The following is a 71,628-nucleotide window of genomic DNA, read 5'->3' on the forward strand; positions in this document are numbered from 1 at the left end:
CCTGCGGTGAAGTGTTACACTGCACCTGAGCCATACACGTGTGACCCAGAATGGAGACAAATATTTCGACTATTAGAAAATATAAACAACGTGTAGGTATTCATCTCTACCAATATGAACTCCCCATAAGCTGGGAAACACTTGAAATACAACTTCGACAAAATTTTTTATGGAAGTAAAAATTTGAGAAAATTTTCAATAAAAGTAAAAATGTTTAAAAAATTCTTTATAGAAATAAAATTTTGAGACAATTTTCTATGGAAGTAAAAAAATTGAGAAAATTTTCTATGAAAGTAAAAAATTTGAGAAAATTTCCTATGGAAGAAAAAATATTAAGAAACTTTTGTATAAAAATAAAATTTAGAGAACTTTTTCTATAGAACTAAAAATTTCCAAAATATTTCTATAGAAACAATTTTTTTTGAGGAAATTTTCTATGGAAGTAACAATTTAGGAAAATTTTGTATAGAAATAAAATTTTAAGAAAATTTTCTATAGAAATAAAATTTTGAGAAAATTTTCTATGGAAGTAAACATTTTGAGAAAATTTTCTATGGAAGAAAAAAATTTAAGAAATTTTTCTATAGAATTAAAATTTAGAGAACTTTTTCTATAGAACTAAAAATTTCCAAAATATTTCTATAGAAACAAATTTTTTGAGGAAAATTTCTATGGAAGTAAATATGTGAGAAAATTTTTTATGAAAGTAAAAAATTTGAGAAAATTTTCTATGAAAGTAAAAAAATTTGAGAAATTTTTCTATGAAAGAAAAAATATTAAGAATCTTTTGTATAGAAATAAAATTTAGAGAACTTTTTCTATAGAACTAAAAATTTCCAAAATATTTTTATGGAAACAAATTTTTTTGAGGAAATAAAAATTTAGTAAAATTTTCTATAGAAATAAAATTTTAAGAAAATTTCCTATAGAAATAAAATTTTGAGAAAATTTTCTATGGAAGTAAAAATTTTGAGAAAATTTTCAATGGAAGAAAAAAATTTAAGAAATTTTTCTATAGAATTAAAATTTAGAGAACTTTTTCTATAGAACTAAAACTTTCCAAAATATTTCTATAGAAACAAATTTTTTTGAGGAAATTTTCTATGGAAGTAAAAATTTAGGAAAATTTTTTATAGAAATAAAATTTTGAGAAAATTTTCTATAGAAATAAATTTTTGAGAAAATTTTCTATAGAAATAAAATTTTGAGAAAATTTTCTATGGAAGTAAACATTTTGAGAAAATTTTCTATGAAAGAAAAATTTTTAAGAAATTTTTCTATAGAAATAAAATTTAGAGAACTTTTTCTATAGAAATAAAAATTTCAAAAACATTTCTATAGAAAAAAATTTTTTGAGGAAATTTTCTATGGAAGTAAAAATTTGGGAAAATTTTCTATAGAATTCAAATTTCAAAAAAAGAAAAAAACTATAGAAATAGAAATTTTCTATGGCAGAAAAAAATTTTAAGAAAATTTTCTATAGAAATAAAATTCAGAGAACCTTTTCTATAGAACCAAAACATTTCTATAGAAACAAATTTTTTGAGGAAATTTTCTATGGAAGTAAAAATTTTCTATAGAAATAAAATTTTGGGAAAATTTTCTATAGAAATCAAATTTCAAAAAAAAAAACAAAAACTATAGAAATAAACTTTTGAGTAAATTTTCTATAGAAGTAAAAATTGTAAGAAAACTTTCTATTGAAATAGGAATTTAAGAAAAGTTTAAATTGAAATAAAATCTTGACAAAATTTTCTATAGAATTGAAATTTTAACAAAATTTTCTATTAAAGTAACAATTTTGAGACAATTTTCTATAGAAATAACATTTTGAGAATTTTGAGAAAATTTTCTATAGAAATAATTTTTGTTTGTTTTTTTATTGTTGGTTTGTACTTCATTCATATTTGTTGTTTTGATCTCAGCTTTAAAACCATTGCGTTGACTAAACTACAAGAGTACCATCTTGCAGTCTATAGAGCTTTGCCTAAATAAATTTGAGAAACATTATTTTCCTCTGTTGGTTAAGTTACTCTTGTAGTTTAGTCAACGCAATCGTTTTAAACCTGAGATCAAAACAACAAATATGAAATAAAATTTTGCAAAAATTTTCTATACAAAAAATTTGCAAACATTTTCAATAGAAATAAAATTATGACAAAATTTTCCATCTAAATATAATTTTGAGAATATTTTCCATAGAGATAAAATTTTCTCAAAATTTTCTGTAGAAATAAAATTGTTAGAAAATTTTCTGTCAAAAAAAAATTTTTTTTTTTTGAAAAAAATCTTAATAGTCGAAATTTTTGTATAAGTAAAAATTCTAAAAAATCTATAGAAATATTCTATGGAGATTTCTATAGAAATACAGAAAAAGCAAAAAATATGAAAGTAAAAATTTTGAGAAAAGTTTCTATATAACAAAAAATGAAAAAAAAAATTTACAAAATTTTCGATAGAAATAAAATTTTGACAAAATTTTCTATAGAAGTCAAAGTTTCGAGAAAAAATCTGTAGAAATAAAATTTAAAGAAATTTTTCTGTAGAAGTAAGCATTTTAGGAAAATGTTCTATAGAAGTACAAATTTTAAGAAAATTTTCCTTAGGAATAACATTTTGAGAAAATTTTCTATAAAAATAAAATTTTGAAAAAAATTTCAATAGAATTAAAATGTTGACAAAATTTTCTATGGAAATAACATTTTGACAAAATTTTCCATAGAAATAAAATGTTGACAAAATTCTCTATAGAAATAAAATTTTGCCAAAGTTTTCTATAGAAATAAAGTTTTGACAAAATTTTCGGTAGAAATAAAATTTTTAGTAAATGTTCTATAGGCGTAAACATTTTGGGGAAATTTTCAATAGAAATAACATTTTGGGAAAATTTCCAATGGAATTAAAATTTTGAGAAAACTTTCTATGGAATAACATTTTGAGAACATTTTCTATAGAATTAAATTTTTTAAAGAATTTGCAATAGAAATAAAATTTTGGGAAATTTTTTTTAGAAATGAAAAGAAGTAAAATTTTTGGTAAAATTTTGTATAGAAATAAATTTTTGAGAAAATGTTCCATAGAAGAAAATTTTGGGGAAAATTTTCTATAGAAATAAAATTGTGAGAAAATTTTCAATAGAAATAAAATTTTAAGAAAATTCTCTATAGAAATAAAATCTAGATAAAATTTCTTTTTGAAATAAAATTTTGAGAAAAGTTTCTATAGAAGTAAAAAATTTTGAAAAAATTTCCAATTGATTTAAAATTGTTAGAGAATTTTTTATAAAAATAAAACTTTGACAAAATTTTCTAAAGAAATAAAATTTTGACAAAATTTTCTATAGAAATAAAATATTGACAAAAATTTTGTAAAGAAATAATATTTTGAAACAAGATCTATAAAAATAAAATTTTTAGAAAAATTTCTATAGAAATAAAGTTTTGACAAAATTTTCGGTAGAAATAAAATTTTTAGAAAATTTTCTTTGGGCGTAAAAATATTGGGAAAATTTTCAATAAAAGTAACATTTTGGGAAAATTTCCAATGGAATTAAAATTTTGAGAAAACTTTCTATAGAATAACATTTTGAGAAAATTTTCTATATAATTAAAATTTTGGGGAACATTTTCTATAGAAATAAAATTGTGAGAAAAATTTCAATAGAAATAAAATTTTAAGAAAATTCTCTATAGAAAGAAAATCTTGATAAAATTTCTTTTTGAAATAAAATTTTGAGAAAAGTTTCTATAGAAGTAAAAAATTTTGAAAAAATTTCCAATTGATTTAAAATTGTTAGAGAATTTTTTATAAAAATAAAACTTTGACAAAATTTTCTAAAGAAATAAAATTTTGACAAAATTTTCTATAGAAATAAAATATTGACAAAAATTTTGTAAAGAAATAATATTTTGAAACAAGATCTATAAAAATAAAATTTTGAGAAAAATTTCTATAGAAATAAAGTTTTGACAAAATTTTCTGTAGAAATAAAATTTTTAGAAAATTTTCTTTGGGCGTAAAAATATTGGGAAAATTTTCAATAAAAGTAACATTTTGGGAAAATTTCCAATGGAATTAAAATTTTGAGAAAACTTTCTATAGAATAACATTTTGAGAAAATTTTCTATATAATTAAAATTTTTAAAGAATTGCAATAGAAATAAAATTTTGGGAAATTTTTCAGAAACAAAATTTTAAGAAAAAAGAAAATTTTCTCAAAATTTCATTTCTAACGAATGAAAAGAAGTAAAAATTTTGGTAAAATTTTGTATAAGAAAAAATTTCGAGAAATATTTCAATAGAAATAAAATTTTGAGAAAATTCTCTATAGAAATAAAATCTTGATGAATTTTTTTTTTAATAAAATTTTGAGAAAATTTTCTATAGAAGTAAAAAAAATGGAAAAAAAAATTCCAATTGAATTAAAATTGTAAGAAAATCTTTTATAAAAATAAAACTTTGACAAATTTTTCTAAAGAAAAAAATTTTGACAAAATTTTCTATAGAAATAAAATATTGAAAAAAAAATTCTAATGAATTAAAATTTTGAAACAAAATCTATAAAAATAAAATTTTGCGAAAATTTTCTATGGAGGTAAAAATTTGGACATTTTCTATACAAGTATCAATTTTCTATATAAATAACATTTTTAGAAAATTTTCTATAGAAATAAAATTTTGAAAAAAAAAAATTCTAAAGAAATAATATTTAAAAAAAAAAAATTCTACAGAAATAAAATTTTGAGAATATTTTCTATGGAAGTAAAAATTTTGAGAAAATTTTCTATAGAAATTTTAACAAATTTTCTATAGAAGTAAAAATTTTAAGAAAATTGTCTATATAAATAACATTTTTAGACAATTTTGAGAATATTTTCTATAGAAATTTGGACAAAATTTTCTATAGAAATATAATTTTGACAAATATTAATGAAAATACTAAAAGCTGCGGAGAGACTCGGTGGCTTCATTCTCTGTATGTAGTACGCAGCTACCCTCACGAAGGGAAAATTTTTACTCACGTACAAACAGTTTTTAATGAATTACGCTCACGACCGAGAGCCAACGAATTTTCATTGTCCGTTATGAAAATTTTTCATTATGTAATTTCGTTGGCTCAATTTTAATGACATTTTCTTTCTTTGTGGTACACGACAAATCCATGTAGCACGCTGATCTGTAAACCCACATTACATTTCATGCTTTTAGTAACTACTTACCAAATTCTTGATTCTCCTTTCAAATGAATGCCACAAATATAGTTCTTCTCACCTAAATCTTTTTTCTGCTTTCATTAAAGCATTCTAGGGAAAGTAAGGCCTGCTTTCAATTAAAACTAATTTAGTTTGATGTAAATATATGAATATATAGGATATATTTTTCGTTTGTTTCATTTTTTTATAGAATATATTTTGTATATTTGCTCATATAAATTATTAAATTTCAATTTATATAAATATTTTTAAGAATGTATGGAAATACTAGATCTATTCCCTAGGTGGAATAGACAAAATATATTTTGGTAGTGTATAGGATTGAAGAGTTAAAACAAATCACTTCATTTTTTTTTTTTTTTTGAAAATTCATTTTCCAATTTAAGTAAAGGCTAAAATGAACTAAGAATTATTTTCAATAATATAGTTCACTTAATAGCCAGAAAGAAAAAACAATACTTCAAATTTGAGATTACATATGTTAGTTTATAGTCTTACTAAAATTCAAACCCAATATGATGATATCATTCTTTCTATTCCACTGTGGGTGGCATTTTCGAATAATTGGGATATTGAGCAGCTGAGGAAGTGGGTAGCAGACGTTGTTGTAAATCCCGAGTGGCTCGTATCTGTTTGAACAGCGAGTAAATGGCATTCCAGATAATCAATTGAATCACTGTAAAAAAGAAATATTTTTTTAAATAAATATTATTATTATTTTTTTGTTATAAATAAACCTTTGTTTTCCCTGTGAAGTATATAGTATGTGTATCTTTTCATGTTCATATATAGTTAATCATGTATAAATAATTACTCTGATTGTGCAAAAAAAAAAAGACATTTAAAATTGTGATAAGATTTCCAACAAAAACTGGGGATTTTCCCCTTCTGTGATTTGCCATTTCACAATCGATTTGTTTTTCATTTCACATTTGGTCATTTAAATAAGATGAAATTACAGTATACAGTTTTTAGAAATTTAAATTCCATTTAATTTGTCAATGGTCTGGTTGATCGCAATTAACAACAAAAAAAAACTCCATATTAAATTTAAAGTGCAGGGTCATATGTCACTTTGTGTGTAAACATAGCCATAGCAATAGGCGAATACTTGTTTACGTGATTTTCTTATGGGATCCCCAAAATCCGCGATGGAATCACCGTTGCCACAGTTGGTAAAATTCTACCAAAAATGGTAAAGTAATAAAATGTTGACAAAATCTTCTAAAGAAATAAAATTTTGAGAAAGTTTTCTATAGAAATATAATTTTGAGAAAAATTTCGATAGAAAAAAAAATTTGACAAAATTTTCTATAGGAATAAAATTTTAACAAAATTTTTAATAGAAATAAAATTTTGACAACATTTTCTACAGCAATAAAATTTTGACAAAATTTTCTATAGAAATAAACTTTTGACAAAATTTTTTATAGAAATAAAAGTGTGAGAAAATTTTCTACAGAAATACAATTTTGACAAAATTTTCTATAGAAATAAAATTTTGACAAAATTTTCTATAGAAATAACATTTTGAGAAAAATTTCTATAGAAATAAACTTTTGACAAAATTTTCCATAGAAATAAAAGTGTGAGAAAATTTTCTACAGAATTACAATTTTGACAAAATTTTCTATAGAAATAACATTTTGACAAAATATTCTATGGAAACAAAATTGTGACAAAATTTTCTACAGAAATAAAATTTTGAGAAAATATTCTAAGAAATACAATTTTGAGAAAATTTCCTATAGAAAAAAAATGTTGACAAAATTTTCTATATAAAATGTTCTGTACAAATAAAAGTTTTACAAAACTTTCTATAGAAATAAAAGTTTGAGAAAATTTTCTACAGACATAAAATTTTGAAAAATTTTTCTACAGAAATGAAATTTTGACAAAATTTTCTATGGAAATAAAATTTTGACAAAATTTTCTATAGAAATAAAATTTTGACAAAATCTCCTGTAGAAATAAAATTTTGACAAAATTTCCTATAGAAATAAAATTTTGACAAAATTTTCTATAGAAATAAAGTGTTGACAAAATTTTCTATAGTAATAACATTTTGACAAAGTTTTCTATAGAAATAAAATTTCAACAAAATTTCCTGTAGAAATAAAATTTGGACAAAATTTTCTACAGAAATAAAATTTTGACAAAATTTTCTATAGAAATAACATTTGACAAAATTTTCTATAGAAATAAAATTTCAACAAAATTTTTAATCGAAATAAAATTTTTATAAAACTTTCTACAGAAATAAAATTTTGACAAAATTTTCTATATAAATAAAAATGTGAGAAAATTTTCTACAGAAATAAAATTTTGAGAAAATATTCTAAAAAATACAATTTTGAGAAAATTTCCAAAAAAAATTTTGACAAAATTTTTTATATAAATAAAAATGTGATAAAATTTTCTATAGAAATAAAATTTTGAGAAAATTTTCTAAAGAAATAAAATTTTGAGAAAATTTTCTAAAGAAATAAAATTTTGAGAAAATTTTCTATATACATAAAAATTTGACAAAATTTTCTATATAAATAAAAATTTAACAAAATTTTCTATAGAAATAAAATTTTTACAAAATTTTCTAAAGAAATAAAATTTTGACAAATTTTTCTACAGAAATATAATTTTGAGAAAATGTTCTGTACAAATAAAATTTTGACAAAACTTTCTATAGGAATAAAAGTTTGAGAAAATTTACTACAGACATAAAATTTTGACAAAATTTTCTACAGAAATAAAATTTTGACAAAATTTTCTATAAAAATAAAATTTTGAGAAAATTATCTATAGAAATGACATTTTTACAGAATTTTCTATAGAAAAAAAATTTTGACAAATTTTCTATAGAAAAAAAAAATTGACAAAATTTTCTATAGTAATAAAATTTTGACGAAATTTTTTATAGAAATAATGTTTTGACAAAATTTTCTATAGAATTAAAATGTTGACAACATTTCCTATAGAAATACAATTTTGACAAAATTTCCTGTAGAAATAAAATTTTGAAAAAATTTCCTATAGAAATAAAATTTTGACAAAATTTTCTATAGAAATAAAGTGTTGACAAAATTTTCTATAGAAATAACATTTCAACAAAATTTTTAATAGCAATAAAATTTGAACAAAATTTTAATAGAAATAAAATTTGAACAAAATTTTCTACAGAAATAAAATTTTGACAAATTTTTTTATAGAAATAACATTTTGACAAAATTTTCTATAGAAATAAAATTTCAACAAAATTTTTAATAGAAATAAAATTTTGATAAAATTTTCTACAGAAATAAAATTTTGACAAATTTTTCTATATAAATAAAAATGTGAGAAAATTGTCTACAGAAATAAAATTGTGAGAAAATATTCTAAGAAATACAATTTTGAGAAAATTTCCTATAGAAATAAAATCTTGGGAAAATTTTCTACAGAAATAAAATTTTGACAAAATTTTCTATATAAATAAAAATGTGACAAAATTTTCTATAGAAATAAACTTTTGAGAAAATTTTCTACAGAAATAAAATTTTGAGAAAATTTTCTATATAAATAAAAATTTGACAAAATTTTCTATAGAAATAAAATTTTTACAAAATTTTCTAAAGAAATAAAATTTTGACAAAATTTTCTAAAGAAATAAAATTTTGACAAATTTTTCTACAGAAATATAATTTTGAGAAAATGTTCTGTACAAATAAAATTTTGACAAAACTTTCTATAGGAATAAAAGTTTGAGAAAATTTTATACAGACATAAAATTTTGACAAAATTTTCTACGGAAATAAAATTTTGACAAAATTTTCTATAAAAATAAAATTTTGAGAAAATTATCTATAGAAATGACATTTTTCCAAAATTTTCTATAGAAATAAATTTTTGACAAATTTTCTATAGAAAAAAAAAAATTGACAAAATTTTCTATAGTAATAAAATTTTGACGAAACTTTCTATAGAAATAAAGTTTTGACAAAATTTTCTATAGAAATAAAATTTTGACAAAATTTCCTATAGAAATAAAATTTTGACAAAATTTTCTATAGAAATAAAATTGTAACAAAATTTTTAATAGAAATAAAATTTTGACAAAATTTTCTACAGCAATAAAATTTTGACAAAATTTTCTACAGAAATAAAATTTTGACAAAATTTTCTATATAAATAAAAATTTGAGAAAATTTTCTACAGAAATAAAATTTTGACAAAATTTTCTACAGAAATAAAATTTTGGCAAAATTTCCTATAAAAATAAAATTTTGAGAAAATTATCTATAGAAATGACATTTTTACAAAATTTTCTATAGATATAAAATTTTGACAAATTTTGCTATAGAAATAACATTTTCGCAAAATTTTCTATAGAAATAAAAATTTTGATACAACATTCTATGGAAATTAAATTTTGACAAAACTTTCTATAGAAATAACTATGTAAGAAAAATAATTTTAAGGCAATAAAATGTTGACAAAAAACCAGATCCACTTTGTTAGTTTTAAGTACTTTATGTTTTTGTTTGAATCACTATAGCGTTGAATTTCAAATATTGCTTATTAAATATTGCTTACATGAAGTATATGTCAAATATTCAATATACACATTTTTTCATTCTCATATTTAAACTTCAATAAAATAACTTATATTCCAACTGCCGTTTAAACATTTTAATAGAGATGTTCTAAGAAATAAAATTTTGCGAAATAAGAATTTTGGTTTAGTAGTTTTTTGGTGTGGCAACCGTGGATGGAATACCGCAACGGCTAGCGGCAAATTAAAAAGTGTTGCCATCGCTTATCAGATTTTTCAACACACCACTAAACATTATTGCTACCTGTTTGTTTCTATTGCCATTATCGTGATACCAGCAGATACTGCCTGGCGTTCAACGAGTGCACGAAATTCACGATAAAAATACCGAAATACATGTCGCAGTGCTAGAAAACTTGCTCGTGAGCCGATTATATCGCGTTCGTCATTCATTGATATCTCGAGAACTAGAGTCAGTGGAATCACAATTATTAAGGTGTTCGATAGTAAATCATAAAGGATAAATTCATGGCAAAGTTGGAGGTTTTGTAGCGAATATATCTAAAGATATTTTGGTTTCACTCTAGACGAATGATTCGCCTCGAGACGATCGTGATTTTATTGATACGTTTAAGAATTCTAGCTTGATTTTTGTTCGTGAGCGTAATTTTGCAGAAATATTTGTTTTAGTTCCAGTCAAGCACATTCACGAGAGTTGGTTTGCGAAATATGAAGGCTACTTACCCAAACTTAACGTAGCTCCAATAATGGGAAAAGCAATTTGGTTAGCAGGAACTGACTTGGCTATAGCCACATATACCATATAAATCAGGTTCAAAACATTATAGAATATAAAGATATAGGTAGTGACGAGCCAAGGTGTCAAAAGTAAATGGCGTTCCTGTAAAAAGCAATTAGATAAGGAATTAGATAAAATCGATAGTATACACTTTGAGAAATATTATAAAATAATTATTTCCATAAGAAATCAATCCACTTTCAAACAATTGAATAAAATCCACAATTAAAAAAAAATGAGATAAAACTTGTTTAGAGACATTTTTTTGTTAAAATTATAATTTCAACAAAATTTTCTATTTCATCCAAATTTGACAAAAAAAATTTTTGCAGTATTTAATTTTTGCCGCATTTTGTTGATGAAAACAATGGGAACTTAACAGGCATAATATTTTTTGAAAGTTGCCGAAACAGATATAGAAAAATTTTTTGAATCGTTAGTCATAAATTCGGGTTTAGGCAAATAATACATTTGCACCCTATTGTATGCCGTGTAATAAAGAGAACCACGCCCCTAACTCTCGTCTTCATCCACGATACAATATCCCCAAGTTGGCGATCCCAATACTTGCAACACTGCTTTAGACCAACAAAACAGTACTGTTATGAGACATCTGCAAAATTTCTTGATCTATGCATTAGTCTCTATAGATTTCGCCAAACTTTCAATTTACACAAATCAAAAGTTATTTCCGTACCTATGCAATGACTCATATTGGTTTTGTTTTTTTTTTGCTAGCAAATTATAACTGCACTTCGTGGTGAAATCCTCATTGCTCTCTTTGTACTTTAAGCGATAAGTGAATATCAATATTTACACATTGCCATAAGTCGATCCATCCATCATCATGAAATATGTCCATGTATTACAATCGGCGTTAATTTAGATTAAGACTAAGATTAAGTCAATGAAAAACAAAAACGAAAAACAACAAACATAAATGCGTAGTACTAGGCCCACAACTTCTTAATCGCTTATCTTTGCGGCTTCAAGAACCTGCATCTTGCACACAGCACCACCACCACAACCATCCCACCCAACCAAATGTAGACTTACCTTAACAGTACCCACAATGAGCAAAGAAGATGCAATGACATTTGTCACATTGACTGTCAAGTAAACACACAGAGTGATGATAACAGCTGCAACAGTAGGTTAATGTTGGACCCATTAGAGCGAGAGAGAGAACGAGAGGGGAAACAAAAGAGAAAAGAAGAGAAATAAATACACATATGTTTGCACTTTTGGGGCCTCCATAAGCCCAAAAAACGATATAGCATTCTTCTTCTATTTATGAAGTTGATCGTTGACCCATTTTTTCTTACTTACCAGTTCTAAGACCCACATCATCTATTGTTCCAGGTTCAATTTGTTCTTGAACAATTTTCATCACATCATCCAGCCGTGCAAAGGCAACACAGAACAGGATGGTAGAAAATATTGAGCCTATCAAATTCATCCATCCTATAACAATGCCCACTGTGGACAAACGGAAGCCACATAAACTATTCATGGTGGTCGGGGGTTCTACGATAACCAAAAATCTCGAATTTCACAATGCAATAAAAAAGTAACTACAATGACTTTTTTGTTAAATCGGAGAAAAAAATGTAATTAAATTATTTTTTATCTACGTATTATGTATATAATCTTTCAGGGAAAATGTTATAGGCGCTTTAAACACAGCCGCTTTGTTTCGTAGTAAAATGACAACTAAATAAGTTGCTTGTGTCAAGTCAAAGAGAGAGAGAGAGAGGGAGAAAATGTTGACGAGTGATAAAAGCTTTTAGCATGAATACCCTATAGAGGGCTATTCATTATGAAAATTTCTTTAGATTTTGCATATTGCAATAAACCAAAGAAAATGCTTTGTTATCAAATCAAATTTTAGGCATTGGATATATGTTTCTATCATAAAGTACTTTTTCAAGATGATATATATTTGAATTAATATTAGCTGTGTTCCTTTACTTTACTCATAGTAACATGAGAAAACCATTGAAAAACCTCTCAGAGAATAAATTTGATTACAACAAAGAAGCATAATGGAGTACACTGTAAAACCCCTTTTGAAATTGTCGCCGTTAGAAAACAACAGACGAATCAAGAATTCTAATGTCTGAAAAGAAACCTTTGATAAACGTTTTAATATAATGAGATGAATTAAAAAACTATTGAATATGAAATAAAAAAATTAAATACTAAATTTAAAAATTTAATTTTATATTTAAATTATTTGACTAACGGCCATTTTCATGTAGCTCCGTTAGGCTTTAACTGTCAGTTAACAGAGCGTAATTTGCAAATATCTTCTCTCCGGTACACTTTAACTGAAAAATGTTCAGCAGTTAAGTTTCTAACTGACATATGGAATATATAGGCAAGATGACAGATATGTCCATAGTGCGGTTTAAAAGTACGTTAGCTAACGTAGCACTAACGGAGCTTCATGAAAATGGGGGTAAATTGATTTAAATTTAAATTAGTTGACTAATTGCAAAAAAAAACTTTTGGACTAATTTTCGTTCCATGGGACATTGATAATACTTTTTTGTACGTTAGTTAAAAGGACAAAAAAGTGGATAATTATACACAAAAGGTAGATATTAAGTTCGAGTTTAGCCGCTAAAATCGTCACTTTTTCACGATTACTTTTCTTTAATGATCCATTTTAAGGAATACAAACTTTGGGAAAATTTCCTTTGGGCTACTCCCTATCAAAATTTGCAACAAATATGTATAATTTTATGCCTTGTTTGGCTGATTTAGTTTTCACTTTAGCGGCTAAACTCGAACTTAGTACTCACCTAAAGAAGCATAACAATTTGCAAAATTCATATTTCGCACAAAATAGTTCAGAATTTTTAAAAGTTTGTAAATTTTACCACAAATTGGTACTTAATATGGGGCTGTAGATATTTTTTTCAATTTTGAACTCCAATTCTTTACTTCAAACTAAGAAATGGTATTTAACAAATTAAAAAAAAAAATAATAATTATATAAAAAACAAGTATATACGGCCGCAAGTTCGGCCAGGCCGAATCTTATGTACCCACCACCATGGATTGCGTAGAAACTTCTACGAAAGACTGTCATCCACAATCGAATTACTTGGGTTGTGGTCTCTTAAAACTTCTTATTCCTGCATGGTTGTTGGATACCATATACTAACATCACATACCAAATTTCAACCGAATGCGAAGAATTTTGCTCTTCCAAGGGGCTCTGGAGGTCAAATCTGGGGATCGGTTTATATGGCGCCTATATATAATTATGGACCGATATCGACCAATTTTTGCATTGTTGTTAGAGACCATATACTAACATCACGTACCAAATTTCAGCCGGATCGGATGAAATTTGCTTCTCTTAGAGGCCTCGCAAGCCAAATCGGGGGATCGGTTTATATGGGGGCTATATATAATTATGGACCGATGTGGACCAATTTTTGCACGGTTGTTAGAGACCATATACTGACACCATGTACCAAATTTCAGCCGGATCGGATGAAATTTGCTTCTCTTAGGGGCCTCGCAAGCCAAATCGGGGGATCGGTTTATATGGGGGCTATATATAATTATGGACCGATGTGGACCAATTTTTGCACGGTTGTTAGAGACCATATACTGACACCATGTACCAAATTTCAGCCGGATCGGATGAAATTTGCTTCTCTTAGGGGCCTCGCAAGCCAAATCGGGGGATCGGTTTATATGGGGGCTATATATAATTATGGACCGATATGGACCAATTTTTGCATGGTTGTTAGAAACCATATACTAACACCATGTACCAAATTTCAGCCGGATCGGATGAAATTTGCTTCTCTTAGAGGCCTCGCAAGCCAAATTTTGGGGTCCGTTTATATGGGGGCTATACCGAAAAGTGGACCGATATGGCCCATTCGCAATACCATCCGACCTACATCAATAACAACTACTTGTGCCAAGTTTCAAGTCGGTAGCTTGTTTCGTTCGGTAGTTAGCGTGATTTCAACAGACGGACGGACGGACGGACATGCTCAGATCGACTCAGAATTTCACCACGACCCAGAATATATATACTTTATGGGGTCTTAGAGCAATATTTCGATGTGTTACAAACGGAATGACAAAGTTAATATACCCCCCATCCTATGGTGGTGGGTATAACAAACATAATTAAATTGTATTTTTCAACACATTCAAGAAAAAATCTTTTTTTTCACTCAAAAAAAAATATATTTTCAAGAAAAAAATATAGGAGATAATAATTGATAAAAATGTCTTCAACGCTATGAGAAGTTTAGGATAGGCACGATTTATACCAAATTGAATCAATTTAGAAAAACAAGATCTATTTTGTTCGAATTTCGAATTTAATAATTTTTTTTGTGTATACAAAAAAAAAAAAGTTTTTTTTTTATTTTAGTTTATTTTTTAATTTTAGTTTATGTCATTAAAGTAAGCAAAATTAAATTAAATAAACTACGGTAAATTTTCTCAATTTTTTACTAAACTCAACTAAAAGTTATGAACAAAAAATGATAGATCGGCCATTGAAGTTTTCATTATTTTGTTTTTGGGGGCTGCAGTAGTTAAAGGAATGTAACTACACTGAAAAAAGCAGTGACCCAACAGGAAGCAAAATTTTGGTAATTTTTAAAAATTTTTAATAACTATAAATTTTAATACTGTACTGTAACTATAAATTTTAATACTGTTATAAATTTTAATACTGTTAATAACTATAAATTTTAATACTGTGATATCACGCCGATATCACAAAAGTAAGTAAATATTTTTCGACAAATTCAAAAAAAAAAAACAGGAAAAACTTTCTAAGAGAAGCAAATTTCACCCGATCCAGCTGAAATTTGGTACATGGTGTTAGTATATGGTCTCTAACAACCATGCAAAAATTGGTCCCCATTGGTCCATAATTATATATAGACTCCATATAAACCGATCCCCCGATTTGGCTTGCGGAGCCTCTTGGAAGACCAAAATTCATCTGATTCAGTTGATATTTGGTACGTGGTGTTAATATATTGCCTTAAACACCCATGCAAAAATTGGTCTAAATCGGTCAATAATTATATATAGGCCCCATATAAACCGATCATCAGATTTGACCTCCGGAGCCCCTTGGAAGCATAAAATTCATCCGATACGGTTGAAATTTGGTACGTGATGTTAGTATATGGTATCCAACAACCATGCAGGAATTGGTTCATATCAGTCCATAATTATATACAGCCCCCATATAAACCGATCCCCAGGTTTGACCTCCTGTGCCTTTTGGAGAAGCAAAATTCACCCGATCTGGTTGAAATTTGGTACATCTAACAACCATGAACAAATTGGTCCATATCGGTCCACTTTTACGTATAGCCCCCATATAAACCGATCCCGAGATTTGGTTTTGGAGCACCTTGGAGGAGCAAATTTCATCCGAGTTGAAATTTGGTACATTGTGGTAGTATATGGCCGTTAACAACCATGCCTAACTAGGTCCATATCGGTCTATAGTTATATATAGCCGATATGGACCTAATCGATCCCCAATCACACAAAAATTGGTCAATATCAAGTTCATAATTCTATATAGCCCCCATATAAGCGTCCCCCATATTTCAATTTCCATGTCGATTCGTAATTATTTGTAGACTTACCTATACATAACTTTTTTGTCTAATATAGACCACGTATGGACTAACTCACAATTTAGAAAACGATGTTAAGAAGTTTTAAGATACCACAACCCAAGTAATTCGATTGTGGATGAAAGTCTTTCGTAGAAGTTTCTACGCAATCCATGGTGGAGAGTACATAAGATTCGGCCTGGCCGAACTTACGGCCGTATATACTTGTTCTTTTTAAATTTGATATAAATAAGATTGTAAAATTGTTGAAAATTATAAAAACTAATATTTTTTGTTATATTGTTCAAGAACATTGCATATTTTGAAGGAAACAAATTGAATTTAAAAATTCTTGATTATGTCTTTAGCGCTATAAGAAGTTTAAGACAGGCACAACTTAAACATAATTTACTCATTGTAGAAACTTTTGAACATAATTTGAGTAAAGCTCACTCATTTTAGAAAAATTCTAAAAAATTTGTGCAATTTTCGAAATTACTAAAAATTACTAAATTTGTAAACTTCATATGTATACAAATTTTTTTTCACAGTTTTAGTTCATATCATTAAGGTAAGAAATAAGATAATTAAAATAAACATTTTTACTAAATAAACAATTTTACTAAATTTCATCTTAATCAAATCTTAACTTAAATCAATTAATTTTCATGAATTAAAAGATAGTTAAATCGGCTACTTTAGTTTCCAATCAATTTTTCTTGGGTTAGAATTAGGTAAAGGAATAAAACTATTAATATTTATTTTAATCTATTTAAATTTTTCATTTCAGTTTTAATTGTAATTTGAAAAAAAAAAATGAATTTTAACTCCAATCCGGATTTTATATTTAATTTTTGTTTTAATTTAATTTTAAAACCCTAATATAGCTAACGTCCCAAGTCAATGATAGCTGTACAATTTTTCCTGTATATTCAATTTTTGCTTTCTTCTATCACATCAATGGTCTCTTACATATAAGACAAAATATATCGCTTACAATTCTTAGAGAAGTGTATGGTGTTTCGTTTGTCGTTCTTGCCGAACAATACTCTGCAATACGTTTTGTTTTCAATTTGCTCATTATTTTTTCTTTTTTTGTATCAAAATTCAAAAAGCTTTATTGAGCTTTCATTATATTGCACACCAATAATAGAGAATAAAAACAAAACATACGCATATTGCATTCATAGAGTGTTTAGCTTGTATTTATCAGAGATGAGAAATACATTTAAGGAAAAGTTCTTATTTAGCCATAAAAATGTACAAATTGTCAATGAATAAAATGTATTCTTTTGCTATACTTTGATAGTTTCTAGCGAAAAAATTAAAGTTGTTTCCCAAACATTTCGTTTTTAGCAAAATTTTCAGGCAAATATTTTCAACAATATATTAATTCAAAACCCTTTATTTTAAAGAAGTTTGTTCTTAATAATTTTCCAAATTGCTACAATTGTTGTTCTTTGTTTTTTAGGCCATATACTTGATTACCCACTGAGCTGCCATGTAGTCTTTTGTAATTATACAAAGTACGACAGTAAAAGCCTATCATCCCTGTGTGCTGAATATACATATTCCCACTCAATTCTTTGGTGCATATTTTCTGCAACAATGATTCATCAGAGAACCACTAAATGCGTTTAGAATTGCGTTTAACATAAACAAAAGAAATATTGTAGTTGTTGTTATGCGATAATGCATTGTAATGGCAACAGGCGTATCTCTCAGAGAGAGGAAGAGCTTGAGAATATATGAATATATGTATGCTCCACAGTAGCTTCTTCAACAAATGAGTGTGATAGTAAGACAAAAAAAAAAAAAAAACTTTCAAATACCATAGTTCAAAGACCACGACCACTTTTGTTCCCTTCAAGCATTTAGGAGTTAATTAAAAAAACGACTTCGGATCACCAGGAAGTTTTCTAATAGGTTCAAAGCTCAACACACAAAAAATAACAATTCAAAATAACCCTTCAAAAACAATTCAATTTTAAAATCAATCAAATAAAATGTAAACCCCATGGCTAATTTGACAATGTATGTTAACCATAGTTGCCAAAGTTGGTAAAACTCTACCAAAAATTATAGATTTTCTACTTTTTGGTAGATTGGTAGAATTATTGATGTTTTGGTAGATTTTGCCAAATATTCTTCTACAACTAAGAGGTGCCTCATAGTTTTCCTATACAAAGTAAAATTTTAACAAAATTTTCTATAGAAAAAATGTTGACAACATTTTCAAAAGTAATAAAATTTTGACAAAATATTCTATAGAAATAGAATTTTGACAAATTTCTATAGAAATAAAATTTTGACAAAATTTTCTATAGAAAAAAAATTTCGTGTTGTTGCATTACTGCAGTAACAAACTATATGAAAAGATGATGCACAGTGGGAGTTAAGATGATTCAATTTGTAAGAAGAAAATTCCCAAATGTTTTCTCCATAAGAAGTTAGCATTGAGTTATCTCTCCCAGCCAGATCTATACTAAAGGCTGTGGAAAGGTTCATTCGACCGAACTGAAACATGTACAGTCTAGGCGTGTATAGATTTATATCTGGCGTTTTCTTTTCAATGGTTCCATAGATCAAATTCCTTGATGTAATTTGTCCATAAAGCTCGAAAAATAATTAATTGTAAAATTAAAATATAATGCATTTGGACGTTAATCGCCTGTTTCGGTATCAGGCTAACATTAAAGATAATGACAAAAAAAAATTGGCAAAATTGTCAATAGAAATAAAATTTTGATAAAATTTTCTACAGAAAAAAAAGTTGACAAAATTTTCTATAAAAGTAAAATTTTTACAAACTTTTTTATAGAAATAACATTTTGTCAAAATTTTCTATATAAATAAAATTTTGACGCAATTTTTTGTAGAAATAAAATTTTGACGTAATTTTCTCTAGAGAAATAAAATTTTGACACAATTTACTATAGAAATAAAATTTTGGCACAATTTTTTTACAAAAATAAAATTTTAACAAAATTTTCTATAAAAATAAAATTTTAACAAAATTTTCTATAGAAATAAAATTTTGTAAGATAAGATTTTATTTGTTGTAAAATGTTCACCAAATTTTGGTAGGTTATTTATGGCTCGAGTGGCAGCCATGATTGTAACCACATTGTGAGTATATGTGAGTAAAAACCCATTGTCTATCAACAAGAGAGAGAGAGAGGTTCAGAGCAAGAATCTTTGACTAGAAAACGAAAGCATCAAGGTGATTAATGTTCAACACAAAAAAATAATAAAGACGTTATAGGGTGAGATATTTCTCCTTCGAAAACAATTCGACTTTAAAAGCAATCAAAAATCTAAATGTAAACTCCATAGGTAATTTGAAATTGTAACCACCATCTATAGAAAAAAAAAACAAATTGACAAAATATTCTATTGAGATTGGATTTTGATTAAATTTTCTATAGAAATAAAATTTTGACAACATTTTCTATGGAAATAAAATTTTGAGAAAATTTTCTATAGAAAAAATATTTTGATAAAATTTTCAATAGAAATAGAATTTTGACAAAATTTTATATAGAAATAAAAATTGACCAAATTTTCTACAGAAATAAAATTTTGACAAAATTATCAATAGAACTGAAATGTTGACAAAAATTTTAAATATAAATAAAATTTTAACAAAATTTTCTATAGAAATAAAATTTTGACAATATTCTCTATAGAAATAAAATTTTGACTAAATTTTCTATAGAAATAAAATTTTGACTAAATTTTCTATAGAACTAAAATTTTTACAAAATTTTCTCTAGAAATAAAATTTTGACTAAAGTTTCTATAGAACTAAAATTTTTACAAAATTTTCTCTAGAAATAAAATATTGACAAAATTTTCTATAGAAATAAAATTTTGACAAAATTTCCTATAGAAATAAATTTGTCTATAGAAATAAAATTGTGAAAAAATTTCTATAGAAATAAAATTGTGAAAAAAATTTGTATAGAAATAAAAATTTTGATAAAATTTTGACAAAATTTTCTATAGAAATAAAATTTTGACAAAATTTTCAATACAACTGAAATTTGAAAAAAAAATCTGTAGAAATAAAATTTTGACAAAATCGTCTATAGACACAAAATGTTGACCAAATTTTCAATACAACTGAAATTTTGACAAAATTTTCTACTGAAATAAAATTTTCAATAGAATTGAAATGTTGACAAAATTTTCTATAGAAATAACATTTTGACAAAATTTTCTATAGGAACAAAACTTTGACAAAATTTTATATAGAAATAAAAATTGACCAAATTTTCTACAGAAATAAAATTTTGACAAAATTATCAATAGAACTGAAATGTTGACAAAAATTTTCAATATAAATAAAAATTTAACAAAATTTTCTATAGAAATAAAATTTTGGCTAAAATATGTTATAGAAATAAAATTTTGACAAAAGTTTCTTTAGAAATAAAACTTTGACAAAATTTTCTATAGAAACAAAATTTTGAAAAAATGTTTTTATAGAACTAAAATTTTGGCAAAATTTCTATAGAATAAAATTTTAACAAAAAAAAATTGACACAATTTTCAATAGAACTGAAATGTTGATAAAATTGTCAAAAGAAAATTTTGACGCAATTTTCTATACAAATAGAATTTTGACAAAATTTCTATATAAGTACAATTTTGTCACAATTTCTATAGAAAAAACATTTCGAAAAATTCTTCTATGGAAATAAAATGTTGACAAAATTTTCTATAGAAATAAAATTTTTACAAAATTTTCTATAGAAATAACATTTTGACAAATATTTTTTATAGAAATAAAATATTGACAAAATTTTCTATAGAAAAAAAAATATTGACAAAATTTTCAATAGAACTGAAATGTTGACAAAATTTTCAAAATAGAAATAAAATTTTAACAAAGTTTTCTATAGAAATAAAATTTGAACAAAATTGTCTATATAAATCAAATTTTGACAAAATTTCTATGTACTAAAATTTTAACAAAACAAAATTGACAAAATTTTCAATATAACTGAAATGTTGGCAAAATTTTCAATAGAAATAAAATTTTGTAAGATAAAACTTTTTTGGTAGTTTTTAGAAAAAAATTCTCCAAATTTTGGTAGATTATTTATGGCCCGAGCATTTTCTATACAAAAAAAATTTGACAAAATTTTCTATAGAAATAAAATTTTAAAAAAATTTTGAATAAAAATAAAGTTTTGCCAAAATTTTCGATAGAAATAAAATTTTGGCAAAATTTTCTAAAGAAATAATATTTTGACACAATTCTGTAAAGATATAATATTCTGACAAAATTTTCTATAGAAATAAAATTTTGACAAAATTTTCTATAGAAATAAAATTTTGACAAAATTTTCTATAGAAATAAAATTTTGACAAAATTTTCTTCTATAGAAAAATGCAATTTTGACAAAATCTTCTCTAGACAAAAAATTTGATAAAATCTTCTCTAGACAAAAAAATTTGACAAAATCTTCTATAGAAAAAAAACTTGACAACATTTTCAATAGAACTGAAATGTTGACAAAATTTTCTATAGAAATAAAATTTTGTAAGATAAGTTTTTTTTTGGTAGTTTTTTGGTAAAATTTTCTCCAAATTTTGTTAGATTATTTATGGCTCGAGTGGCAACCGTGATTGTAACACCATTGTGAGTATATGTGAGTAAAAAGCCATTGTCTATCAACAAAAGAGAGAGGTTCAGAGTAAGAATCTCTGACTAGAAAGCGAAAAGTTCAAGGTGATTGTAGTGTAAAAAAACTGGTGAGCTTTGTGATAGGTGATAAACCATTCCACCATTAAAATCTTACTCAATAATCCCTGCCCAGTTGCAATTTCAATATCAAACGTGAGTATAAACGACTGTAAAGCAACTGTGTATCAAAAGGAGAGAGTGGCACAGAGCAAGACACTCTGAGTAGAAAACGAAAGTTTCGAGTTGTAGGCTTGCCTTTTGGACGATCATCATTTTTATTCTTTTTTTATTAAACAGCCAATGTTTTATATACTTCTCTTATTAACAGGTTCGACTCCCCAAGCACAGGTACAACACTTTTTCCCTAAGTGGGACTCTACTCGTAAAGAAAATGATATCACTTGCTAAAGTCCTTTCTTCTATGGTGAAAATACCCGTATATATTGTCGATAGAAAATGTTTGCAGGGTTAATATCGCTATGTAATTTCTGGGTAAATACATGGAAAAATAAATAAGGAAAGTATAAAATTGGGCCAGGGCGACTATATTACACTCTGCACTAAACTGGAAAAGAAGATTGTTGTAAAAGGTTTTGGAAAATATTGGCATGCTTGTAAATCTACTCTCTATGCAAAATATCAAGCAAATCATAGTAAAATGTAAAAATTAAATTTTAAAATAAGTGGGGGACAAATGCTGGTTTCGAGGACCATATAATTGCACATCGAGCGGTGGATATGTATGGGAGCTAAATTTAAGTCGGAACTGATTTTAGGCAAAATCCGAAGACTTTAGTAGAATGTCAATTGTAGTACAATTTCGTTGAAATCTGAGGTGAAAACCTACATGCATATGAGAGCCAGGAATGTATTTCGAATCGATTTCTTCCAAAATCACCAGGGATCGATGCTGACCCAAAAATAGTACTTTTGCCAAATTTCAAGATCAGTGGACTCAAACTGCAACCTAGAATTTCATTAGAAAAATGTGTCTACCAACAGAGGGACATCGCTAACTCCAAATAAGGGCCTTGCTTGGCCACGGACATAATCTGTCTATCTTGTCTTTTTCGAGATGTTGCAAACATGGGCACTAACACATAATACCATTCTTCGCAGTGTGATGCAGGATAAGTATAGATATTTACAACCGCATAAAAAAATAACGTTGTAATGATAAGGGCTATGGAGTCAAGCGAAATCTTCTCAACTCTAGCTTCATAATTTTTCATAAAACTTCGAGTAATATAATTAAATCTCGGCATAATAAAATCCCATTGGTTACACGCAAATTTAAGTTGATTGCAATAGCAAAAAAGTGGTGAGTTTAGTGATAAGTGATAGACCTGGGGAAATGTAATTAATATGCCTTTGTGATATGACAAAATCCTTACCCATAAATTCCAGCTTAGTTGCAATTTCAATATCAAGCGAACTAATACATGTCATTGAATCTGGGTGAACTTTAAACTTAAAAGCTTAAAAATTAAAATTAATTTAAAATTCAGATTCCCATATAATTTGGTACAATGTTAAAAATATTGAATTCAAATTAATTAATTGTTAAAAATTTAATTAAGAAATTAAACAAAATAATAATCAAATTTTTTTTAAAACTTTATTTTTGTTACATTTAATTTAATTTAATTTAATTTTAATTTTTTTTTTACATTTTTTATATATTTGTCATGAGTATGATTTATAAAAAAAAACCCAAAAATCATATCCATCTGTCTTGTGGGTCTACAGTATCTGTGATTAAATTTTGTTGCGATTGATTTCTCTCGGATGTTATCTGCCTTAGAAGCATGTAAATAAGAATCCATAGGACTATATCGAAAACTGGAAATAAGGAGGAAAAATATGTTATTTGTTACAAAATCGATGCTTATTGTGAGAAATATGTGTAGTTGAATATGACTATAACGAAAAAACTACAAAGGTGTAACATTCTTGGACTTATTCACAAAGACCTTTTTTAATTTTTGGGTTTTATTAAAATTTTGTATCTTTGTCTTGGAGACGACTTATATTGGAATCACATAAGAAGTTAAACGTTATCGAATCAAGAACTACAAATATATTTTTTTTAATCGCGAAGCGAAGCCATATTTTCTTCAATGCACTGCCAAATCGGCCAAATAATTTTGCATAGTACGTCCCATGATTACTATGTCCTCTCAAGGTAGCATTCACCATTAGTGATAAAAACCGGTTATACCAGGTTGTAAAGGTGCCAAAAACACCACCCAACAGTTTTCATATAACACCTACCAAACCAAAAAATTTATTTTGCAAAATTTTATTTCTATAGAATATTTTGTAAATTTTTTTCTGTAGAAAGTTTTGTTAAAATATTTTTTCTATAGAAAATTTTGTCAAAATTTTGTTTCTATAACAAATTTTGTAAAAAATGTATTTATATAAAAAATTTTCTCAACATTTTATTTCTATAAAAAATTTTGTTAAAATTTTATTTTCATAAAAAAAATTTCAAAATTTTATTTCTATATAAAATTATATAATTTTTTTTTTTCTGTATAAAATTTTATAACTTTTTTTCTATAAAAAAAATTATCAACATTTTTTTTCCATAAAAAATTTTGTCAAAATTTTATTTATACACAATTTTGACAAAATATTATTTCTTTAGAAAATTTTGTCAACATTTTATTTCTATAAATAATTTTGTCAAAATTCTATTTCTACAAAAAAAAAATTGTGAAAATTTTATTTCTATAGAAAATTTTGCCAAAATTTTATTTCTATAACAAATTTTGTCAAAATTTTGTTTCTATAGAAAATTTTATCAAAATTTTATTTCTATAGAAAATTTTGTGAAAATTTTATTTCTATAAAAAAATTTGTCAAGATTTTATTTCTATTTTTTTCTATAGAAAATGTTGTCAAAAGTTTATTTCTATAAAACATTTTGTCAAAATTTTATTTCTAAAAAAAATTGTGAAAATTTTATTTCTATCGAAAATTTTGTCAAAATTTTATTTCTATGAAAAAATTTTGTCAAAATTTTAGTTCTATAAAATTTGTCAAAATTTTACTTCTTAAAAAATTTTGTAAAAATTTTTTTCTATTGAAAATTTCTTCAAAATTTTAGTTCTTTAGAAAATTTTGTCAAAATTTTATTTCTATAGAAAATTTTGTCAAAATTTTATTTCTAAAAAAATTGTGAAAATTTTATTTCTATAGAAAATTTTGTCAAAATTTTATTTCTATAAAAAATTTTGTCAAAATTTTATTTCTATTGAAAATTTTGTCAAAATTTTATTTCTATAAAAAATTTGTCAAAGTTTTACTTTAAAATTTTTTTTCTTTTCCTTCTTTAAAAAATTTTGTAAAAATTTTTTTCTATAGAAAATTTCTTCAAAATTTTATTTCTATAGAAAATTTTGTCCAAATTTTATTTAAAAAAAAAATTTTGAAAATTTTATTCCTATAGAAGATTTTGTCAAAATTTTATTTCTATAAAAAATTTTGTCAAAATTTTACTTCTTTAAATTTTTTTTATAGAAAATTTCTTCAAAATTTTATTTCTATAGAAAATTTTGTCAAAAGTTTATTCCTATAAAAAATGTCGTAGTCAAAATTTTATTTCTATAGAAGTTTTGTCAAAATTTTATTTCTATAGAAAATTTTGTCAAAATTTTATTTCTATAGAAAATTTTGTATAATATAAATAATAAAGCTTTAAATAAAGCATGAGTTAATAAATGAAAAAAAGCTAACTTATAAAATCCTATAGATAAAATTCTCATTATTAATCCTAATTGACTTAAAGTAGGTAAAGCAATAATTTTTTTTACATCAAATTCATAATTAGCTCTTAATCCAGCTATAAATATTGTTAATCCAGATAATAATAATAATAAATTTCCCAATCAAGAATTAGCTAATAAAATATTATATATATTTTGTCAAAATTTTATTTCTATAAAAAACTTTGTCAAAATTTTATTTCTATTGAAAATTTTGTCAAAATTTTATTTCTATAAAAAATTTGTCAAAGTTTTATATCTATAAAAAATTTTGTCAAAATTTTATTTCTATAAAAAATTTTGTTAAAAATTTATTTCGATAAAAAATTTTGTCAACATTTTATTTCTAAAAAAAAATTTTGTCAAAATTTTATTTCTATAAAAAAATTTTGTCAAAATTTTATTTCTTTAAAAAAATTTTGTCAAAATTTTATTTCTATTGAAAATTTTGTCAAAATTTTATTTCTATAGAAAATTTTTCAAAATTTTATTTCTATTGAAAATTTTGTCAAAATTTTATTTCTGTTGAAAAGTTTGTCAAAATTTTATTTCTGTTGAAAAGTTTGTCAAAATTTTATTTCTATAAAAAATTGGTCAAAGTTTTCCTTCTTTAAAAAATTTTGTAAAAATTTTTTTCTATAGAAAATTTCTTCTAAATTTTATTTCTATAGAAAATTTGTCCAAATTTTATTTTAAAAAAAATTTTGAAAATTTTATTCCTATAGAAGATTTTGTCAAAATTTTATTTCTATAAAAAATTTTGTCAAAATTTTATTTCTATAAAAAAATTTTGTCAAAATTTTACTTCTTTAAAATTTTTTTATAGAAAATTTCTTCAAAATTTTATTTCTTTAGAAAATTTTGTCAAAATTTTATTTCTATAGAAAATTTTGTCAAAATTTTATTTCTATAAAAAATTTTGTCAAAATTTTATTTCTATAAAAAAATTTGTCAAAATTTTATTTCTATAAAAAATGTTGTCAAAATTTTATTTCTATTGAAAATTTTGTCAAAATTTTATTTCTATTGAAAATGTTGTCAAAATTTTATTTCTATAAAAAATTTGTCAAAGTTTTCCTTCTTTAAAAAATTTTGTAAAAATTTTTTTCTATAGAAAATTTCTTCAAAATTTTATTTCTTTAGAAAATTTTGTCAAAATTTTATTTCTATAGAAAATTTTGTCAAAATTTTATTTCTAAAAAAATTTTGAAAATTTTATTTCTATAGAAGATTTTGTCAAAATTTTATTTCTATAAAAAATTTTGTCACAATTTTATTTCTATAAAATATTTTGTCAAAATTTTATTTCTATAAAAAATTTTGTCAAAATTTTACTTTAAATTTTTTTTTTATAGAAAATTTCTTCAAAAGTTTTTTTCTATAGAAAATGTTGTCAAAAGTTTATTTCTATCAAAAATGTCGTAGTCAAAATTTTATTTCTATAGAAAATTTTGTCAAAATTTTATTTCTATAGAAGATTTTGTCCAAATTTTATTTCTATAGAAAATTTTGTCAAAATTTTATTTCTATAGAAAATTTTGTCAAAATTTTATTTCTATAGAAAGGTTCCGAAAAACCACCCACTAGTTTCAATTAGAAATGTGCACGTAAGTAATAGTTTACTCACGCTCGCGCACACTCACGCACGATATTGTTTGGTAGGACTCACCCTCACGCACACTCACGAAGCTAAAATTTGTACTCACGCACGAAAATGTCGTGACTCACGAAAAATACAGTAACTCACGAAAAATACCGTAACTCACGAAAAATATTGTGACTCACGAAGAATCTTTTGAGTAATGTGCCTTAGCGACGTGTCTGAAAACATGAGCATTATTAAAATCGAGAGCGTTATTACACTCTCCACATCTAAGGGGTCAATAAAATTGTAAATGAGGTTAACTCTTAAGCGTTTTCTTGGTGAGCGGGATTTTTTTCGTGAGCATAAATCTTTACACACGCACACTCACGAAGATAATATTTTCGTGACTCACGCTCACGCACGACTTTTGGGTTTGTTAATCACGCTCACGCACACTCACGCTGTTCCCATGAGCGTGACTCAAGACTCACGCTTGAGTCACGAAAATTTTCGTGAATCACGACAATTTCGTGTCACGTCCACACCTCTAGATTCCATATATAGGCACTGTTGCCATTCGTGTCAAACATAAACTACCAAAATTTCGAGAGAATATTACCAAAAACCTACCAAACAAAAAATTTTATTTTACAAAATTTTATTTCTTTAGAATCTTTTGTCAAAATTTTATTTCTGTAGGAAATTTTGTCAAAATATTATTTTTTTTTTTAAATTTTGTCAAAATTTTATTTCTATAGAAAATTTATGAAGTACATTGGAGCAAAACATCAGTAATTCTATCAATCTACCAAGCCGTAAAAAATCTACCATTTTTTGTAGAATTCTACCAACGGTGGCAACAGGTTATATAGGCCGGTATTTTAAAACCGAAAAATCTGTCCTTAAAAGATCCGATTTTTTTTATCACTTTAGCTTTCTTCCTTAGTCACTTCGCCATAAATTACTCTAACTGACCCTTTCCCTCGCGATCATATCCCAGCATTCTGAGGGAAGTCGTCGTTACAGTCCATTTTTCAATGCCATCTTACCTAAACCAAGGCCAATTAATATTAAGGTTACATTCACTGTTGATGTTTGGAAATCCATGGATTGCCTCAAATGTAGATAAAGGATGTACATGAAAAGAGCTGCATTTAAAATGATGAAAATAGCAAAACACACTAGCCAAGGTATCAGCAAACGATGACGTTTCTATGAAGGAATACCAAAAAATAAAATTAAGGATGTTCGCTCTACTGATATGTGGTATGTTACTTACCTTGACCGTTCCCAGAATAAGAAGAAAAGATGTAATCACATCGACTACACTGAGAAAAAAATATAAGCAAATAACACTAATGACAACTGGAAAAGTAAATAAAAAATAAATTATTATAAGGTTTGAATAGTAAACTATTTAAATATTTAATTATTTATTTATTTTATTTATAACTAAAATAAAATAATTATTTAAAAATATTTTCTTTTCGGTTTATTCGTTTTAAGTATTTTATACATTTTTTTGAGAAACAATATAAATTGAATTTTAATTTCAATAGTTTAATTTTTTTTATGAAAAATCTACTCACCATTACGAATCCCCAAATTCGTGTGTGGCGTTAAAATTTGTCTTTCCACTATTTGCACAAGATAATCCAAACGTTCAAAGGCCACGGACAAAAGTATACCGAAAATTAGGCCAACTATCAAAGTGAACCAGCCAATTGTAAGACCCACTTTGGTCAAACGACAACCACAAATATTTTCCATATTCTTAGGAAAAGTTAAATTTAAATAATTTTATTTATAAAATAGTTTCTTATATCGATAATCAAATTAAAAGTAAAAGTAAATAGCTTTTCAAATATCTTTAATTTTTTTTAAAAATACATTTTTATAGGTAAATGATAAAATTGCAACTAAATTATTTAGAATTACATCTATGCATTGCAAGATAATTTGCTCACACTTTTAAAGACATAAGGATAGCTCGAATAATACGAAGGAGAAAAATTTTACACAAAATATAAAATACAAATAAATGTTATATCTTTATATATACTAAAATATTTTATTACTATTTTGTTGTTATTTTTTAAAACAAAATTATGAAATGCGCTCTTTTTATAATTATTTATATAACATATTTATTTAAACGGAAAATCGAATTATGATGGTGCAAAAATATAGTACAAAAAATATTATTTATATATATTTGTATGATATTAATATGCTTTATATATTAAAATATATTTTTTTTATTGTATATATATATTTAAATAATTTTTTATTTTTCATAATAAAACAAGCGTATATACGGCCGTAAGCTCGGCCAGGCCGAAGCTTATGTACCCTCCAGCATGGATTGCGTAGAAACTTCTACTGAAGACTGTCATCCACAATCGAATTACTTGACAACATTTTTTTTGACAACATTTTCTAAAGAAGTAAAATTTCGAAAAAATTTTCTAGAGATATAAAATTTGAAAAAAATTTCTATAGAAATAAATGTTTGACAAAATTTTCTATAGAAATAAATGTTTGACAAAATTTTCTATATAAATACAATTTTGACAAAATTTTCTATAGAAATAAAATTTTGACAAAATTTTCTATAGAAATAACATTTTGACAATGTTTTCCATAAAAATAAAATTTTGGTAGATTATTTTTGGGTCGAGTGGCAACCATGAATATGAACCGATATGGACCAATTTATGTTTGATTGGGGATCGGCTGTATATAACTATAGACCGATATGGACCAATTTTGGCATGGATATTAGCGGCCTTATACTAACACCACGTTGCAAATTTCAACCAGATCGGATGAATTTTGCTCCTCCAAGAGGCTCCGGAGGACAAATCTGGGAATGGATTTATATGGGGGCTATATATAATTATGGACCGATATGGACCAATTTTTGCATGGTCATTGGAGAACATATACCAATACCATGTACCAAATTTCAGTCGGATCGGATGAAATTTGCTTCTCTTAGAGGCTCCGCAAGCCAAATCGGGGGATCGGTTTATATGGGAGCTATATATAATTATAGACCGATTTGGACCAATTTTTGCATGGTTTTTAGAGACCATATACTAACACCATGTACCAAATTTCAGCCGGATCGGATGAAATTTGGTTCTCTTAGAGGCTCCGCAAGCCAAATCGGGGGATCGGTTTATATGGGGGCTAAATGTAATTATGGACCGATATGGGCCAATTTTTCCATGGTTGTTAAAGACCATATACTAACACCATATACGAAATTTCAGCCGGATCGGATGAAATTTGCTTCTCTTAGAGCGATCGCAAGCCAAATTTGGGGGTCCGTTTATATGGGGGCTATACGTAAAAGTGGACCGATAAGGACCAATTTTTGCATGGTTGTTAGAGACCATATGCTAACACCATGTACCAAATTTCAGTCGGATCGGAAGAAATTTGCCTCTCTTAGAGCAATCGCAAGCCAAATTTGGGGGTCCGTTTATATGGGGGCTATACGTAAAAGTGGACCGATATGGCCCATTTGCAATACCATCCGACCTACATCAATAACAACTACTTGTGCCAAGTTTCAAGTCGATAGCTTGTTTCGTTCGGAAGATAGCGTGATTTCAACAGACAGACGGACGGACCGACGGACATGCTCAGATCGACTCAGTATTTCACCACGACCCAGAATATATATACTCTATGTGGTCTTAGAGCAATATTTCGATGTGTTACAAACGGAATGACAAAGTTAATATACCCCCATCCTATGGTAGAGGGTATAATAATTAAATGCGCTCGTTTTATATTTATTTATATAAAATATTTTTTTTATATAGAAAATGTAATTAAACCTAAAAAGTTAAATTAAAATTAAAAAACCCTATATTGTACAATTTCAATTAAATTATTTAGAATTATATAGGCATTGAAAGAAAATTGTCCCATATTTTCCAAATAGAAGGACAGCCAGAAAAATTGTACACATAATTTATTATACAACAAGATATTTTTACTTTAAATAAACATATATAAAAACTACTTTTTATTTTACTAAACTTAATTAAATAAGAAAATAAATTTAATCTAAATTACATGGAAGACTGTCAATCTACCAAGCCGTATTTTTTTTTTTTTAACATCTTCTATTGGTCCATGGCTTGGTTATTTAAAATAAATAAATAAATTTAATATTTTATATATATATTAATTTTTATATATATTAAATTTTATTACAAATAAAATTATTTTTTTATAATTAAGAAATTCCCAAACTGAAAATTGCTTGGTACCACAATATCAAACATTACACCTACACACCCTAATACATAACGTTGATATTATCTTGTTCTCTGCTCTCTTCTCTCTGTAAGAGCATTTTCGAATAACATCTCAAAAGGAGCAAATGAAAAAGTTGCAATAGAAAGGAAAGAGAAATTTCTAACAAGTTCATGGATCATTTGCGTACACTCAAAAAATTAAATCCAACAAAAAAAACTTTAGGTTAATTTTAGAAAATTTCAACTAAACTGTATTACAAACGATGGTATGAATGAAAAAAAGTAAATATTTGTCGATAAATTCAAGACATTTCCATTATACGTATTTCATTTCTTTTCTCTTATTAAGAGAAATTTTTTATGTTGAAAACAAACAAAAAATGTGAGCACGAATTTATGGAAATGTCTTTAAGGTCATATGAAGTTCAAAAACAAAATTTAGGCAAATTTAAGAAAATTTCAACTAAACTATATTACAAACACCGCTATGACAAAGGTAAATATTTTTTGATAAATTCAAGAAAATTCATTATACGTTTTTTTTTAATTTTTTTCTCTTATTAAGAAAAATTTTTTATTTAAAAAAATGGGAGCACGAATTTATGGAAATGTCTCAAGGGTCATATGAAGTTCAAACTGGACACATGTTTATTAATTTTTATAATTTAAAAAAATGCTATTGTGCGTTTTTTCTTATATGCGATGTGCTTATATCCATTACCGTTATGTCTGTTTTAAAATAAAACTTAATTATAGCTTAATTTTTACCCTAATGTTTAGTACTAAGTTCGTTTTCGCGAAAAACGAATATCTTCATATATCTCCCTAAATAGGGTCTCAAACCCAGGGATGTTAACTTATTTATGTGAATGTCTGAAAATGCTCAAAACAAAGATTTCGCATTTATTCCGCGCTAATGTTTTTTTATATGGAATATAACAGTTTTTCGTGCGAAAACGTGATCTTAGTACTAGGCTTAGGCCGGTTATTTAAAATTAAATAAAATAAATGTTACTGATTTTATGAAAATAGCCCAATATATTTCGTTTTTTAATTCAATATTCTTAATCTTTTAATTATTGTTTTTCTAACCCATCATTTCTACACAGTTTGTGGTGCCGCAATAAAAGTCTCTTTTCTCATTTGTTTATACAGTGTATAAATGGGGTAGAAAATTGCTATTTGCAGAACTGAAATATAAAATGTGTAGAAAATTATCAGACTTAAAAATTTATAAATTTCATTCCTAGGAGGAGGCCAACTTACCCACAAGAGACATGCCAATAATGAATTCGATAGCTGGACTCATTGATGTTAGCAAAATTACAAAATTATAAATGAAACTACCAACAATGTGTATAAAGGTTATCAATATCCAAGGAATCATATACATAGGTTGTCTCTAAAAAAAGAAAAGAATTTATATTAAAATAATACCCTGTTCCACAGTGTGGCGCAGGGTATAAAAACACACACACACACAAAACGAGATAAAAATTGAAAATTCCCACAAATTTTTAAAATTCTCATATTTCCTTACCTTATTTATGCCTTTGATAAGAAACCCTGAGACAATGAGCATAATAACACCCACAATTAATACCACTACTATGGCAAAGCGTATACCAATTGTTGCTGTAAATAGAGGATTTAATTGAGACTATAGTTTCTGATATAGTGGGTGATACAAACAAATTCGTCCGGATGATGGAGAATGAGATGAAGATGGCTCTCATGCAAGAATTTCTCTGAATGACAATAACTATTACACTCATAGATATACTCTTTTCATGGTGACCACGAATCAACACACATATGATTACAAATGGAGAACTAAATGTATGATGAAATGAGAGCATTGCTTATGCGAAATGATTTCCGAGAAAGACAATTTAACTTAATAGTTTATAGATAGAAAAATATGTTCTCTGTTAATAAGAGAGCAAATGTTAAGGTTACGTTATAGTGTTAAGTGTTATGAGAAGAAATTAACATACTTTTCTATGAGTTTTTTTCTACAAGGCAGTTCTTACTACGATATAGCGTAAAAGGATATATACTCAATATTCAGGCCAGGAGAAGTGTGAGATAATGGGTCATGATTCACCTGTTACGATTTTCCTAAAAGGCTACGACTGGACCAACGTATAATTTTTTTCACGTATTTGATACTTACTAACTTCTACATTGATATCGGCATCATTGACCTTCATCTCTTTGATGACATCATTGAGTATATTTTTATCGGCTAAAAATCCTATAGAGGTTATGAGAAGGATTGCATAGATCACAAAGGTGGCATAACCAATAAATAGTCCAAAACAGGAATGGGTACACATTTTCGCGAATAGTAAAATTATTTTTAGAAATAACAAAATACGTAAACTTTGCGAATCTACTACTAGTATGTAGAACTTTACGGCAATAATAAGATCATCATCAACGTTATAATGAACAACCAAACTGATTCATGGCTTTGAGAAATCGTAATGTGCTATCAAAACGGATCTGAGGTTAAGAAAATCAACCTACAAGTCCAATATGTTTTGTATGTGGTTACAAATAGATTTTGTGTGGTGAATCGAGATATAAATAAAGAAAATGCAAAATTTGTATACAATATCCAATAAGCACGCTTCATTAGCTTTTGCGTAATTGATTAGGAATTAATTGTTGATTTCTATAGAAAATTTTTTCAAAATTTTAGTTCTATAGAAAATGTTGTAAAAATGTTAGTTCTATAGGAAATTTAGTCAAAGTTTATTTCTATAGGAAATTTAGTCAAAATTTTATTTCTATTGAAAAATTTTGTCGAAATTTTATTTCTATAAAGAATTTTATCAAAATTATATTCTATAGCAAATTTTGTCAAAATTTAATTTATATAGAAAATTTTGTAAAATTTTATTTCCATATAAAATGTTCTCATAATTGATTTCTATAGAAAATTTTATAGAAATTTTATTTCTATAGATAATTTTTCAAAAGTTGATTTTTATAGAAAATTTTGCCAAAATTTTATTTCTATAGAAAATTTTGCAAAAATTTTATTTCTATAGAAACTTTTGTAAAAATTCTATTTCTACAGAAAATGTTGTCAACATTTTATTTCCATAGAAAATTTTCTCATAATTGTATTCTATAGAAAATTTTGTCAAAATGTTATTTCTATTGATAATTTTGTCAAAAGGTAATTTCTATAAAACGTTTTGTCAAAGTTTTTAATTTTGTCAAAATTGTGTTTCCATAGAAAATTTTGTCAATTTTTTTCTTCTAAAGAAAATGTTCTTTAATTCTATAGAAAATTTGGTCAAAACGTTTTCTACAGATAATTTTTTCAAAATTTTATTTCTATAAAAAGTTTTCTCATAATTGTTTTCTTAGAAAATTTTGTCAAAATGTCATTTCTATTGATAATTTTGTCAAAAGTTGATTTCTATAAAAAGTTTTTTATAATTTTATTTTCATAGAAATTTTTGTCAAAATTTTATTTCTATAGAAAATTTATTCAAATTTTTTTTTCTATAGAAAATTTATTAAAAATTTTTTTCTATATAAAATTTTATTTCTATAGAAATTTTGTCAAAGTTTTTAATTTTGTCAAAATTGTGTTTCCATAGAAAATTCTTTGTTCTAAAGAAAAATTTTGTTAATTCTATAGAAAATTTGGTCAAAACGTTTTCTATAGATAATTTTTTCAAAATTTTATTTCTATAAAAAGTTTTATCAAAATTTTATTTCCATAAGAAATTTTCTCATAATTGTTTTCTTAGAAAATTTTGTCAAAATATCATTTGTATTGATAATTTTGTCAAAAGTTGATTTCTATAAAAAGTTTTTTAACATTTTATTTTCATAGAAAATTTTGTCAAAATTTTATTTCTATAGAAAATTTATTCAACAAAATTTTTTTTTTTCTATAGAAAATTTATTCAATTTTTTTTTCTATATAAAATTTTATTTCTATAGAAATTTTTTCAAAGTTTTTAATTTTGTCAAAATTGTGTTCCCAATGAAAATTTTGTCAAATTTTTTCTTCTAAAGAAAATTTTGTTTAATTCTATAGAAAATTTGGTCAAAACGTTTTCTATAGAATATTTTGTCACAATTTAATTTCTATAAAAATTTTGTCAAAATTTTATTTCCATAGAAAATTTTCTCAAAATTGTTTTCTTAGAAAATGTAGCCGAATGTCATTTCTATTGCTAATTTTGTCAAAAGTTGATTTCTATAAAAAGTTTTGTCAAAATTTTATTTCCATAGAAAATTTTGTAAAATTTTATTCCTATAGAAAATTTATTCAAATTTTTTTTTTCTATATAAAAAGTTGTCAAAATTTTATTTCTATAAAGAATTTTGTCAAAATTTTATTACTTTAGAAAATGTTGTCAAAATTTTATTTTTGTAGAAATTTCCTCAAAATTTTATTTTTTTTTTTGAACAAAAAATTTTATTTTATTAGAAAATTTTGTCAATATTTGATTTCGTTAGATATTTTGTCACAATTTTATTTCCATTGAAAATTCTGTCAAAATTTTATTTGTTTTGTGAAAATGTTATTTCTGTAGAAAATTTTGTCAAAATTGATTTCTATAGAAAGTTTTGTGAAAATTTGATTTCCATAGAAAATGTTCTCATAATTGATTTCTATAAAAAATTGTGTCAAAAAATTCAAAATTCATAATTGTTTTTATAGAAAATTTTGTCAAAATGTTATTTCTATTGATAATTTTGTCAAAAGTTGATTTCTATAAAAAATTTTGTCAAAATTTTATTTCTATAGAAAATTTTATCAAAATTTAATTTTCTATAGAAAATTTAATCAAAAATTTTCAAAATTGTATCAAAATTTTTTTCTATATAAAATTTTGTCAAAATTTTATTTCTATAGAAAATTTTGTCAAAATTTTATTTCTATAAAAATTTTGTCAAAATTTTTTTTCTATGGAAAATTTTGTTAAAATTTGATTTCTATAGAAAATTTTGTCAAAATTGTGTTTCCATAGAAAATTTTGTCAAATTTTTTCTTCTAAAGAAAATTTTGTTTAATTCTATAGAAAATTTGGTCAAAACGTTTTCTATAGAATATTTTTTAAAAATTTTATTTCTATAAAAATTTTGTCAAAATTTTATTTCAATAGAAAATTTTCTCATAATTGTTTTCTTAGAAAATTTTGTCAAAATGTCATTTCTATTGATAATTTTCTCAAAAGTTGATTTCTATAAAAAGTTTTGTTAAAATTTTATTTTCATAAAAAATGTTGTCAAGATTTTATTTCTATAGAAAATTTATTCAAAATTTTGTTTTTCTATAGAAAATTTGTTCAAAATTTGTTTTCTATATAAAATTTTGTCAAAATGTTATTATTTTAGAAATTATTGTCTATAGATAAAATTTTGTCAAAATTTTATTTCTATATAAAATTTTGTCAAAATTTTATTTCTATATAAAATTTTGTCAAAATTTTATTTCTATAGAAAATTTTGTCAAAATTTGATTTCTATGGAAAATTTTGTTAACATTTGATTTCTATAGAAAATTTTGTCAAAGTTTTTAATTTTGTCAAAATTGTGTTTCCATAGAAAATTTTGTCAAATTTTTTCTCCTAAAGAAAATTCTATAGAAAATTTGGTCAAAACGTTTTCTATAGAATATTTTTTAAAAATTTTATTTCTATAAAAATTTTGTCAAAATTTTATTTCAATAGAAACTTTTGTCATAATTGTTTTCTTAGAAAATTTTGTCAAAATATCATTTCTATTGATAATTTTGTCAAATGTTGATTTCTGTAAAAATTTTGTCAAAATTTTATTTCTATAGAAAGTTTTGTGAAAATTTTATTTCTATAGAAGATTTTTGCAAAATTTTATTTCTATAGAAAATTTTCTCATTATTGTTTTATATAGAAAATTTGGGCAAAACGTTTGCGGCAGAAAAATTTGTTACAATTTTATTTCTATAGAAAGTTTAGTCAAAATTTTATTTCCATAGAAAATTTTCTCATAATTGTTTTCTATAACAAATTTTGTCAAAATGTTATTTCTCTCAAAAGTTGTCAAAAGTTGATTTCTATAAAAAGTTTTGTCAAAATTTTATTTTCATAGAAAATTTTGTTAAAAAAATGGGAATTTTGTTAAAATCAAAATTTTTAATTTTGTCAAAATTGTGTTTGCATAGAAAATTTTGTAAAGTTTTTTCTTCTAAAGAAAATTTTGTTTATTTCTACAGAGAATTTGGTCAAAAGTTTGTTTCTATATAAAATTTTGTCAACATTTTATTTCTAAAGAAATTTTTTCACAATCTAATTCCTAAAAAAAATTTTGGTAAATTTTTTGTTTAGGGTTTTCCACTATTACTTCAAATTGTTATTCAAATGTATGTCCTATATATAAATTAATACAAATAAAATTAAACATAGACTGGGCTCGATTCTCGAATTTCAGCATAGAGAAGACCAATTGGTAAAAGAAGTTCTATCTGTATTACTAAAAAAAAATTAAGAGAACAATTTAACAATTTACGGACAATTTAAATTATATCATGGGGTTAGCGAAAATTTAATTTAATTACAAACCTAATGCCACTAGAGATTGTTTAGTTTTTTTGACATCACGCATGAAAACTTGAGCCATCACTACAAGAAATTCAAGAGTAATAAAGGTCCCAGAAATAAACAAATAAAGTTTCATGAATTTGTAACGATTCTGAAAGAATAAATAATAAATTTGTAAAAAATAATATTTTTAACAAATTTGATTAGTATGCCCTTCTTGTATTTACCTGAATGATACCGTAAATTAGTAGACCTGATGTTAGAGTCTTTATTGAACAGACGACAAGATAACTTATGGCAGCCTTTGTTGCTGCAATTTGAAGAAGAAAATGACAGAGATAATATAAAGAGAGAGAGAGAGAGAGAAATCACTTTAACTTACTTGCTGGATTCACAGGATTTTCCTTATCAGTATTATTCCAAGTTGCCAACAAGGATATGCACAAAATCCCCATGCATACATACCAAAAAATATTCAACCAAGCCACAGTTAAGCCAAAACATCGTCGGGTGAACATTTTCACTCGATCCAACAAAGATGATTTTCAAATCTGATATGAGATGTCATATTAGACCCAATTAAAAACACATAATAGGCGATGAATAAAAAAAAAAAAACAAACCGCATACGTTATTTAAAGCATGAATTGAAATTATGATAAAATCCTTTTTTAGTCTGAAGATAAAATGAGGCAATAAAATGACAAGTAAAATTAACTTTAATTTATACGAATTGAATTTAATTTACACTAATTAAAATTATGATAAAATCCTTTTTTAGTCTAAAGATAAAATGAGGCAGCAATAAAATGACAAGTAAAATTAACTTTAATTTATACGAATTGAATTTAATTTACACTTTAATTTCATTATTAAGTGTAGTAAAAAGAGCTCCATAGTGTATCCTATAGATGGTTTTATTCATGTTCTGCTAAATGGATATATAAATTGATAAAATATATCCCATATATATCATGCATGGTAATTGTTTAAAAATGAATAGAGTATTTGATAGTGATATAAAATAAAATCAATTGAGAGACAAGAGACTGAGACAATTGAGAGAGTGAACTGTTATCATTTGTATCATATCTAATACAATTGGACATTACCTAATGAGTGTTTGTAATGCTCATTAGCAAAGCAGTGAGTACTTAACACTACCTAATAAGCTAAAGTGTTTGTTATGCTCATTAGCAAAGCAGAGAGTACTTAACACTACAATGAGAGCTGAACATTAAAATTGCTCTGTTAATTCAATTTAGCAGTAGGAACAAGTTAATATAAACGTGTATATAAAAAATGGATACAAGCGAGAATGTATGTACCTTTGTTTATGATGAGTGGTATTGGCCTGTTATACCATAAAAAATAGTTAACATTAACATTTTTTTGGCCTTGCGATTTATGTTCTTACGGCATTTACTTCTATGTAGACACATATATAAAAGTTTGAAAGAATAAAAAAGTTCGATTTTTAAGAGAGAAATTTTTGATCAAATATATCCCTTGAATTGTTAATGTGTTGATTTTTAAATATTTTAACGAATTTATGTACTACTGCAATGGTTAGCATGCCCTCCTTGCATACACAAGGTCGTGGGTTCGATTCCTGCTTCGACCGAACACCAAAAAGTTTTTCAGCGGTGGATTATCCCACCTCAGTAAAGCTGGTGACATTTCTGAGGGTTTCAAAACTTCTCTAAGTGGTTTCACTGCAATGTGGAACGCCGTTCGGACTCGGCTATAAAACGGAGGTCCCTTGTAATTGAGCTTAACATGGAATCGGGCAGCACTTAGTGATAAGAGAGAAGTTCACCAATGTGGTATCACAATGGACTGAAAAGTCTAAGTGAGCCTGATATATCGGGCTGCCACCTAACCTAACCTTACCTAACCTAACCTAACATAGAAGATTTTGTCAAAATTATATATCTATAGAAAATTTTGTCAAAATTTTATTTCTATAGAAAATTTTGTCAATGTTTTATATCTATAGCAAATTTTGTCAAAATTCTTTTTCTAAAGGGTAAAATTTGGTCAAGGGAAAACGTGTGTAAATCGGTGAAATCGTTTATTTAAAAAATCAAATTAAATTTCTTTTTCAAGTTCAATTAGTATAAAATTCAGGAAAAATATTCAGTTAGGCTTTCGCTTTTCCAAATCCGAATTGCCGGGCCTCACGCTTGACACCTGCCATCAGATTTTGTACAGCCACCTAGTCCACCTTCTTCGCCGCAGAAAGCCAGTTTGCCTTGGACTGCTGCTCGTCCTTAGCAGTTTTTTGGTCTTCTTTAGGTTCCGCTTGACAATAGCCCAGTATTTCTCAATTGGGCGGAGCTCTGGCGTGTTGGGAGGGTTCTTGTCCTTGGGAACCACCTGCACGTTGTTGGCGGCGTACCACTCCATGGTCTTTTTAACGTAATGGCAAGATGCCAAATCCGGCCAAAACAGTACGGAACAACCGTGTTTCTTCAGGAAAGGCAGCAGACGTTTATTCAAACACTCTTTCACGTAAATTTCTTGGTTGACTGTCCCGGAAGCTATGAAAATGCTGCTTTTCAAGCCACAGGTAAAGATGGCTTGCCACACCAGATATTTCTTTGCGAACTTTGACAGTTTTATGTGCTTGAAAATATCTGCTACCTTTCCCCTTCCTTTCGCTTTATAAAACTCCTGTCCCGGAAGCTGCTTGTAGTCGGCTTTGACGTAGGTTTCGTCGTCCATTACCACGCAGTCAAACTTCGCCAGCATCGTCGTGTACAGCTTCCGGGATCGCGCTTTGTTCATCATCGCGATTTGGAGTCACCACCTTCTTGTAAGTCGATAGTCCGGCTCGTTTTTTGGCTCGATGCACGGTTGTAGACGACACACCCAGCTTATTTGCGGCATCTCGGAGAGAGAGGTTAGGGTTTCGCTTGAAACTACCGGCAACTCTCTTTGTCGTCTCAGCTGCTTCCGGTTTTCGATTTCCCCCCGATCCAGACTTCCTGGCGGTCGACAAACGTTCCCCAAACACTTTAATTACATTTGTAACGGTTGATTTGGCAACTTTTAGCGATTTTGCCAGCTTTGCGTGCGAGTAGCTCGGATTTTCGCGATGCGCTAGCAAAATTTTGATACGCTGCTCTTCTTACTTGGACGGCATTTTGACAACTGAAGAGTGAATTCCAAAATCAAAATAGGAGCAACATTCTACACACACACACCTTCAAAATGAGGGGTCTTCAGGTTTTTAAAATGCAAAATTGAAAGAAATACGTCAAGTTTATATTGACCAAATTTTGACCGTATCACCCTTTATACGAAATGTTATCAAAATTTAATTTCTATAGGCAATTTTATAAAAATTTTAGTTCTATAGAAAATTTTGTAAAAATTTTATTTCTATAGAAAATTTTGTCAAAATTTTATTTTTGTACGAAATGTTATCAAAATTTTATATCTATAGGAAATTTTATTAAAATTTAATTTCTCTAGGAAATTTTATAAAAATTTTAGTTCTATAGAAAATTTTGTAAAAATTTTATTTCTATAGAAAATTTTGTCAAAATTTTATTTCTATACGAAATTTTATCAAAATTTAAAAAATAGAAAATTTTCTCAGAATTTTAGTTCTGTAGAAAATTTTCTCAAAATTTTATTTCTATAGAAAATTTTGTCAAAAATTTATTTCTATAGAAAATTTATGTACCTATAGAAGAGTGATGTAATTATAGAAAACACTTTTCAACACTTTATTTCTATAGAAGATTTTGTCAACATTTTATTTCTATAGAAAATTTTCTCTAATAGAAAATTTTGTCCAACTGTTATTTGTTTAGAAAATTTTGTCAAAATTATATTTGGTGAACATTTTATATCTATAGAAAATTTTGTCAAAATTTTATTTCTGTACGAAATGTTATCAAAATTTTATTTCTATAGGAAATTTTATTAAAATTTAATTTCTCTAGGAAATTTTATACAAATTTTAGTTCTATAGAAAATGCTGTCAAAATTTTATTTTTATAGAAAATTTTGTCAAAATTTTATTTTTATAGAAAATTTTGTCAAAATTCTATATAGAATTTTGTCAAAATTTGTTTTCTATAAGAAATTTTGTCAAAAGTTTTTCGCAAAATTTTATATCTATAGAAAATTTTGTAAAAATTTTATTTCTATAGAAAATTTATGTACCTATAGAAACATTTTTCAACACTGTTTTTCTATAGAAGATTTGGTCAAAATTTTATTTCTATAGAAAATTTTCTCTAATAGAAAATTTTGTCCAACTTTTATTTGTTTAGAAAATTTTGTGAAAATTTTATTTCTATAGAAAACTTTGTCAAAGTTTTATATCTATATCAAATTTTGTCAAAATTTTAGTTCTATACGAAATGTTATCAAAATTTTATTTCTATAGCAAATTTGTTCAAAATTTAATTTCTATAGGAAATTTTATAAAAATTTTAGTTCTATAGAAAATTTTGTCAAAATTTTATTTTTATAGAAAATTTTGTCAAAATTCTATATAGAACTTTGTCAAAATTTTATTTCTATAAGAAATTTTGTCAAAATTTTATTTCTATAGAAAATTTTCGCAAAATTTTATTTCTATACGAAATTTTATCAAAATTTTATTTCTATAGAAAATTTTTTCAAAATTTTATTTCTATAGAAAATGTATGTACCTATAGAAGATTGATGTACCTATAGAACAATTTTTCAACATTTTATTTTTATAGAAGATTTTGTCAAAATCTTATTTCTATAGAAAATTTTGTCAACATTTTATATCTATAAAAAATTTTGTCCAATTTTATTTGTTTAGAAAATTTTGTCAAAATTGTATTTCTAATAAAAATTTGGTCAATATTTTATATCTATAAAAAATTTTGTCAAAATTGTATTTCTAAGAAAAATTTTGTCAACATTTTATATCAATAGAAAATTTTGTCAAAATTTTATTTCTATAGAAAATTTTGTCAAAGTTTTATATATATAGCAAATTTTGATATTATTTCTATACGAGAGATTTTATTTCTATACGAAATTTTATGAAAATTTTAGTTCTATAGAAAGTTTTCTCAAAATTTTAGTTCTGTACAAAAATAGAGAACTCACAATAGACTTTAATAGTATGACTTTATACGAAAATATTTGTTTTTTTTGGATATTCAATTTATATAAAATGTTGTCAAAATTTGATTTTTAACGAAAATTTTGTCAAAATTGTATTTCTATAGAAAATTAAAAACAAAATTTATAGAAATTTTTGTCAAAATTTTATTTCTATAGAAAAGATTTGTCAAAATTTTATTTCTATAGAAAAAATTTTCAACCGTTTATTTCTATAGAAGATTTTGTCAAAATTTTATTTCTATAGAAAATTTAGTCAAAATTTTATTTCTATAGAAAATTTTGTCTACATTTTATTTCTATAGAAAATTGATGTACCTCTTAGTTGGACCATATAATAAAAAATATACCATTTGATAAATATACCATGATAGAATTCTATAAACTTTGGCGGTTATGCGACTCCGCCATTTTCATCGGCGGCGCTTGATTTCTGGTAGCCAATCGAAGGTGTACATTTTCATTTTACTTCTTTTGAAAGTAAACGCGATCATTTTTTTCACAAACTACCCAATGGGAATGGCATCTCATTGGAGAAAACCAAATTTGGTAACTGGCCATTAACAAGCAATCAAAGTAACTCATTGGTCCTTTCCAGTCTAATTTTTGTTTGAGCATGGGAACTTTATGGAACTTCAATGACTTTAGTCTCACCTCATTCGCAATATATTCAGCTAACGAACATGTTTTTCATCACTGGGGGGTTAGGTTAGGTTTGGCGGCAGCCCGATGTATCAGGCTCACTTAGACTATTCAGTCCATTGTGATACCACATTGGTGAACTTCTCTCTTATCACTGAATGCTGCCCGATTCCATGTTAAGCTTAATGACAAGGGACCTCCTTTTTATAGTCGAGTCCGAACGGGGTTCCACATTGCAGTGAAACCACTTAGAGAAGCTTTGAAACCCTCAGAAATGTCACCAGCATTACTGAGGTGGGATAATCCACCGCTGAAAAACTTTTTGGTGTTCGGTCGAAGCAGGAATCGAACCCACGACCTTGTGTATGCAAGACGGACATGCTCACCATTGCACCACGGTGGCTGACTGGGGGGTTTGTTTCTGTCAATTCTGGCCCTCTTTTTTCGAATGATGTTGTTACAACTTTTTCTTCTTTTTTCGTCCACTTTTTGTACGCATTGTACGCCATAAAATCAATCACACTATCACGTTTGAATTCCATCACGAATATCTTTATCTCTGAATGCAATAGAACAAAATGCTTGTTTAAGCTTGTAAGCATTGAAATGAATTGTCACTGGAATAACTCTGTCAGCTGTGAGATAACCGGTTTAGCTACCTGAATGTGGTTGCAATACATATCGGTCACTTTGTAGTCCTAAGATCTTTCTAAATCTTAATCAATGGTTTTTGTTATGTTAGTTTTCAGTCTCCTGCAAAAGAAACTCTCCACATGGATTTGAATGCCTCTTTATTTTTCACAGTTCGATAATTATGACCATTACAATCTCAATAGATTCTATCATTATGCTTGTAATCTAGATCACTCCATACATTATGCTTCGTGAATGTTTACAAATGCATTGAGTATTTGAGAGCGATGTAAAATAAAATCAATTGAAAGTAAGAGACTTATATAACCGAGAGAAACAACTGTTATCATTTGCTTCATATCAGATACAATTGAACATTATCTTATGAGAGCAAGAGACGTGGTAACGGCTTTGTTATGATAATTTGCATAGCAGTGATTACCTAACACTACAATGAGTGCTTAACAACGTGAATGAACTCTGTTAAAGCAATTTAACATTAGAAACAAGTTAACATAAACGTGTAAATACAAAAAACATTCGAGAATGTTCAAAATGGAATATGGTGAGTGTTCTAGACCTGTTAGTCAATGAAATTTATTTAACATTATCATTTTTAGCACCATGCTATTTATTTTCTTACTACATTAACTTCTATGTAACTACAGATACAAATGTGGAATATAGTACAGTTCGATTTCTAAGAATGATTTGGGGTATTATATGTCGTCGCATTCTTACTTGTTGGTGGGTCTAAAAATGATATATAAGTAATGAAATATACCATACATTATTTCCCCTATTATATAGTGTAGGGCATGTGGCGTAGACTAAGAGCTAAAAATATTCAAGATTTTATGATCACCATGATTAAAGCGATTTGTCATTTCTCCACACTTATTCAAAGAACACATAGTGAATTTTTTTTTAATTTTTGTAAGTTTGATTTTTAGATATAGAACTCGTATAACATGACGACTGTATTTGGCAATCCAAAATTTGGAATATTTGTGGCTGTTACACATATCCTGGTATGCTGTTTGGTACCTTGTTATATTGTAAGAGAATTAAATGTAACAGCCGACCAATATAAGAAAATGGATAGAGAAGACAAAAGGGCCTTCATGCTGTTGTTGGTATTGCTATTGACATGTGTGGTGAAAATTATAATGGGTTTTATTCTAATAGCCGGCATTTGTAAGGTGAGGTGAATTAAGGAGGTAACACTAAAAACACTGTTGAATTTATTTTTATTTTTTGTTTGTGCCATCCTTAGAAAAATCATCATTTAATGGCCCCTTGGATCGCAACAACATTTATAACTCTTGTGACTGTATTCTTTTACACTTTAGTTGCCATGTGCTCTAGTTTAATCAATCAACTAACATTTAAGCAGAATGCTGTTAGAGTCCTTTCAGGTTTGGCAATTTTAAGTAAGTGAAGTGAAGGAATATTTGCTAACATTTATTGGTCTTAATTTGGTTTATTTTGTCTATACTTCAGTTGTTCAAATGTCATTTCTTTATCCCATATATGTTTTATACAAAAGTGTATTGGTAATTCATCTTAAACGTGAAGGCATCTACGAGGGTCCCCAGGAATCAAAAAAGGACAGTGATAGTGATCTGGTAGATCCTAATGATTTATATTAAAATTGTTTAGAAATAAAAGTTATACTAATGATTAATCAAATATCGTGTTTGTGGTATTTATGGTACATATGCGAATTCTCACCGTACAGATATGACACCCAAACAAGCTTCAAATTTGTTGGCGAACAGGATGGAGATTTTAAATCAACAAACTATATGTATATAGGTTACAGATGGAACACATTTCAACGTAGCTGTTATCAATAACTGCTTGGTCTGTCACAAGACATCTCTTTCCTCCGCACTAGGATGGTATTGATCTCCACATAAAGGTATTACAGGGAAGTACTTCGGAGGCATCCTATCGTAGTTCTAAGGCCTGCGTTGTGACAGGGGTATATTTTAATCCAGTGTTGCTTGTTTGACGTGTCTACACTGGCGCTGCATAGTTTAACACTGAGCTGCCAATTGCCCTAGAGTTGTTGGCAAATGACTTGAAGATTTTGCTTCTACATCGGAATTTATCACAAATGATGCTGGGTCCTATTGGAATGGCCATGGTTTGCGTCCGAGATGTTTATCTGATCAGGGCTTCAATACTGTTGTACAGTTCTGTATGGTGGATTTTTATATTTCATATATTCTATCATATTTTTGATTTAATTTCCAAATTGCCACCAGCATTGTCCACTTTTTGTACGCCATAAACATAAAGCAATCACACTATCACGTTTGAATTCCATCGCGAATATCTTTATTTCCGAATGCAATAGATCAAAATGTTTTTTTAAGCTTGTAAGCATTAATTGAATTGCCACTGGAATAACTCTGTAATCTGTGAGGTAAGCGGTTTAGAAATTTTAGCAACCTGAATGAGGTTGCAATACATATCGCTCACCTTATAGTCTTAAGATCTTTGTAAATCTTAATGATTGTTTTATGTTATTAGTTTTCAGCCTCCTGCAAAAGGATCTCTCCACTTAGGTTTGATTGCCTTTTTTTCATTGTTTTATGACTGTTACAATTTCAATGGATTCTACCATTATGCTTGTAGTCTAGATCACTCAATGCATTATGCTTCGTGAATGTTTACAAATGCATTGAGTATTGAGAGTGATAACAAATAAAATCAATAGAGAACAAGAGACTGAGACAATTGAGAGAGACAACTGTTATCATTTGCATCATATCAAATACAATTGAACATTATCTTATGAGAGCAAGAGACGTGTTAACGTATTTGTTATGATATTTAGCATAGCAGTGAGTACTTAACATTAATGAGCTCTGTTAAGGCAATTTAACGTTAGAAACAAGTTAATATAAACATGTAAATACAAAATACATTCGATAATGAAATGTAACTGGTAAGTGTTCTTGGCCTGTTAGTCAATGAGAATTATTTAACATTACCATTTTTATAGCCATGCTATTTATTACCTTACGACATTAACTTCTATGTAAACACATATACCAATCAGGGATGGAAAATACAATTTTTAAGAAAGTACAAAAAAGGTATTTTTTGAGCGGAAAGGTACTTTTTACTAAATTTCAACAAAAATTTCACTGAAAAATTATTGTCAAGAGACTAAATTTTCTATATAAATAAAATTTTGACAAAATTTTCTATATAAATAAAATTTTGCAAAAATTTTCTATAGAAATAAAATTTTGCAAAAAAAATCTGTAGAAAAAAAATGTTGCAAAATTTTTTCTATAGAAATAAAATTTTGCAAAAACTTCCTATAGAAATAAAATTTTTACAAAATTTTCAATTGAAATAAACTTTTGACAAAATTTTCTATAAAAATAAAATTTTGCAAAAATTCTATATAGAAATAAAATTTTGACAACATTTTCTACCGAAATAAAAAATCGATAATATAGAATCACATTCTTTTTTCGACTAAAACATTCTTGAAGTTCAATAAAATCCGGTTTTTGACTATGTCTTTTACAAAATCGAGATTTTCTTCCCACATGAACATGTTTGTTTTGCCATATTTGTAAAAGACTATTAGCAAATAAGGTTGATAAAGACTTTCTCAAAATATTAAAATATTTTGTCAAATCTATTGTACCATAAATCTGATATCGACTCAAAAATGTCTACACAAAAGGTACTAAATCATTCGCGGGGGTACTACGGTACTGACCGGGGTGAAAAAGTATTGAAAAAAGTACTATAGTACTGCATTTTCCATCTCTGATACCAATGTTGAATACAGTAAAGTTCGATGTCTAAGAGTGGTTTGGGGTATGATATAGCGGCATATTCTTATTTGTTGGTGAGCAAGTTTCCCATCATTGAAACATGGATTTTTTCGATCTACTTTGGCCTTTACTTTTGGGATTATTTCTGGCGTTCTTAGCGTATGTTTTGGACGCGATGTAACGCTAACAGGCAATTGTACAAGAAGATTTCGTTCACATTTAATGCACGCTGGAGGCCTCTAACGATAGTCATTTGTCGCTTCCAGCCAAGTATAAAGCAATCACACTTTTATGCTTGAATTCCATCACGAACAACTTTATTTCTGAATGCAATAGATCAAAATGCTTTTGTAAGCTTGTAAACAACAAAATGGATTGTCACTGAAATTTATCTGTCAGGTGTCAGACACAAAAGGAGAAATTGTTCACAAATATAGTATTCGAATGTTAAGCTCACAGTATGACGAAAAGTTGGCACAAAAATGTAAAATGTATCACATTTACAGGCACAAAGAAAAAAGTGTCACAAAAGTAGCAGCTCTTGGAAAATGAAGCAAATTTGACACTACAGTGAAAAAATATTAAGACTGGTCTAATGACATTAAAATTAGCAAAGTAACATTGAAACTATTTTAGGCTATCAAAGAGATAAATAATTCGTCCACATTAAAACCACAAAAATATTGTCTTCTTGAACAATTAACCATTTAGGATGGGCTATTTATTTTAAGGCAGATTGACTTTTGATTTGTTATAAAAATATTTGAAAACTATAAAAAGATTTTGTTTTTTTAAATTTCTTCGCAAAATTGAAGTTTTATATGTTCCTAAAAAAAATTTTTTCTTATAAATAATTTCTGGCTATCTTAAATCCATTATCTACTCTATGTGCTCTTGTCACACCTTCTCTGCGGGAACAGTGCTATTGTATAAGAATAGAAAAGCTTTTCATAACAGCTGTTATTGTTTACCGGCAACTGAAAAAAGCTTTCGTTTAAAGTTCAGTGCAAATGATGTTGATGATGGGTATAGGTCAGAAACAATAACAAAAGCAATAAAACCAGAAATTTTATTTATGTTTATAAACAAATTAATTATGGCTCATTTTAGGTTCTCTTGTTGTTGTTTCTTTTTCTTTTTGTTTTTTTTTTACTTATACTAAGAAGAATAAAAATTTCTGGTTTTAATTTTGTTAGATTGTTTATTTATTTTTAGAATTACAACTTCCACTAATTGGTGTGGCGTTCATTATCTTTGACAAGCTGGTGTCGAATATGCTAGAATATCGCAAGACTTAATCATATCATCATTCATCCATCGTGGGAACTACAGTCTTAACATTATCTGAAAATATGAAATAGAAAAGTTAAAACAAAAACAATTCAACAGAACTGAATCTATTGGCCATCTATGAGATATGAATAAGCAAGACGAGATACAATAGTCTTAGCATCGAATGAAAGTAAAAAAGATTTGATTGTCGTCCAAAGAAAGTGGAAACGAAACTAAGTATTCGAATCATTATTGAGAAATGAATATGGTATAAATTTCAAGGTCAAGTTCTAGGTTATCCACGTTGGCTGTAATGTTTTTGATGCCATTTACCTTTTCGATATTCGGTTGTTATGTGTCTACAAAAATGAAATTTTGACAAAATTTTCTATAGAAATAAAATTTTGACAAACGTTTCTATAAAAATAAATTGTTCACAAAATTTTCTATAGATATAAAATTTTGACAAAATTTTCTGTAGAAATAAAATTTTGACAAATTTTTTATAGAAATAAAATTTTAACAAAAATTTCTATGGAAATAAAATTTTGACAAAAATTTCTATAGAAATAAAATTTTGACAAAATTTTCTAAAGCAGAAAAATTTTTGCAAAATTTTCTATAGAAATAAAATTTTGACAAAAATTTCTATAAAAATAAATTTTTCACAAAATTTTCTATAGAAATAAAATTTTAACAAAATTTTCTATAGAAGAGAAATTTTGACAAAATTTTCTATAGAAGAGAAATTTTGACACAATTTTTTATAGAATAGAAATTTTGACAAAATTTTCTATAGAAATAAAATTTTTACAAAATTTTCTGTAGAATAAAAATTTTCGTTTTGTTTTTGTTGGTTTATTCTTCAATCATTTTGTTGTTTGTGATTGCAGCTTAAAACCATGCATTGACTAAACTACAATTGATAATTGGTTGATAGTTTTGCTGCAAGTAGAGGATGCTGATGAGGAATGTGGTAGTTCCGAAACGTGCGTCCATCCAACCATTTTGCAGTCTATAGGGCTTTGCCAAAATACATTTGAAAAACATTAGTTTTCTCTGTTGGTTAAGCTACTCTTGTAGTTTAGTCAACACAATGGTTTTAAAGCTGAGATCAAAACAAAAAAATAAAATTTTGACAAAATGTTCTATATAAATAAAATTTTGACAACTTTTCTATAGAAATAAAATTTTGACAAAATTTTCTATAGAAATAAAATATTGACAAAATTTTCTATTGAAAGTAAGGTTTGTTAAATTTTCTATAGAAATTAACGTTTGTTTAATTTTCTTCAGAAATAAAATTTTAACAAAATTTTCTATAGAAATAAAATTTTGACAAAAATTTATATAGAAATAAAATTTTGACAACATTTTCTATAGAAATAAAGATTTGACAACATTTTCTATAGAACAAAAATTTTGGCATAATTTTCTATAAAAATGAAATTTTGACAAAATTTTCTATAGAAATATAATTTTGACCAAATTTTCCATAGAAATAAAATTTTGACACAAATTTTTATAGATATAAAATTTCGACAAAGCTTTCTATGGAATAAAATTTTGACAAAAATTTCTATAGAAATAAAATTTTAACAAAATTTTCTATAGAAATAAAATTTTTTCAAATTTTTCTATAGAAATAAAATTTTTACAAAATTTCCTATAGAAATAAAATTTTACCAAAATTTTCTATAGAAATAAAATTTTAACAAAATTTTCTATAGAAATAAAATTTTGCCAAAATTTTTTATAGAAATAAAATTTTGACAAAATTTTCTATAGAAATAAAATTTTAACAAAATTTTCTATAGAAAAAAAATTTTGACAAAATTTTCTATAAAAATAAAATTTTGGTAAATTTTTTTATAGAAATAAAAATTTGCTATAGAAATAAAATTCTGACTAAATTTTCTATAGAAATAAAATTTTTACTAATTTTCCTATAGAAATAAAAATTTGACAAAATCTTCTATAGAAATAAAAATTTTCTATAGAAATAAAATTATGACAAAATTTTCTTTAGAAATAAAATGTTGACAAAATTTTCTATAGAAATAAAATTTTGACAAAATTTTCTATAGATATTGACAACATTTTCTATAGAACAATTTTCTATAGAAATAAAATGTTTACAAAATTTTCAATAGTAATAAAAGTTTGCCAACATTTTCTATAGAAATAAAATTTTGACAAAATTTTCTATAGAAATAAAATTTTAACAAAATTTTCTATAGAAAAAAAATTTTGACAAAATTTTCTCTAAAAATACAATTTTGGTAAAATTTTTTTATAGAAATAAAATTTTGACAACATTTTCTATAGATATACAATTTTGACAAAATTTGCTAGAGAAATAACAGTTTGATAAAATTTTCTATAGAAATTAAATTTTGTTAAAATTTTCAATAGAAACAAAATTTTGGCAAAATTGTGTATAGAAATAAAATATTGAGTAAATTTTCTATAGAAATAACACGTTGACAAAATTTTCTATAGAAATAAAATTTTTACAAAATTTTCTATAGAAATAAACATTTTCTATAGAAATAAAATTATGACAACATTTTCTTTAGAAATTAAATTTTGACAAAACTTCCTATAGAAATAGAATTTTGACAAAATTTTCTATAGAAATAAAATTTTGACAAAATTTTCTATAGAAATAACATTTTGACAAAATTTTCTATAGAAATTATATTTTGACAAAATCTTCCAAAGAAATAAAATTTTCACAAAATTTTCTATTGAAATAAAATTTTGGCAAAATTTTCTATAGAAATAAAATTTTGACTACATTTGCTATAGAAATAAAATTTGGACAAAATTTTCTATAGAAATAACATTTTTACAAAATTTTCTATAGAAATTATATTTTGACAAAATCTTCAAAAGAAATAAAATTTTCACAAAATTTTCTACAGAAATAAAATTTTCTGTAGAAATAAAATTTTGACAGCATTTTCTATAAAATAAAATTTGCTGTAGAAATAAAATTTTGACAAAATTTTCTATAGAAATAAAATTTTGACAAAATTTTCTAAAGAAATCAAATATTGACAAAATGTACTATAGAAATAAAATTTTGACAAAATCTTCTAAAGAAATAAATTTTTGACAACATTTTCTGAAGAAATAACGTTTTGATAAAATTCTCTATAGAAATGCAATTTTGACACCATTTTCTATAGAAATTAAAGTTTGACAAGATTTTCTATGGTAGTAAAATTTTGACAAAATTTTCTATAGAAATATCTCTATAGAAATAACATTTTGACAAATTTTTTGTTTGAAAAAAATTTCACAAAATTTTCTACAGAAATTAAATTTTGACAAAATTTTTTATAGAAATGAAATATTTACAAAATTTTCTATAGAAATAAAATTTTGACAAAATTGTCAATAGAAATAAAATTTTGATTTTTATCTATATATATAAAATTCAAATTATGTTTGTTTATTTGTTTGTTTGTTTATTTGTATGTTCCGGGTTGGCGCGAAAACGGCTGAACCGATGTACTTGAAACTTTCAGAGATCGTGGGGGGCACTCATGTGCTGAAAATGGGGTACCTCATTTTTTGACATATAGTCGCGGAGAGGAACCTCCCCTTTGTCCGACTTTTTGAAAATTAGACCAAAGTTGACCGATTTGCTTGAAATTTTCATTGAAGATTGGGGTTGGCATCTAGACAAATATCCGCTACTTTTTATTTCGATATTTGGTGGCGGAGGGGGGCCTCCCCTTTGTTCGACTTTTTTAAAGTACAGTGAAAAAACTAAAATTCTCTAAATTATCTGAGATTTACAGAAAACATGTGGTGAGGTTATGGAATTAATATGGGGTACCTGATGATTTCATATGTGGTTGGGGAGGGGGACCTCCCCCTTGCCCTACTTTTTGAAACTTGGAACAAAATTATGCGATTTGCTTGAAATTTTCATTGAATGTTGGGGTTGGCATCTAGACAAAAATCCGCTACATTATTTTTCGGTATTTGGTCGGGGAGGGGGACCTCCCCTTTGCCGATTTTTTTTTGTTTTGAAAGTACAAACAAAACTAAACTCCCCCGACTGAAATTTTACGGAAAAAACGGGTTATGAAATTTATATCAGGTTCCTGACTTTTTAATAAATATAAAAGGGCATAGGGAGACATCCGCTTCTCTTAAGTACATACAGAGAAACAATTAAACTTTACCGAGTTACTTGAGGACTGGGGAGAGGTTACGATATTAATAGTTGATACCTGATTTTGTGATGTTTGGACGGAAGAGAGGCCGCCCCTTTAGGCTTATAATTTGTTTGACATTTTCTGGGACGTTTACAAAAGATACGCTACATCACTTTTCGATATTTGGTCGGGGAGGAGGTCCTCCTCTAAAACTGCAAAAAAAAATTAAGTTTTCTTGAAATTTACAAAAGCAGTGGGGGGAAGGTTATGAACGAAGAGGCAACCTTCCTTGCCCCACACTTGAAGGAAAGTTTTAAGAATTTTCAGGGAAGGTTAGGGGTGCTATTCAGTACGGTGTTTGTCGATATTGTATCGGGGAAAGTGACGTCCCTTTAAAACAATAGAGCAAAATTTAAACATGAACGATCTACTTGAAATTTACAGGGAACGTGATTAAATTTATACATGATTTTTAAATTGGTATATGATTTTTCGATATCTGGTTGGGGAAGGGGAAAATTGAAATAAACTTTGTCGATTTACTTCGATAGAATTTATAGGGACCATTGAGTAGTTGCGAAATTAATATAGGGTACGTGATAGTCCGATATCAGGTCGGAGTGGTGCGAAGGTGGGGAGAGGGTGCCCTTTTGTCGGTTTTTTTTTCTTAAATTGAAAGTAGAGGGTTGTCCATAAATGGGAACTCGGTACATAATTTTATGATTTTTGCACAGGCTTCTGCCAGACTTCTTTTTAGTAAAGAACTTAAATTTACATGAAATTGGTAGCCAACGTTTTAGCAAATGTTAATGTGGTAAAATTTTTTACTACGTTTGCTTTTTCCGATTTATTGGATAATATAGTGCTTAATTTTCAGATTTGTTGAGGAAAAGGATACCTTTCCTTGACAAAGCACACTTAAAATTCACAAGAAATATAGAAGATTGTCCAACTACTTGAATACAGAACATTATTAAAAAAATTTGGAGGAAAGGGTACACCCTCTCCCGCCGTATTGTACCTATAAACGAAAAATCAAGTAGTCCGATTTGTTTAAAAGAATTCAAATCTTTTCGAATTTGTTTTCAGCACGAAGGATATAGTTGACTAAGTTAACGCAAAATGTTCCTCCAAATACGCTTCGGAAGGCGCAGCGAAGCGGGCCGGGTTACGCTAGTTTTCTATAGATATAAAATTTTACGAAATTTTCCATAGAAATACAAATTTTTAAAAATTTTCTATAGAAATAAAAAAAGTGATTTAAGGAATACCGAAATGTGTCGCTTTTCCTAAAGAACCGAGAAAATCGCTCCTACCCTGAATCCATATTGAGAAGAATATGGGAATACAATACAGATCTTTCATCGTTGGAGTTTTTAATGTAATGAATGGGACTAGACGACATGAGGTGCCTATTCTGAACCAATTATTGATGTCGGTGGCTTTGAAAAAGCTCTTTTGCCAAGGAGGTGTTGCAGTTTAATGGCCCTTGGAAACTAATTTCTGGTTATTGTCCAAATTGGTAACTTATGTAGATTCCACTATTCCTTTTTGGCATGGTGGCTTATTCCCGGAGAAATCCTCTGCTTACCTAAGAAACTTGGAGGTAATTTAGTTCAAATGTGGTAAGCAATTAATAACATGGAATTATAATTTACTTTAGAAAGGGGACGTTCTATGGGGAATAGACATCTCAGCAGCAAGAGTAGTATTGCAAGCGTGGACGAGATATAAGCAAGCAATGTAGTTTATGAGAAATAAACGCATATCTATGAAAAACACTTACCCCACCGATTTACACTGTTTTTGCAGGTACTCATTTCTTAAATTAGGTTATAAGAAGTACGTGAAATATATATCTGGGCCTGAGCTTCATCGCTAGAATAGCATCAATATGCTTTCTTCAGATCCTTCTCATTAAAATTTTCCTTTAAGTGTCGTAATACCCAGCTTAGAATAGCATAAAAAAATCACTACTCCATAGTCTCTGTACCGTCGAGTAATTTACCTCATAGATGTAGAATACTTGTGTAGCAAATGAATTTAAAATCATAAAAACCCTCATTTTTTTGGCTGCCTCTTCCTTATAAATTTATATGGCGAACTCTTCCTCGCTAACTTATCAGGAGAAAGCTAGTCGTTATATAAAATTTAAAAAAATTTAAATATTCTAGTTTATATGAATATCTAATACAATGACAATATGGTGTTGCTTTTAAGGCACCTTTGGGAAAAATTAATTAGGGTTGAGTGTGCGCTAATGAAACGTTTCAAAACTCCCACATGATATGACTCAGGTGTTTAGCATAATTGCAAAATGAAATGATGACAAATTACAATTTATAAAATATATTTAGAGATATGTAATTTACTTAATTTCAGTAATTAAATATGTATGTATATGCTTTCTATTAGTTAATATTTTTATAACATTGTATTTCTAATATTAACGACAAATAAAAAAGGCTTTTTTTTTAATTCGCTACTCACTGTAAAAAAATATTAATTTAATAAAATAAAAATATTTTTTTAGAGAATAAAATTCTTAAATTTATTTAATAAATATTTTAAAAATTTATTTAATAAATATTATAAAAAAAAATATTATATATGACCACTATACATGGGCTTATGGACATGCTCATTACTATTCAAGGCATGATGTTCGGGCAGCAAAACTCCCTTGCGCATTTTTTGGTATAGTAAATAGATGGGTGAGAAAACAATCACTACGAAGGCTGAAAGTGATAAAATATTAAATTATAACATTATTATATCGTTGTTGTCAAATACATATGTATTATTTGTTTTGTTACCCAGATATATAAGATTCCGCAAAAAGTTTAAGAAAACATCTCCAACTGATTGATGATCGATGAAGCCATATACAAAACATGCCACAACGATGAGAATCATAATCACTATAGTCGAATACGACATATATACATAGGGAGCCATTAATCTATGGCGGTCCTGAAAGAAGAAAAAAAAACACAAAGTTTTTATATAATACTAAAAAGAATTGCAACATTTTATTTCTATAGAAAATTTTCACAAAATTTTATTTTTATTTTCTATGAAAAATTTTATCAACATTTTTTATCTCAAGAAAAAACAAATAAAATTGTAATAAAAACACAAATTTTGCAAAAAGTTTCTACAAACAATTATGTCACCATGTCAATTCTTTAAAAAGTTTCTGCAAAATAATGTTGTTACATACATTTTTTTTTTTAAATTTTATGTCTCTATAAAAGTTTTGGAAAATTGTATACATCTAGAAAATGTTTGCAAAATTTTATTGCAAAGGAAAATTTTTATAAAATTTTATTTCCATTGAAAATTTTATCAAAATATTATTTCTGTAGAACATTTTGCCAAAGTTTTATTTCCCTAAAAAATTTTATTTAAATTGTGACTATAGAAAAATTTAGCAAAATTTTATTTCTAAAACAAATTTTCCAAAAGTCTAGTTCATTAGAAGAATTTATTAAAATTTTATTACTCTAGAAAATATAATTAAAATATTATTTCTATAGAAAATTTTTGTCAAAGTTTTATTTCTCTAAAAAAATTTTAGTAAAATTGTGACTATAGAAAAATTTTGCAAAATTGTATTTCTAAAGAAAATGTAAAAATGTATAGTTCTATAGAAGAATTGTTTAAAATTTTATTTTTCTAGAAAATATTTTTAAAAGTTTATTTCTATAGAAAATTTTTGTTAAAATTTTATTGCTATGGAAAATTTAATTTCTATAGAAAATTTTATTGAACTTTTATTTGTATAGAATATTTTTGCGTTATCATAAATTTTGTTAAAATTGTTTTGCTATAGAAAATTTTGCCAGAAAGTTAATTTTAAAGATTTTTTTATTTGTATTCCTATAGAAGATTATTGCAAAAGTATATTTCTATAGAAAGTTTTGTCAAAAATTTATTTCTATAGAAAATTTGGTGAAAATTTTATTTCTTTAAAAAATCTTTGCAAAATTTTTTTTCCTTAGAAAATTTTTGCAAATCTTTTTTTTTTAGATATTTTTTGTAAAATTTTAGTTCTTTAGCAAATTTTGTCAAAATTTAATTTCTATAGAAAATTTTGTAAAAATTTCATGTACTTAGAAAATTTTGTCAAAGTTGTATTTCTCCAGAAAATTTCGTCAAAATTTTATTTCTTTAGAAAATTTTTGCAAAAATTTTTTTTTTTAGAAAATTTGGTCAAAATGTATTTTTTTAGAAATTTTTGTCAAAATTTTATTTCTATAGAAAATTTTGCCAAAATTTTATTGCTATGGAAAATTAAATTTCTATGGAAAATTTTATTGATCTTTTATTTGTATAGAATATTCTTGTGTTATCAAAATTTTTGTTAAAATAGGTTTGCTATAGAAAATTGTGCCAGAAAGTTATTTTGAAAGATTTTTTTTAATTTGTATTCCTATAGAAGATTATTGCAAAAATTTATTTCCATAGAAAATTTGGTGAACATTTCTTTAGAAAATGTTTGCAAAAATTTTATATCTTCTGGAAATTTTTTGCAAAATTTTATTTTTTTGTAGAAAATTTTTGAAAAATTTTATTTCTTTAGAAAATTTTTGAAAAATTTTATTTCTTTAGAAAAAAATTGTATATAGAAAATTTTGTAAAAATTTAATGTACTTAGAAAATTTTGTCAAAATTGTATTTCTCTAGAAAATTTCGTCAAAATTTTATTTCTTTAGAAAATGTTTGCAAAATTTTATTTTTTTTTAGAAAATTTTGTCAAAATTTATGTTTTGTAGAAATTTTTGTCAAATTTTTATTTCTATAAAAAATGTTGTCAAATTTTTATTTCTAAAGAAAATTTTGTCAAAATTTTATTTCTATAAAAAATTTTGTCAAAATTTTATTTGTTTAAAAAGTTTTGTCAAAATTGTATTTCTCTAGAAAATTTCGTCAAAATTTTATTTCTTTAGAAATTTTGTGCAAAATTTTATTTTTTTAGAAAATTTGGTCAAAATGTATTTTTTTTAGAAATTTTTGTCAAAATTTTTTTGTCGAATTTTTATTTCTATAAATTTTTATTTCTATAAAAAAATGTTGTCAAAATTTTATTTCTTTAAAAAATTTTGTCAAAATTTTATTTCTTTAAAAAAATTTGTCAACATTTTATTTCTATAGAAAATTTGGTCAAAATTTTATTTATATAGAAAATTTTATCAAATATATTTTTTTTTAGAAAAGTTGGTCAACATTTAATTTTGTTAACAAAACAAAATATTTTACAGCAAATGTGTTTGCAAACATTTTTTTATAGAAATAAAATTTTGCAAAGCTTTTCTATACGAATAAAATTTTAACAAAATTTTCTATGACAAATAAATTTGGAGCAAAAATTTTAATAGCAAAAAATGTTGACAAAATTTTCTATAGCCAAAAATAAAACTTTTATATCAACAAAATTTTTATAAAATTTTCTACCGTAAACAATGTTTGACAACATTTCCTACAGACGTAAAATTTTGAAAAACAAATTCTTTAAAAAAAAAAATATCAAAAAAATTTCGAGAAAATTTTCTATAGAAATAAAATATTGCAGAAAGTTGGTATAGATACGAAATTTTGCAATAATATTCTTTAAACAAAATTTGGCAAAAAAATTTCTAAAGAAATAAAATTCAGAAATAAAATTTTGAGAAACAAATTCTTTAAAAAAAATATCAAAAAAATTTCGAAAAAATTTTCTATAGAAATAAAATATTGCATAAAATTTTGAAAAACAAATTCTTTAAAAAAAATATATCAAAAAAATTTCGAGAAAATTTTCTATAGAAATAAAATATTGCAGAAAGTTGGTATAGATACGAAATTTTGTAATAATATTATTTAAACAAAATTTGGAAAAAAATGTCTAAAGAAATAAAATTCAGACAAAAACAAATTCTGGAAAAAAAACACTCCTATAGAAATAAACTTTTAATACAATTTACAATAGAAATAAAATATTAAAAAAAATTCTATAGAAATACAATTTTCTAGAAAGCAAAATTTTGAAATATTTTCTAGAGAAATTTAGTAAAATTTTCTATAGAAAAAAAAAATTAATAAAATTTTTCTATGGAAATAACATTTGTCAAAATTTTTCTATAGTCACATACAATTTTTATTTCTTTAGAAAATTTTTGCAATTTTTTTTAGATATTTTTTGCAAAATTTTATTTCTTTAGCAAATTTTGTCAAAATTTAATTTCTTTATAAAAGTTTATAAAAATTTAATGTACTTAGAAAATTTTGTCAAAATTTTATTTCTTTAAAAAATTTTGTCAAAATTGTGTTTCTCTAGAAAATTTCGTCAAAATTTTATTTCTTTAGAAAATTATTGCTAAATTTTATTTTTTTTTTTTTGAAAATTTGGTCAAAATATTTTTTTAGTAATTTCTGTCAAAATTTTATTTCTATAGAAAATTTTATCAAATTTTTATTTCTATAAAAATGTTGTCAAATTTTTATTTCTTTAAAAAATTTTGTCAAAATTTTATTTCTTTAAAAAAATTTTGTCAAAATTTTATTTCTTTAAAAAATTTTGTCAACATTTTATTTCTATAGAAAATTTTGTCAAATTTTATTTTTTTAGAAAAGTTGGTCAAAATTTAATTTTGTCAACAAAAAAATTTAATTTTGTCAAATTTTGTGGATGACAGTCTTTAGTACAAGTTTCTATGAAATCCATGGTGAAGGGTACATAAGATTAGGCCTGGCCGAATTTACGGCCTTATATACTTGTTATAGTTAATTTTGCAAAATTGTATTCCTATAGAAAAGGTTTGCAAAAATTTTTTGCTATAACAAATTTGGTCAAAATTTTTTGCTATAGACAATTTCGTTGAAATTTTTGTGCTATAGAACATTTAATTAAGTTCTTGTTTTTTTTTTTTGCCAGTGTTTTGTTTGCTATAGAATATTTTTGGAGGTGCATATCCATACCTGATAAATACCCGCAATCAGCATCACGGTGAAAGCTACTGAAATAGCGCATGCGATACAGCCAACAATGGATCCAATAAACAATGCCTTTAATTCAGTTTCTAATAATTAATGTATACAAAAAAGTAAACAAATTGTAATATCTTCTTTAATAAAATTATACATTTTTTTAGAAACCAATTTGTCCGTAGAGACTTGAAACAAATATATGAATATTAAAGAATTAAAATTAAAGAACAAATTAAACAAAAAAAAAAAAAATAAAAACTATAGCGTTTCACTTTGTTGCATTACATATTAGTTACCCTGAATGACAAATACATTAATTTCTTGTCATTTTCTTCTCATACCATGGCGTTATAAGGCGGACAATTGTGACGCCTGAAGATATGCAAAGAAAATTGTCTGCATTCAGTACATCGGAGTTCTTTTTAATTTCAAAGAATGATTTTCGATGAAGTGAAGATAATATTATTTTTTGGGTAATATTTGAACTAAATTTTGAATAAAAATACTACAAAATTTTATAAAAAATAAAATATCTAATTTATCCCACATTTTATTTATTTTAAATTTTAAAATAATAACAATTCCATTGAACTAAATTATATTTTTTATTTATTGTTCATATTCGTTGAATTTTGCCTTTTCATTTTTTTTATCATTAATTTAATTGTACTTAATTTTATTTTTTTTTCGATTTCGATTAATTACCAGTTAAATTGTCTTCTTTTACATAATCACTATCAGCCACACAAGCGAAGCTCAAACATGCTAAAGCTAGAGCCGCTGATAAAATTAAGTGGACCCAGGCCACTATCAAACTTAAAGTTCTTATATTGCAACAGCCCATTGTGCTTTAGTTTTATTTCTTTTTCTAATTCTAGAATTGCAATTGATGTTTTCACACGAAAAAAAAAAATTATTCCAAACTCAAATAATTTATTTTATTTCACGCTCTACGCAAATGAATGTTAAATTCGCGTTTGCTGGCAGTTGCAGACTGACATTAGCGTTCAAGAACAACAAGTGAAATGTTGGCATCAGTCATCATCATCGTTGACTTCTGACCCCTCTTCTTCCAGACAGGCCCACACCTTTGTGAAGAGGGATTGTAGCGAAAGCGAAGAGTACATACATATCTGCGAAATGTATAGCAGTCAAAACAAAGAAAGTAAAATGAAATGAAAAGTAAAATAAAATAATGGGAAATTTCGGAGGAAAAGTGGCATAGAAAATACGCCCAACATTTTACGACGTCGACCTTCAAAGACACAAATAAAAAACAAAATAATTTTGTGCACATAAATTTGGTTATATGAAAAAAATTGCATGCAATTTTACTGGTGGAATATGTCCCATTCCACTACTACAAGATCACTGCTAAATGTGTTTAAAACTTCACGAAGTGGAATCATTGGAAACACTATTAATAATAAGAGCGGGTAGAATTGGTCCGGATATCCGCCTTAATATTAATACATAACTTCCCTAACTTCTAAGCAGTTTAGTAATTAATAGATTTATTTCCCATTTTAATACTTCCACAATTTCTAGCTAAAACATAATGATGACTTATTTTTATGACAACAAAAAACAACTTTCCAAAACTATTTCAAACATTTATCATTGGTATCGTCGATTGTGATGGAGCGCGGCCCACTGCATGTGGGGCCTAGCTCCATAGCCTGCAAAAACACAAGTTCGTATTTGGTTTCATCGTCGAACTGAAAACTGGTATAAAGTGGTTCAGTTTAGAGTGGAGTGACGCATAATACAATAACAATTCACCGCACTGCGATATAGGTGTGTTAGCGTTAGTTTAAGTTTGTGGTTTTATCGGACATGTCCTACCCCAACATTGTGTTATCAAACATATACATATGCGTGTATTAAGGGGGGTCGTAGAGAAGTTACCTATGTTAAATGTCTCCAAGCGAACTCATTTCTCTAAAAATGGAAATCAGAAATAAACATAAAGAAAAAAAAAAAAAAACAAATGAAATTGTTTTTGTGCACAATTTTATTTCTAAAGAAAATTTTGTCAAAATTTTATTTCAATAGAAAATTTTGTCAAAATTTTATTTCTATAGAAAGTTTTGTCAAATTTTTATTTCTATAGAAAGTTTTGTAAAATTTTTATTTTTATAGAAAGTTTTGTCAAAATTGTATTTCTATAGCAAATATTGCCAAACTTTTATTTCTATAGAAAATTTTGTAAAAATTTTATTTCTATATAAAATTTTGTCAAAATTTTATTTCTAAAAATATTGCCAAAATTTCATTCGTATAGAAATTTTTATCAAAATTTTATTTATATCGAAAATTTTGCCAAAAACTTTATTTCTATAGAAAATTTTGTCAAAATTTTATTTCTATAGAAAATTTTGTCAAAATTTTATTTCTATAGAAAAATTTGCCAAAATTTTAATTTATTTTAATTCTATAGAAAATTTTATCAAAATTTTACTTTGTCAAAATTTCTACAGAAAATTTTGTCAAAATTTCATGTCTATAAAAATTTTGTCATCATTTTATTGTTACAGACATTTTTTTGAATTTTATTTCTGTAGAAAATTTTGTCAAAATTTTATTTCAATAGAAAATTTAAGCGAACTTTTATTTCTATAGAAAAATTTATTCTATACGAAGTTTTATTTCTATTTCTATAGAAAATTTGGTCAAAATATAGAAATTTTTCTCAAAATTTTATTTTTATAGAAAGTGTTGTCAAAATTTTATTTCTATAGAAAATTTTGTCAAACTTTCATTTATATAGAAAATCTTCTCAAAAATTTTATTTCTATAGAAAATTTTGTCAAAATTTCAGTTCGTTAGAAAATTTTGTTAAAATTTTATTTTAAACGAAAATTTTAACAAATTTTAATTTCTATAGAAAATTTTGCCAATATTTTATCTCTATAGAAAATTTTGGCAAAATTTCTATAGAAAATTTTGCCAAATTTGTAATTCTGTAGACAATTTTTTCAAAATTTCAGTTCGTTTGAAAATTTTGTCAAAATTTTATTTCAAACGAAAATTTTAACATATTACATGTTAGCCTGATACCGAAACAGGCAATTGACGTCCAAATGCATTATATCTAATTATACAATTATTATTCGAGCTTTATGGACTGATATAGATTAAGGAACATGGTTAATTGAGCCATTGAAAAGAAAACGCCAGATACCAATCTATACACGCCTGGACTGTACATGTTTCGGTTCGGGCGAATGAACCTTTTAACAAACTTTAATTTCTATAGAAAATTTTGTCAAAATTTTATCTCTATAGAAAATTTTGTCAACATTTTATTTCTATAGAAAATTTTGTCAATATTTTATTTTTATAGAAAGTTTTGTCAAAATGTTATTCTTATAGAAAATTTTGTCAAAATTTCATTCGCATAGAAATTTTTATGAACATTTTATTTATATAGAAAATTTTGTCAACATTTTATTCCTATAGAAAATTTTGTCAAAATTTTATTTCTATAGAAAATTTTGTCAAAATTTTATTTTATTTTATTTTAATTCAATAGAAAATTTTATCAAAACTTTATTTCTATAGAAAATTTTATCAAAACTTTGTTTCTATAGAAAATTTTGTCAAAATTTTATTTCTATAGAAAATTTTGTCAAATTTTATTCCTATAGAATATTTTGTCAAAAGTTTATTATTAACATAAATACATTTTTATACCCTCCACCATAGGATGGGGGTATATTAACTTTGTCATTCCGTTTGTAACACATCGAAATATTGCTCTAAGACCCCATAAAGTATATATATTCTGGGTCGTGGTGAGATTCTGAGTCGATCTGAGCATGTCCGTCCGTCCGTCCATCTGTTGAAATCACGCTAACTTCCGAACGAAACAAGCTATCGACTTGAAACTTGGCACAAGTAGTTGCTATTGATGTAGGTCGGATGGTATTGCAAATGGCCATATCGGTCCACTTTTACATATAGCCCCCATATAAACGGACCCCCAAATTTGGCTTGCGATTGCTCTAAGAGAAGCAAATTTCATCCGATCCGGCTGAAATTTTGTACATGGTGTTAGTATATGGTCTCTAACAACCATGCAGAAATTGGTCCACATTGGTCCATAATTACATATAGCCCCCATATAAACCGATTCCCCGATTTGGTTTTCGGAGCCTCTAATAAAGCCAAATTTCATCCGATCCGGCTGAAATTTGGTACATGGTGTAAGTATATGGTCTCTAACAACCATGCAAAAATTGGTCCACATCGGTCAATAATTATATATAGCCTCCATATAAACCGATCCCCCGATTTGGCTTGCGGAACCTCTAAGAGAAGCAAATTTCATCCGATCCGGCTGAAATTTGGTACATGGTGTTGGTATATATTCTCTAATGACCATGCAAAAATTGGTCCACATCGGCCCATAATTATATATAGCCCCCATATAAACCGATCCCCAGATTCGACCTCCGGAACCTCTTAGAGGAGTAAAAGTCATCCGATCCGATTGAAATTTGGTACGTGGTGTTAGTATGTTGTCTCTAACAACCATGCCAAAATTGGTCCATATCGGTCCATAATTATATATAGGCCCCATATAAGCCGATCCCCAGATTTGATCTCCGGAGCCTCTTAGAGGAGCGAAATTCATCCGATCCGGTTGAAATTTGGTACGTGGTGTTAGTATATGGTATCCAACAATCATGCAGGAATTGGTCCATATCGCTCCATAATTATATATAGCCCCCATATAAATCGATCCCCAGATTTGTCCTCCAGAGCCTCTTGGAGGAGCAAAATTCATCCGATCCGGTTGAAATTTGGAACATGGTGTTAGAATGTGGTCTCTAACAAACACGCAAGAATTGGTCCATATCGGTACATAATTATATATAGCCCCCATATAAACCATCCCCCAGATTTGATCTCCGGAGCCTCTTGGAGGACCAAAACCATTCCAAGTATTTGTTATTGACGTAGGTCGGATGGTGTTGCAAATGGGCCATATCGGTCCACTTTTACGTATAGCCCCCATATAAACGGACCCCCAAATTTGGCTTGCGATTGCTCTAAGAGAAGCAAATTTCATCCGATCCGGCTGAAATTTTTGGAACATGGTGTTAGAATGTGGTCTCTAACAAACACGCAAGAATTGGTCCATATCGGTCCATAATTATATATAGCCTCCATATAAACCATCCCCCAGATTTGATCTCCGGAGCCTCTTGGAGGACCAAAACCATTCCAAAATTTGTCCATATCGGTCTAGTTATATATAGCCGATCCCTAATCACACAAAAGTTGGTCCATATCGGTTCATAATCATGGTTGCCACTCGAGCCAAAAATAATCTACCAAAATTTTATTTTTATAGAAAACATTGTCAAAATGTTATTTCTATAGAAAATTTTGTCAAAATTTTATTTCAATAGAAATAAAATTTTGTCAAAATTTTATTTCTATAGAAAATTTTGTCAAAATTTTATTTCTATAGAAAATTTTGTTAAAATTTTATTTCTATAGAAAATTTTGTCAAAATTTTATTTCTATAGAATTTTTTTTTCCAAATTTTATTTCTATAAATTTTTTTTCCAATTTTTACTTCTATAGAAAATGTTGTCAAAATTTTATTTCTATAGAAGCTTTAAACTTAATGAAATACGTATTTAATCGGCCTTATTTAGTTTAATATATACCACATATGGACTATGTGGTATATATTACGGTGTTAGGAAGTTTTAAAATAACTTGCCATCGGCAAGTGTTACCGCAACCCAAGTAATTCGATTGTGGATGACAGTCTTCAGTAGAAGTTTCTACGCATCCATGGTGGAGGGTACATGAGCTTCGGCCTGGCCGAACTTACGGCCGTATAAACTTGTTTTTTAATTTTATTTCTATAGAAAATTTTGTCAAAATTTTATTTCACTAGAAAATTTTAACAAACTTTAATTTCTATAGAAAATTTTATTCTATACGAAATTTTATTTCTATAGAAAATTTTGCCAAAATTTTATTTCTATAGAAAATTTTGTCCAAATTTTATTTCTATAGAAAATTTTGTCAAAATTTTATTTCTATAGAAAATTTTGCCAAAATTTTATTTCTATAGAAAATTTTGTCAACATTTTATTTCTATACAAAAATTTTGTCAAAATGTTATTTCTATAGAAAATTTTGTCATATCTGTATACGACCTAGACCGAAAGGGGAGGTTATTTCATAACCACACCCAAATAACAAAAAATGTTTTATCAATCCAATTTTTATATGAAAAATATATTGTTTTTATCTTATTAAATATGCGTCCTAGTATATTTAATAATAATAATAATAATACTGTATTATCTTGAAATCTTATATACACGAATATAAAAATATTGATCTTTGGCCTGTTACCATTTATCAGATTAAAAAGTTTTAAATCCGATTTTTTAGATCTGATTAAAACTCTGCGTTGTGCAGGTTATACGATTCTTGCCTCGGACTCTAAAATCTCTGTTTTGACCTACTTCACCCTAGTAATAGACCCCATCTATTAATAATGCTTTCTTTATACCTAATGTGAGTCTTATAACAATGTGGGTGTAGTTTAACTCATTGTTTAACTAAATGTATGTTGTGTCATCGGCAACATTGTGTCATAATTTAATGATATCCTTCGAAAGGAAAATGTCACCTGATGGCTTAAAATACCTCGGAAGTTCCCTTTGTACTCATAATTACAACTAGTTAATTTGTAAAAATTAAATTTAAAATTGCTTTGTAGTTTATATAACCGATATAAAATATTTTTTTGAATATAAAATGTCCTTTATTAGATAAAGAGGATGTTTTATTTTCTTTATAAAAATATCGATTGTTATTTTTTTAGCGAATTTCTGTTATTAAGAGAATCAAAAGACCTGCGGATAAAGATTAAATTGAATTTGAAATAAAAGCATATATGAGAAAAAGATGTATTTATTAAATTAAAAAATAGAAATATTTATTTTTATTTTTAGTTGTTATTTATTTTATTTCTAAATAAATTCTTAGTTATTGTTAGAATTTTTTTTTCAAGTTTTAAAGTTTTTTTCATGGGCTCTTTGGTGTGTTGTCTTTATATATCAGGGAGTCCGGTCTAAACCTAATATTATACTCGTATCACAGAATGTTTCTCTTTTACTCTGTTTTGAAGTTAGCTTTGTGTCCGCTCTCTTTAATGTTTTGCACCAGCTTTTCTTTCGGCATTTGTTTTATTCAATAACACACATATGTATTATTTAATAAAAAAAAACGACGAAAAATCCCATAAAAAGAAAACTTAAAAATTTATGTTATTTGGACATGTAGAAATTCTTCTTCCAAATTATGGATTTTCAGTTTCCTTAGATGAATCCATTTCGCTATAGAATATTTCTTTACTCGATGGATTGACACTTGCTTTACGCATTTTTCGATACAGCAAAGTCATTGGGAAGCTCATAACTAAATACAAAGCTATATGATATGGAAATTATATAAGAATATAATAGATTTCAGTAGGAAAATTGTGTAAATCATAATATTTGTCTTACCAAATGCAGTAATACAATAAACAAATAGCAACTTATATTGTAGACCATCAAGACTTCTTTTCGATGTTAGGAATGTAATTATTACGGCAAGAAGTACAATCGTTTTTAAAACTAAACTCACAGAGATGTAAACACCAATTAATTTATAGAGTTTCTATAGAAGCGAGAAAGGTAAAGAGATCAATAGAGAGAGAGAGAGAGCGAGAGAGTGTATGTTAATTCAAGTTAACACAAACAATCATAAAGTAATATATGAGAAATCAAAATTATAAAGGAAATTGAACCACAAAGAAGTATTGACATGCAAGAATTATTGTATTGAATTTTTGTTTTTGTGCAATGGATTTAGTAAAAAGCGAATAGTTTTTTTTTATTTGTTACTACGGTGCCTGAAGGAATGAGGACAATGGTTTTAAAACTAAACACACAAAGCTATAAACAATCATTGTAGAGCAGCGTTGTCACAATGAATTTTTATTTTTCCACAACTGGACCAAAATTCGTACCAGCGGACAATTTTTTCCAAATTAAATTAATATCATGTAAAATTTTTCTGAATTTTTACTTCTATCGAAAATTTTGTCAAATTTTTATTTCTATTCAAAATTTTTATTTCTATAGAAAATTTTGTAAAAATTTTATTTCTAAAGCAAATTTTGTCAAAATTTTATTTCCATAGAAAATTTTCTGAAAACTTTAGTTCTATAGAAAATTTTATTTCTATAGAAAATTTTGTAATAATTTTGTTTCTAAAGCAAATTTTGTCAAAATTTTATTTCCATAGAAAATTTTCTGAAAATTTTATTTCTATAGAAAATTTTATTTCTATAGAAAATTTTGTCAAAATTTTATTTCTATAGAAAATTTTGTGAAAATTTTGTTTCTATAGAAAATTTTGTCAAAATTTTATTTCTATAGAAAATTTTCTGACCATTTTATTTCTATGGAAAATTTTGGAAAAATTTTATTTCTATAGAAAATTTTATTTCTACAGAAAATTTTGTACAAATTTTATTTCTATAGAAAATTTTGTCACAAATTTACTTCTATAGAAAATGTCGTAAACATTTTATTTCTATAGAAAATTTTGTGAAAATTTTATTTCTATAAAAAATTTTTGTCAAAATTTTATTTCTAAAGAAAATTTTGTCAAAATTTTATTTCTATACAAATGTTTTTAAAAATTTTATTTTGATAGGAATTTCTGAAAATTTTATTTCTATAGAAAATTTTGTCAAAATCTTATTTCTATAGAAAATTTTGTAAAAATTTTATTTTTATAGAACATTTTGTGAAAATTTTGTCAAAATTTTATTTCTAAAGAAAATGTTGTCAAAATTTTATTTCTATAAAAATTTTTTTAAAAATTTTATTTCTATAGAAAATTTTCTGAACATTTTATTTTTACTTCGATCGAAAATTTTTTCAAATTTTTACTTCTATTAAAAAATTTTATTTCTATTTATTTCTATAGAAAATTTTGTACAAATTTTGTTTCTATAGAACATTTTGTGAAAATTTTGTCAAAATTTTATTTCTAAAGAAAATGTTGTCAAAATTTTATTTCTATAAAAATTTTTTTTTTTAAATTTTATTTCGATAGAAATTTCTGAAAATTTTATTTGTATAGAAAATTTCTGAAAATTTTATTTGTATAGGAAATTTGGTCAAAATTTTATTTCTATAGAAAATTTTCTGAAAATTTTAGTTCTAAAGAAAATTTTATCAAAATTTATTTCTATAGAAAATTTTAGGAAAATTTTATTTCTACAGAAATTTTTGTGAACATTTTATTTCTATAGAAAATTTTGTCACAAATTTACTTTTATAGAAAACGTCGTCAAAATTTTATTTCTATAGAAAATTTTGTGAAAATTTTATTTCTATAGAAAATGCCGTCAACATTTTATTTCTATAGAAAATTTTGTGAAAATTTTATTTCTAAAGAAAATTTTTAAAAAATTTTATTTTTATAGAAAATTTTTAAAATCAACCAAATTCCTTTTGGTCTGTTCATCAGACCAAAATTAAAAATTAATAATTTTTTGGACCAATTTTGGTCCGATCGGACCAAAATGGCAACCCTGTTGTAGAGTTTCCCAAGAAGAGAAAAATGTAGTGAGAACGATAAAGAGAGAGAGAGTATGTGTGTGTTAACCAGTGTTGCCAGGTTAGGGTTCCCCCCCAAATTTAGGGGGTTTTTTCACATTTAGGGGGATTTTTAGTGGTAAAATTTATTTGGGGGGATTTTTGGGGGTAAAAAATTATTTCAGACCTTATAATGTGGAGCAATTCTCAAGCAAATTCGGAACAATTTTAGCATGAATTATGAGAAAAAAGATGCGGAAAGTCAACAAGAAGATCCTAAATACAAACAAGTATCCAATAGCATTATTTTCGTTATCTTTTTTAAACTCTTCTGTTGAAAGGGCATTTTTAATATATGACAAAATTAAAAACAATCGTATTTTAACTTAGCAGCTGAAAGCTTTTTAAGAGTAAGCCCGCTTTTTTAAATTGATATACATATTGTATTATTACATCCATAAAAAAAATAATTTCCTCAGGGATGAAATTTTAAACAAACGAAAATCTCTTTTGTTTTAAAGTATTTTCTTAAATAGCAAATTTAATTTTTTATTTACTTCAAACGAAAACAAATTTTAGCATCAAAAGAAAACTTAGTTTTTCTAAAATTTCGTTTCTCAGGAAAGAACTCTTCTTTCAGGATATATATTTGTGTTAAATTTAATTTTTAAAGTGTATCACGACAGGATTTTTTCACAAAATTTTGGGACCACTTTTTGTACTTTTATACTCTGAAATTTTTTGGGGGTTTTTGAAAAAAGCTTAGACCAATTTAGGGGCTTTTTTTCTTAAATTCATTCGATAAACTAACGTTTTTTTTTGTTAATAGGGTGCCGAAATAAGTGACAGGCTTTATTTTTTTTTTATTTTTGTTGCGGCTTAATTTTAACGGAATAATTTTTAGTAATTAAGTTCCAATCTAGCGTGTAAAAAGTGTATATGCTGGTGTGGGTTAATATAATAAATTTAGTTAAATTAATTGTCAATTTAACTTATCCCTTAAATGCACACTGTGTAAAAGTAATGTTGGTAAAATATTGTGTAGTGTACACATATCTCTATTCTCTATTAAAATCAAATTGTTTATTTGTAAATAAAAACTTAGTTTATTGCGTACTCTATATTTTAAGATACAATAGTTAGTTTTGCAAAACAAGCACAAAATAAAATAAAAAAAGAATATATTATGTACTTTTTTCGGAGGAATCGAAATATTCCTGCATGCAAGGGTTAATATATTGGGTTAAAGTAAATTAAATTTATTTCTATTTTTTTAATTTATCTTTTGAGAGGAATCGGTGTTATTGTGCATTTTAAGGGTTAA

The 71,628-nt window shown here is 25.9% G+C and overlaps 7 protein-coding genes across 8 annotated transcripts in view; 1 reads left to right on the forward strand and 6 right to left on the reverse strand.

The window, feature by feature from the left end:
* Positions 1-5,409: 5,409 nt before the first annotated feature.
* Positions 5,410-12,256, reverse strand: LOC142238794 (uncharacterized). Its single transcript, XM_075310516.1, has 4 exons — positions 11,870-12,256; positions 11,597-11,682; positions 10,486-10,642; positions 5,410-5,889 (listed from the first exon to the last, which is right to left on the reverse strand). The coding sequence occupies exons 1-4, from the start codon at positions 12,051-12,053 to the stop codon at positions 5,747-5,749; spliced, it is 570 nt and encodes a 189-aa protein (XP_075166631.1). The 5' UTR covers positions 12,054-12,256; the 3' UTR covers positions 5,410-5,746.
* Positions 12,257-23,056: 10,800 nt separating this feature from the next.
* On the forward strand, positions 23,057-46,136 carry LOC142238796 (uncharacterized). Of its 2 annotated transcripts, XM_075310519.1 has the most exons (4): positions 23,057-23,180; positions 45,398-45,646; positions 45,721-45,877; positions 45,948-46,136. In XM_075310519.1, the coding sequence occupies exons 2-4, from the start codon at positions 45,416-45,418 to the stop codon at positions 46,094-46,096; spliced, it is 537 nt and encodes a 178-aa protein (XP_075166634.1). In that variant the 5' UTR covers positions 23,057-23,180; positions 45,398-45,415; the 3' UTR covers positions 46,097-46,136. The 2 variants fall into 2 exon arrangements, with proteins under 2 accessions (XP_075166634.1, XP_075166633.1); XM_075310518.1 differs by lacking the exon at positions 23,057-23,180 and having other exon boundaries at positions 45,347-45,646.
* Positions 23,459-29,072, reverse strand: LOC142238795 (uncharacterized). The gene is made up of 4 exons (XM_075310517.1): positions 28,807-29,072; positions 28,497-28,582; positions 28,267-28,429; positions 23,459-23,701 (listed from the first exon to the last, which is right to left on the reverse strand). Exons 1-4 carry the CDS (start codon positions 28,985-28,987, stop codon positions 23,580-23,582), a joined length of 552 nt encoding a protein of 183 aa, XP_075166632.1. The 5' UTR covers positions 28,988-29,072; the 3' UTR covers positions 23,459-23,579.
* On the reverse strand, positions 32,506-33,961 carry LOC142239296 (uncharacterized). The gene is made up of 4 exons (XM_075311081.1): positions 33,671-33,961; positions 33,035-33,129; positions 32,761-32,896; positions 32,506-32,684 (listed from the first exon to the last, which is right to left on the reverse strand). The coding sequence occupies exons 1-4, from the start codon at positions 33,831-33,833 to the stop codon at positions 32,596-32,598; spliced, it is 483 nt and encodes a 160-aa protein (XP_075167196.1). The 5' UTR covers positions 33,834-33,961; the 3' UTR covers positions 32,506-32,595.
* On the reverse strand, positions 37,852-38,603 carry LOC142240762 (uncharacterized). The gene is made up of 4 exons (XM_075312481.1): positions 38,431-38,603; positions 38,276-38,358; positions 38,070-38,199; positions 37,852-37,980 (listed from the first exon to the last, which is right to left on the reverse strand). Exons 1-4 carry the CDS (start codon positions 38,564-38,566, stop codon positions 37,904-37,906), a joined length of 426 nt encoding a protein of 141 aa, XP_075168596.1. The 5' UTR covers positions 38,567-38,603; the 3' UTR covers positions 37,852-37,903.
* Positions 46,137-56,224: 10,088 nt separating the features above from the next.
* On the reverse strand, positions 56,225-61,646 carry LOC142240224 (uncharacterized). The gene is made up of 4 exons (XM_075311921.1): positions 61,375-61,646; positions 60,661-60,761; positions 56,517-56,673; positions 56,225-56,438 (listed from the first exon to the last, which is right to left on the reverse strand). Exons 1-4 carry the CDS (start codon positions 61,511-61,513, stop codon positions 56,305-56,307), a joined length of 531 nt encoding a protein of 176 aa, XP_075168036.1. The 5' UTR covers positions 61,514-61,646; the 3' UTR covers positions 56,225-56,304.
* A 5,998-nt stretch (positions 61,647-67,644) lies between these two features.
* LOC142238596 (uncharacterized) overlaps positions 67,645-71,628 on the reverse strand; it is a 4,644-nt gene continuing 660 nt past the window's right edge. Inside the window, exons 3-4 of the mRNA XM_075310288.1 lie at positions 68,217-68,370; positions 67,645-68,139 (exon numbers count right to left, since the gene is read on the reverse strand). Of these exons, the coding sequence (XP_075166403.1) occupies positions 68,009-68,139; positions 68,217-68,370 (285 nt within the window). The 3' untranslated portion in view covers positions 67,645-68,008. The remainder of the gene's footprint in view (positions 68,140-68,216; positions 68,371-71,628) is intronic.

The sequence above is a fragment of the Haematobia irritans genome, chromosome 5 (assembly GCF_050003625.1).
Source record: "Haematobia irritans isolate KBUSLIRL chromosome 5, ASM5000362v1, whole genome shotgun sequence".
NCBI classification, from domain to species: Eukaryota; Metazoa; Arthropoda; class Insecta; order Diptera; family Muscidae; genus Haematobia; species Haematobia irritans.

Excerpts from the sequence above, each read along its gene's own strand:
- LOC142238794 (XM_075310516.1), bottom strand. The coding sequence starts at position 12,053 with ATGAATAGTTTATGTGGCTTCCGTTTGTCCACAGTGGGCATTGTTATA. Across the intron at positions 11,683-11,869 it reads TGATGTGGGTCTTAGAACTG|CTGTTATCATCACTCTGTGT; the intron begins GTAAGTAAGAAA and ends CTACTGTTGCAG. Across the intron at positions 5,890-10,485 it reads TGGAGCTACGTTAAGTTTGG|TGATTCAATTGATTATCTGG; the intron begins GTAAGTAGCCTT and ends TCTTTTTTACAG.
- LOC142238795 (XM_075310517.1), bottom strand. The coding sequence starts at position 28,987 with ATGGAAAATATTTGTGGTTGTCGTTTGACCAAAGTGGGTCTTACAATT. Across the intron at positions 28,583-28,806 it reads GAATTTGGGGATTCGTAATG|TTGTCATTAGTGTTATTTGC; the intron begins GTGAGTAGATTT and ends TTACTTTTCCAG. Across the intron at positions 28,430-28,496 it reads TTATTCTGGGAACGGTCAAG|AAACGTCATCGTTTGCTGAT; the intron begins GTAAGTAACATA and ends ATTCCTTCATAG.
- LOC142239296 (XM_075311081.1), bottom strand. The coding sequence starts at position 33,833 with ATGTGTACCCATTCCTGTTTTGGACTATTTATTGGTTATGCCACCTTT. Across the intron at positions 33,130-33,670 it reads CGATATCAATGTAGAAGTTA|CAACAATTGGTATACGCTTT; the intron begins GTAAGTATCAAA and ends CTCTATTTACAG. Across the intron at positions 32,897-33,034 it reads TTATCAAAGGCATAAATAAG|AGACAACCTATGTATATGAT; the intron begins GTAAGGAAATAT and ends TTCTTTTTTTAG.
- LOC142240762 (XM_075312481.1), bottom strand. The coding sequence starts at position 38,566 with ATGTTCACCCGACGATGTTTTGGCTTAACTGTGGCTTGGTTGAATATT. Across the intron at positions 38,200-38,275 it reads TAATTTACGGTATCATTCAG|AATCGTTACAAATTCATGAA; the intron begins GTAAATACAAGA and ends TTATTCTTTCAG. Across the intron at positions 37,981-38,069 it reads ACAATCTCTAGTGGCATTAG|TAATACAGATAGAACTTCTT; the intron begins GTTTGTAATTAA and ends ATTTTTTTTTAG.
- LOC142238796 (XM_075310519.1), top strand. The coding sequence starts at position 45,416 with ATGACGACTGTATTTGGCAATCCAAAATTTGGAATATTTGTGGCTGTT. Across the intron at positions 45,647-45,720 it reads TAATAGCCGGCATTTGTAAG|AAAAATCATCATTTAATGGC; the intron begins GTGAGGTGAATT and ends TGCCATCCTTAG. Across the intron at positions 45,878-45,947 it reads TTCAGGTTTGGCAATTTTAA|TTGTTCAAATGTCATTTCTT; the intron begins GTAAGTGAAGTG and ends TCTATACTTCAG.
- LOC142240224 (XM_075311921.1), bottom strand. The coding sequence starts at position 61,513 with ATGGGCTGTTGCAATATAAGAACTTTAAGTTTGATAGTGGCCTGGGTC. Across the intron at positions 60,762-61,374 it reads AAAAGAAGACAATTTAACTG|AAACTGAATTAAAGGCATTG; the intron begins GTAATTAATCGA and ends ATTAATTATTAG. Across the intron at positions 56,439-56,516 it reads GCGGAATCTTATATATCTGG|CCTTCGTAGTGATTGTTTTC; the intron begins GTAACAAAACAA and ends TATCACTTTCAG.